A 71,772-nucleotide genomic window follows, 5' to 3' on the forward strand; every position below is an offset into this window, starting at 1 on the left:
AAGTGCCACACCACCATCGAACGTCTCCCCACCGGGCTCGAGGTACAGAACATCAGCCGACGAAATCAATCCCTCGCCCGGACACAGGGACTCGGGGCTCGGCTTCACAGGAGCCCGGGGAAGTGATGGAAATGGAACTGAAGGGGTGAGAACCCTTGCACTATACAGCAGCATCAAAAGAAGCATGTGGTAAGTTTGCTGAGCCCCTGTGTCCAGGCGAGGGAGTGATTCTGCGAACCGACCCACTAGGGCATCGACCATGGGGAGAGAGAGAGGAGAGCAGCTTTAACTCCTTGTCCTGCTATTTTGAGCTTCTTGCAAAGATACAATTTAATTATGGGGGAAATATTGACAATGCCATACCTCGTGCAAGCCTCCTGGATGATGGTGCTGCGGAGGAGACGGTTGATTCGACGTCATCGCATGAGGGACCGCAGAGCACGTAGGATAATGGGCAGGATGCCTTCCCCATGTCAGGTATATCGACACAGGTGTTCATACCTGCACCTGAGTGATGCAGACTGTGTGAGAAGGCTGCATTTCTACAAATAAATTTTAACCGAAATCTGAACATTAGTAAAACCAGACTTGCAACCTAGAAGCGTCAGGAGGTCTGCTTTGTCACTTGAAGTGAAGGTTACAGCTGCACTTTCATTTCATGCATCTGGATCATTCCAGGCCACAACTGGGGATGTGTGCACCATTTCTCAACATGCAACATGTTATGCCTTGAATAAAGAGTCAGACTAGATGCTGCAAGCTCAAAGTAAGGTGTGACCGTGATTCTTTATTGCAGATCTCAGAGTGCCTCTCCAGCTTGTGAGGCCTCCTTATACACAGGTGCTCGCAAGGGATTCTGGGCTCCTTTGGGACTCCAGGGGATAAGCTCTCTGGTGGTTAGACATGGTATTAACAGGGTTACATACATAACAACATTACCCCCCAAAGTCAATAGTGTAACTGTTTACAATGTGAGTCGATCTGGGGACTTCCTTTCCCTAGATGATCGTCTCGGTGCAAATGCTGGTTTTGGTGAGTCATTTGTTGGGCCCTCGCTGGGCTGCTGCGCATCTGGCCTTGCTGGTCTGCTGGGGGTGGTGAGTCCTGCTGGGCTGCTGTGGGTGATGGGTTCTACTTCGTGGTCAACCACTGGGTGGGTTGCCACTTGTGTCTGTGTTGAAGGGTCAAAAAAGGTAGTCTATTTGGGTTGTTCTGGATAGTCCGTAAATCTGAGTTTGGTTTGGTCCAAGTGTTTCCTGCAGGTGAGTCAATTTGAGAGTTTGACCACAAACACCCTTCACCCCTCTTTGGCCAAAACAATACCAGGAAGCCACTTGGGACCTTGTCTATAGTTCAGCACAAACACAAGATCATTCATCTCAATTTAATGTGACACATTTGCGCGATCATGATATGTATTCTGTTGAAACTGCCTGCTCTCTACCTGTTCGTGTAGATCAGGATGGACTCGCGAGAGCTTTGTCTTAAGCGTCCTTTTCATAAGCATTTCAGCGGGAGGGATCCCAGTGAGCAAGTCGGGTCTTGTGCAGTAACTAAGCAGGACTCAATACAAACGAGTCTGCAGTGAGCCTTCAGTTACCCTTTCCAAGCTCTCTTCATTGTTTGAACTGCTCATTCTACCTGACCATTGGATGCTGGATTGAACGGGGCAGATGTGACATGTTTGATCCCATTGCGGGTCATGAACTCCTTGGACTCGGCACTGGTATAGCATGGCCTATTGTTGCTTACAAGGAAATCAGGCAGGCCATGCATTGCAAACATGGCCCGTACGTTTCAATGGTGGCAGCGGACGTACTTGCCAACATTATCACACATTCAATCCATTTGCAGTACGCATCTACAATCACGAAGAACGTTTTTCCCAAGAATGGGCCTGCATAGTCGACATGGACCCTGGACCACAGTTTGGACGCCAGGACCATAAACTTAGTGGTGCTTAACTGTGAACATGTGAACTGTGAACATTTGCACACGCAGGACTCTAAGCCTGCATCGATACTGGGCCATCAAACGTCGGATCTGGCTATCACTTTCATCAGTACGATGCCTGGTTGGGTGATGTGGAGATCACTCATGAAAGTGTCCCTGCCTTTTTTTGGCAACACTAACTGATTACCCCATAGGAGTCAGTCTGACTGTCTAGACATTTCATCTCTGCACTGCTGGTACGGCTTTGTTTCTTCCTGCATCTCTAACGGGACACTAGACCAACTCCCGTGGAGCACACAGTTTTTTACTAAGGACAGTAAGTGCTCCTGGCTCATCCTGGTTCTAATCTGGCGGGCTGTAGCAGGTGATTGCTCAATCGCCAATGCTTCCATTACCATAACTAAATCTGCGGGCTGTGCCATCTCCACACCTGTGCTGGGCAATGGCAGCCTACTGAGAGCATCTGTGCCTGGCCTGTGGCAGATGGCATAGTTATATGTGGACAACGGAGCGCCCATTCGGGTCCGACGCATTCGTATTTATCCTCTTGCTTTCAGAAAAGAAGGATCTAAGCAGCTTATGGTCCGTTTCCGATTCAAATTTGAGCCCGAACAGATATTGATGCATTTTCTTTACCCCGCAAACATACGCTAACACTTCTTTTTCAATCATGATATAGGATCTCTCAGCCTTAGACAGACTTCTGGATGCATAATCAAGTGGTTCCAATTTTGCAAATTCATTAGCTTGTTGCAATATACACCTGACCCCGTACGACGACGCATCAAATGCTAGTACCAAACGCTGACATGGATCGTACAACACAAGCAATTTTTTGGAGCATAACAGTTTCCTCGCTTTCGCAAAGGCATTTTCTTGGCTTTTACCCCATACCCATTCATCTTCTTTACGCAGTAAAGAGTGCAATGGTTCAACAATGTGCTAAGACCCGCTAAGAAGTTACCAAAATGGTTAGAAATGACCGCAGCTCCTTCATGTTCTGTGGTCTCGGTGCATTCTTGATTGCCGCCGTCTTCGAATCGGTGGGCCTGATACCATCCATCGTGATTCTTCTCTCCAGGAACTCCACTTCAGGCACCAGGAAAACGCATTTTGAGCGTTTTTGCCTGAGCCCAGATGATTAAGCTGACTAAGAACCTCCTCCAGGTTCTGCGGGTGCTCAACGATGTTCCGACCCATAACTAAGATGTTGTCCTGGAAGACCACGGTGCACGGGACCGACTTCAGCAAGCTTTCCATGTTCCTCTGGAATATCGCCGCGGCAGCTCGAATCCCAAAAGTGCATCTGTTGTAAATGAAGAGACCTTTTTGCATGTTGATGCAGGTGAGGCCCTTCGATGATTCCTCCAGCTCCTGCGTTATGTAGGTTGAGGTCAAGTCCAGCTTCATGAACGTTTTCCCTCCCGTCAGCATCACAAATAGGTCATCCACCTTTGGTAGCGGGTATTGATTCTGCAGCGAGAAATGATTGATAGTTACTTTGTAATCACCACAGATTCTGATGGTGCCGTCTCCCTTTAGGGCTGGAAAAATTGGACTGACCCACTCATTGAATTCGATCGGCGAAATGATGCCCTCTCATTGCAACCTGTCCAGCTCGATCTGCACCCTTTCATCATGTACGGTACTGCTCTCACGTCATGATGGATGGGTCGCGCCCCCGGAATCAAATGCATCTGCACTTTTGTTCCTTGGAACTTCCCGATGTCTGGTTTGAACAGTGAGGGGAATTTTTTAGGACCAGGGCACATGAGGTGCCGTCGACGGAAGAAAGCGCTAGGACATCATCTAGTTCCAGCGTATCTTTCCCAGCCAGCTTCTGCCGAACAGCGTGAGGCCATCGCCCGGTACCACCCAGAGTAGTAACTCGTGCACCGCTCCATCATAGGTGACCTTTACAGTAGCACTGCCAATTACAGGAATCAGTTCCTTTGTGTACATTCTCAGTTTAGTACGAATGGGAGTCAGGACTGGCCTTGAGTCCTTGCTGCACCACAATTTATCGCAAGTCTTTGTGCTCATTATGAACTGGCTTGCGCCCGTGTCCAGCTCCATGGACTCCGGGAGTCCATTTAATTCAACCTTCAGCATAATAGGGGGAAACTTTGTGGTAAATGTGTGCTACCATATACCACTGCCCCCTCAGTCTGAGGCTCTGGTTCGTCGTGATCCACTGTGAATCTGTCCTCCTCTGCAACATGGTGGTTTGCAGGATTAGCAGGGTTAGCAGCTCACCTGCACATGCGTTGGAGGTGTCACATTGTTCCACAGCCCTTGCAAATGTATCCTTTGAAGCGGCATGAATGGAAATGATGATCACCCCCACAGCGCCAACAAGGTATTAATGGCCTTGTATTCTCCACCCTTGATGGTGGGCTCTGAGTCACTGCGGATGTGCAGCTGCAGGCTTGTAAGTTCTGCCCTGTACATTTCGATTCGCAATCAACATTACTTTGTTCACAGTACTTGCAGCAGCACTAGTGTGCTGAGAAATGTGTTTGGTATTGTCACTGGTGGTGATAGAGCTCCCACCTGGGCTACCGCTATGGCATTACTCAAGGTTGGGGTCTCTACAGTCAAAACTTTGCGAAGTATTACTTCATGGCCAATGCCAAGTACAACGAAGTCCCTGAGCATGTGCTCCAAGTGTCCTTCAAATTCGCAATGTCCGGCAAGGCTCGCTACTTCCTGGCCTTCAGACCTATTGTATGTGTAGAACCGATACCTCGCCATCAGAATGCTTTCCTTCGGGTTTAGATGCCCCTGGACTAGTGTGCACAACTCATCATTCGAATTGTCTGTGGGTTTCGCTGGAGCGAGCAGATTTTTCACGAGGCCATACATTGGTGCCCCGCAAATGATGAGGAGGATCGCCCTTCGTTTGGCAGCGTTCGGTTCTCCTTCCAGCTCATTGGCCAGGAAGTATTGGTCGAGTTGCTCCACGAAGGTTTCCCAATCATCTCCCTCTGAAAATTTCGCCAGGATGCCCACGGTACTCTGCATTGTTGCAGTGGGGTCCATCATTTGTATCTCGTCGCCAGTTGTTATCAATTGAATAAAGAGTCAGACTAGATGCTGCAAGCTCAAAGTAAGGTTTGACCATAGTCTTTTATTACAGTTCTCAGAGTGCCTCTCCAGCCTGTGAGGTCTCCTTATGTACAGGTGCTCCCAAGGGATTGTGAGCTTCCTTGAGACTCCAGGGGATAAGCCCTTTGGTGGTTAGACATGGTATTTACAGGTTTACATACATAACACAACACATGTGCATTCGGCATGTGAATGCTGCACGATATGCCCGGAGGAATGACGACATAAAGTTCCCCATGATCGCTCAGGCAATGCGTGACAGGGCTGTGGGCTTCTCCAGGATTGCTGACTTCCCAAAGGTACAGAGCTGCATTGATTGTAGCCACATCGCCTTGCAAGCACCTTTGAAGGATTCTGAGATGGACAGGAACAGAAAAGGCTTCCATTCCGTGAATGTGCCTCGTGTGTGACGATATGCATCGCATCATGGCAGTTGATGCGAGATACCCTGGGAGCACCCACAATGTGTTCATCCTACGTGAGAAGGGCAGTTCTGACTGCTGGGAGATAAAGCGTTAGGCCTTGCCATCCGGCTCATGATGCCCCTACGCGCAAGCCGGATGGAACCTGACGGGGAATACAACATGTAGCACATTGCCACGTGCAGCATAATAGAGAGGGCCATTGGCATCTTGAAGCAGCGTTTCCGATGCATGGACCATCCCGGAGGCTACTTGCTATATTCCCCTGAGATTGTCAGTCAGTTCACTGTTGTGTGCTGCATGCTGTATAACTTAGCCATCATGAGGCAGCAGCAGCTGGTAGTAGAAGACCCACCTGAGGTGCGAGTGGCTGATGATGAGGAAGAAGATGCAGATGACGAGGAGGAGGAGGAGGACGAGGATGAGGAAGCCATGCAACTACTTGAAACCGGAGCACGACGGCGGAGGAGGGCGGGCGGTTGTACCCCTTTAACGATTTCTCGAGCCTTGCACCAGCAGCTCGTCCGTGAATGCCTTCCTGCCTCAAGACTCAGCGGCAACTATTCCACATGGACCATGATTAGTGTTTGGATCTGTTCCGCAATGTTGTGTTGTGTTAATGGAAAAATAATGCAAATGGTTCTTCTTTATTTCAAAAAGTTGTGTTTGTAATGGAACAAATAATGGAAATGATTCTTCTAAACTTCAAAAAGTTGTGTTAATAATGATTCAGTTGTAATTTAAAAATATATATTATTCAAAAGTTTAACACTTGTTTGTACTTAACTTTAATAAAAATATTCTTGTATCAAACTTTAAAGTTTTCAGTTAAGATCACTTACAAACTTTAAGCTCACTTACAAACTTTAAGATCACATACAAACTTTTAAACTTGTGAATTTACATAACTTGCAAAAAACATTTCATTTGAGAACAGTTCCAACAGTAACAACAATAATACCAACAACAACAGCAGCAAAGAAAGGCTGCACCTCGCCTCCACCTTATTCTAAGACCACCCGCTGTGCTTTGTCTTGGTGACTCCACCCCTGCCCGCAGGTGGTGGTGCAGCATTTCTCGGGTTGGTACCGAGCTTATTTTTTTCGAGGATCTCGGGTAATGCGCACTTCTTGATGGGGGGCGTGGGCAGGCAATAATGTGGAAGGCCCGGCTTGGGCCTCTTCAGAGGCTGGTCTGGGGATTGGAGTGGGAGTGGCAATTGATTCTGTGAATGGCTGTGGGGTTTGGGCGTGTTCCCTTATTGCAGCAATGAACTCCGACATTCTCTCCCTCATGTGCCCTGACAGGGTCTCAACTACCTGCGACATTCCTCCCTCATGTTCATCGACATTGTATCAGCTACCTGCAACATTCCCTCCCTCATGTGCCGAATAGTGTTCCCATTTCTCGTGAAAGTATTGTTACTTCTCCCGACAGTCCCGATACCTCTTCACCCACCCCACTGATGGTGTCCAGGAGTGATCGCGTAAGGTCAATGCTCTCCGCACTCATTGCCATCATCTGAACCACACCTGTTAGATCCTGCACCTCAGGAGAGAGCTGTCGAGCTCTCCTTCCACTCCTCACCCTGGGTGTGGCTTGCTGCACACCACTGGAATCCCAAGCCTCGGACTGTGAGAAACCATGGAATGTTCCAACACTCGTACCACTCAGGAAAGGGCCTGACACCACAATGGGCAGTACCTGCACCTCCGCCAGAGTGAGTACAAGAACGGGGGCTTCATCCATCCCCTTCCCCTACCCCCTTCCCCCTCACACCCATGCTCTTGGTCTGGAAGGTGGCACTGGAAGATGTTCTCCTCTTCAGGCTCGTCCGTGTCTGAATCTTCTTCTGCATCGGCTTCAGCCTCATCAGGGTTGGCCGCAAGTTCTACAAAATATAACAGAATAGACAAATGATTAGCAGCAGAGGAAGGGGCAGGGTGGCAGTAGTAGGCTCACACAGTGCAGGCAGCAGGCTCATTTGAAGGACCACGATGAATGATAGCACATTACATCAACCGAAGCCTGACTGACGGAGATATCCCCAGGAATCGAAGCATGGCTAGCCCGCACAGCACTTAACATTTAGCAAAGCCAGACTGTGGAATTTGCAGGAATTACCCTCTCCATCAAGTGTGGGCCCAGCTTGTTCAGTGGTGGTTGCTTTTCTCCAGGCAGGACCCATCAAAGTAGCGACCCTGTCTTCCAAGGATGTCAGTGGGTGCAGATTTGCCGGGTCTCCTCCTGTTCGAGTTCTTTCCCTTTTGTTGTGTGCCACCTTCCTCTGCAGTGATGAAAATATAACTTTTTAGAGAGGGGATCTTTCTGCTGGGTGGGACATATACTGATGCTCACATTTACAATTGCAATTCCAGTGAATAAATGAAAATATTACTTACACTAACTACTTGACCAAGGTCCTGCTACTTCTTATTGCACTGGCCTCCAGAACTCGGGGTGGTCACCATTGCACAGTAATCTTCTGCAAGTTGGTTCCAGTGTTTCTTCATTTCTTTTGGTGAAACTTTTATGTGACCTCGACTGGTATCCAGCTCTTGCCATCTGGCCTCAATTACAGTAACTGGTGTCTCCACTTCATCCTGTGAGAAATTCTTGGTCTTTGAGCTATGTTGCTTATTGTATTGCAGCTCCAATTTTTCCACTGAGAATTAAAGTTCTCACACACAACTGGCTCTTTAAAAATGGCTGAATGCAGACCGGGAGCTGTACTGGGCATACGCGACTATAGCAGTCACGTAAAAAACATCATTTTTTTTCCGCGCATGCGCAGGGGGGAGCATCATTTTTTCGGTGCAGACATTAAGCTCCACCCCGCTAAAGCTAAAGGACAGGCTGCGTGGCGCCAATTTCAAGAAATAGAACGGGGAAACTTGCAAGTTATTTTTGTCTATTCAGGGCGTAACTCTTGCAATACGCCAAAAAACGGCACTGGAGAAAATTGAGCCCAATAACATGCAATGGCTGAAGATGGCAATTTAATTGCACCCAATACAGTTCTCAGCTAAATTGCAGAAACTAACTTGTAAACACTGGATTTTTACAGCTGCAGCATTAACATTTGAATCCATTCTCGGTGTGAAGGAGAGAAATAGAGATCGAGTCGGATTTGGACAGGATGATTGTTATTTTATATCAAATGCAAAGTGGGACGAAATACAAATTGCTACATCATTTTCTGCTAGAAATACGTCGATTTTGCGACCGGGTTTTTGTTGCTATTTCACCCATTTTGAAAAAATCCGCTCGCCGGGAAATTCGGTGACATTTTGCGGCGGCGCTTTCCACGTACCGCTGGGCAGAGGAGCGCCGCCGTGCCAGACCCGATATCGCATTTTCACCAAAAATGTGACTCCCTGTACCCGTATTCTGTGCTCAAAATACCGACAGGGAAAAACCTATCATAGCAACCCTGCCAGCATCGGTAAGTATGAAGACCTGCAAAAAGGCAAGTTAAAGTTTTTATTTTTAAATTCTTTTTCAGTGATTTGATAGATAAGTGTCTTGTAAATGTTGTGAGTTTTTTCTTTTTCCAATTTATTTTTTGGTCGTTTTCCACCGTCCCAAGGCCTCTCTCGCAATGGTATCAGCCTCGGACAGAAGTTGGCGAGGATCGCAGTTTGCGCCATGAATCCTCGTGCAACGCCAATTTTAACCGATGAGAAATTAAATTTCCGGCCTGCTAGTGATGCGAAAAAGCACATTTTGCCTAAAAATAAAGATTTTTGCTGAAACCCGAATTTCTAGCCCATTTGTTTATGAATTGAGGGATTTGGCCTTCGCGCCAAGGATGGTGTGTGGGGGTGGAGCAAATGATTTTCCAGAGAAATGTGTTTAACTTTTTGGGCCTTTTGCTTTGTGCATTTCAAGAAATACATTTATTCCTTCCCGAAACTTTATATATTTTTGGAGTAGGACACATATATTCCTTCTATACTTTCTCACATGAGCCTCGGTCGTGCTATTTGATCATGATGGGAGCGGGCGGAAGAGAAGCTGGCCCAGAACCATGGGAACGAGAGAATCCACACTAACTAATGAAGCGGGGTCAGCAAGCTGATGTCACTAATATTTTCCCTCCTCACCCAATTGTAGTCCCCGGAGTTCAATGTACTCATAGATTGGTCTGTACAGCAGTTTCTGCTTTACAGAAAGTCTACAGCAGCAGTGGTGAGTTCCATCACTGAATTACCTGCAGTAATAACTGCACAGGATTTATAGCAACAACTTAATACAAACAGCTCTTCCCAGGGCAGATACACTTAATAGAATGCTACAGACCCAAAGCTAGACAGGGGGATTAGATTGGATAGCTCGAGGTGGACTGGCATGGACACAGTGGGCAAAAATGGCCACCTTCCACACTAAATTTCTATGATTCCGTAATCCAGGACTTCACTAAAATAAAATGGCATAATTAAGTGCCCAGAAGACATTCCCTGTGTTTAACACATTACAGCAAATGTGTAGTTTGTTTTATTGAGTTGTCATTTGTGAGACACAGAGAGAGACACAGAGAGAGACCACTAGTGGGAATGGATATTTTTATTCAGCTGTCAAGACCCTATCCTCTAAGTTATCGCTCTAAACCTTACCACCACTAGGACACTCCTTAACCCCAACCCTTGACCATGCTTTGTCACTCAATCAATTGTCTGAGCACCCCCACCCCCCTTGAATGTTTCAGGTCTTACAAAACAAGTCTGAATATCCCAGTCAATATATTGCCATTACAACCAAGGAAAAACAAACTTAATTGGACTAAATCCCAGAACACTGTTGCACAGCTCAGTGTAATTCTTGTTTGATGTAAACCACATTATGTTGATTGATTGAATAGTTGCTTATTTTTCCAAACATGCAAAGAGACAAAACCCAGTCCAATGTTGAACAGTTTATTTACAGTTATGTTACATTTCACATCAGGATCGCAGATCTCACAGCTTCTTGTAAAAAGTCACAAATCATCACTCACTATAGGATTGGGGGGTGGGGGAGGGAGGTAATTATATAAATACAAGTACTAAACAATAAGCTTGATCCAATAGTCAGTTTAGTCACACTCCCACTGGGTGTGCTTGTCAAACAGGTACTCTCCCAGGCCATTCTCAGGGGCTCCCAGTCTCTTCAGGTTGGTGATGTGATCTCCCAGCTTCTTGATCATCTTCACTTGTTCGTTCAAGTAGTGAGTCTCCAGGAAGTCACACAACTGAAAGAGGGAAACTAGTTATGTCCCGCAGCAAATATCAAGGAATGTCAGCTTCCCCTTCAGAGTTTGATTTTAATGCTCTTGAGCTGCAGGATAATCAAGTGGTGCAATTGAGATTGATGGAATTACTGCATCATTAGATTAAATTTGCTGCACAATAGGTGTTCAGATCCTGCAATCATAGACACATTTGCTAGTTACTGTCCACAGTAGGCCAACTTCCCACGTCCCTTCCCACTGCTCCCCAACATAAAATGGAGAGACACCAACACAAAGCTATTGGGCATGGAGATCTTTTAATTAGGCTCAAGGACAAGATTTCAGATTTTTGCAAGATGTCTTTTGTTTCTGAAAGACTTTGACTACCTGCCTTTAATAAATGGAGATTTATATAAACCCAGTTATTTCATTTGGTATAAATGTTTTAGGTAACCTTCCATTCCCTTCAAAAAAAATATAAACAGATGGGTCCGGATTTTGCGTTGAGAATAATGTTATCATCATCATAGGCAGTCCCTCAGAGTCGAGGATGACTTGCTTCCACTCTAAAAGTGAGTTCTCAGGTGACCAAGGAGCCCAATGTGGGACCTACAGTCTATGAGACAGATGGGGCAGACAGTGGTTGAAGGAAAGAGTGGGTGGGGAGCCTGGGTTGACACACACTCCTCCTGCTGTCTACGCTTGGTTTCTGCTTGCTGCTTGTTCTCAGCGATGGGATTCGAGTCGAGGTGCTCAGCGCCCTCCCGGATGCTCTTCCTCCACTTTGGGCAGTCATGGAGCTATTGGCCCTCACCATTATTATGGAGTAAATCAAACAGCAACATTTGGAGTACGTAATTGCTGTCCGAGTTACTCTGCTCATCCACAGGTTGCGCTATAACAGTATCAATAGACGCAGCATTGAAATCCAAGGGTGTGAAGTTGTGGTGCTTACCTACTGGTTATCCACTAAATATGGCAGAGAAGGTAGGGCTGGTGTCATCAGGTGTAAGTGAATTTTTAAACAGTGTCATAAGTCATAATTAGTGCCAAACAACCTCTCTGCCACTGAATTTAATTTTACAAGTGGGGAGTCTCATTCCTTCAGAATGTAATTAGTGTTGTTCATTTAAATCTAATTTTTACTTCCTGGTTTAGACTCTGTGGGGGAGGGGGTGAATTTTAACCCCAATAAATGGGTGAGTGGGTCAGGTGGGAGGTTAAAGTGTTAAAAATTTGAATCCCGATTCCAACCCACCTCCAACCCACACACTTCAGGTTTTAATGGACGCGGGACATGGGGCTCTCCGGTGACAGGTTGGCACTTTAAATATTATGAGAGACTACACGCCTCATTTTGAATCTCCTTTTTAAATTTAGTTCTGGCTGGTTGGGTTTCCAAGAACTTGGGTAAACCTGCCAGCTAAAGGAAGGCAAGGATTGCTGGATCCAGGAGGGAAGTGCCATTCTTCTTCGTCCTTCCGAACCTCAGCCCCCACTCCGGCCTCTAATCCTTGGCCTTTGACCGGCACTCCCCCCGGCATTCCTACCCGACCCTCCCACCCCCCTCAAACAGTGGTGGAACTAGAGGATGTGGGCCCCAATGCAAACATAGATCAAGGGCCCCTCAATCTCTACCACAACTTTATACAAAGAAAAAGTAAGAAAATCCAAAATAAATTATATGTCTTTCATACAATGTTCTTGAACATGTGATAAAATAAATATGAATTCAACAGAACTTTAACACATGCATACATAAAAATAAAATTGAGGAAAATACTTTCTTCCGAGATTGCACAGTGGCAAAGTCATCAATAACTTTTGAAACGTCCATACGTTCCGCTTTTTCTGCTTCTATAATAAAGAGAGCCAGGTGTGACAATTGCTCTTGACCCATAGAATTTTGAAGGTAGTTTTTTTTATTATCTTCATCTTTGAAAATGTTCGTTCCGCAGATGCCACCGTAACAGGAATCTTCAAAAAAAGAATCAGTAGCGAACAAACTTCAGAGTAACTCATGCTCATGTCATAGAAGTTAATTAATGCTAGTTTAGCTAATTCTCTGATGGTGTTGATCTTTTCAATTTCTGCTCTCAGCGTGTTGCAAAAAGCAATAGTTGGAGGGTTAAGGATTCCGATAAATCATTACAATATTGCTTTTGCACTTTGTGCGTTTTCATTTCTTCATCAGACATGTTCAGTAATATTTTCAGAGTTAGAAATAGAAATAAGTCAGCGATAGTGTTTAATCCTTCAAATCTGTTCTGGAGCTGACTAACTACAATGTCAACTGTTCAGTAGAAGACGTTTATCTTGAAATTGAAATTTTCTTGTGCATTTTAAATCGGTGGTCTTGCGCAAGCTCGTCGTGAAATTTCAGGTGTATTCGGTTTCTCCTACTTTTGAATTCAGTTGGGGCACCCCATTTTTCAGCAACTTCTTTCGCCTCCTCTAAAGTCACTTCGAATTCATTTCGAAGCTCCAACAACTCGTCAAAATTACACAAAAATAGCTAATGAACAACAAGAAACAATAATAAAAAATTATAACAGTGGAAACTGTCACAGGACGAGAGAGTGGAGAGCACCAGTTCCAACTGTGACAGGACAGAGAGTGGAGAGCTCCATTTCCAACTGTCACAGGACAGAGTGGAGAGCACCAGTTCCAACTGTCACAGGACGGGAGAGTGGAGAGCACCAGTTCCAACTGTCACAGGACGGGAGTGGAGAGCACCAGTTCCAACTGTCACAGGAGCATCCAGTCGTGCCCCGGTAACTGCCTCCAAAGGAAGTGGAGTGTGGGAAATTGCACTCCGCTTCCATTGAGGGGTGGCAAGGCCAATTCTACGGCAGGAGCAGGACTTCCACACTGCGGGGCTAAAATTCCCGGCCCCAGAAGGTTACCGCCCCCAAGGTGGGAGCCTGTGCAGGGAGGCAGAGGGAAGTGGAGGGGAGACAGGGGCAGGGGATGGAGAGGAGAGTGGTGGGGTTGGGGGGGGGGGGGGGGCAGAGAAACCCAGGGCAGGGGACAAGAGGGGCCACATTGCAGCAGAGGTCTGGGGGGGGGGGGGGTGGGGGGCAAAGTGTGTTGGAGGGGCGGGCCTGGGGGCTCTGTGCCTCGGTGCGGGGAGTGTTCAGAGTGGGGTGGACGGGTTGACTGCGCAAATGGCGGTTGGTGGCTGTGGTGTGGTTGGCGTCACGGGGCGTGGCTCTGGGGTGGCCGGGGCTGGGGGCTCGACATTCGGGGGTGTTTGGCATTTGGGAAGCATTCTGACGGGACAGGGCGGGTGTAGTGTTCCTGGTGTTGGGTGGGTCCGGAGCAGAGGGGTGGCACGCTCTTGGGATGGGGGGGGGGGGGGGGGGGGGTGGGCTGTTTGGGACTGGGATTGGAAGAAACTTCTTCACTCGGGGAGTTGTTGGCCTGTGGTGTTCCCTGCCGCGGAGAGTTGTTGATGCCAGTTCATTGGATGTGTTCGGGAGGGAATTGGATGTGGTCCTTGCGACTGGGGGGGGGGGTCGGTGGGGTGCTGGGGTGGGTGATCAGCCATGATCTTGTTGAATGGTGGTGCTGGCTCGAAGGGCCAAAATGCCGACTCCTGCACCTATTTTCTATGTTTCCATGTTTCACAATCTCAGCCCAAATTAAAATAATAAGAACTTACATGAGGATCAGTGCTCCCAGTGGAGAGTTTGTGCAGATCCAGCAGACTCTGGTTCATATTTCTCTCCATCTGCAGAGCTCTCTGCATCGCCTCCAGACCATTGCTCCACTCATCCTGCTCTGGTTTCTGGAAAGAAAGAAAATTCTAATAGTTCACCAACACCGGATTAAATAAACATTTCAAGCAAATTAGGGGTGCAATCACAAGTCTACATTACCATGAACCCATTTGCTAGAATATAAAATTGCCATTAACCTATAGCAAGCACTAGAGTCATATTGATAAGACAAATAGCTTGGATGTATTTAACAGAAAGCACATGGGGAGAAAGGAATAGAACAATATGCTGATCGGGTTAGAGGAAGCATGCTCGTGTGGAATATAAAAACCAGCACAGTCCAGCTTGGCCAACTGGCTTGTGTGCTGTAAATTAGAACCAATTTTTTGGCAATGCATTGGGAACATTCAGTCTAATGGGAGCCAGACAGAAGGCCATTCCTTTATGGAGTCCAACCTTAATATCTGCCAAAATGATCCGTCCTCCACGCCGATTCTGGAATTTCATCAGTCTCTCAGCATGCTCACGTTCCTCATGTGACTGCTCCTTGAAGAACTCCGAAAACTGACGCAGGGCAACAGCATCCCAGTCAAATTGGAAGGATAAGAATAATATTATTTAGGTATTATATTGCAGACACATCACATGTACTATACATATATCACCTCAATATTGTGCTTTCTTTCAAAGGGTTCAAAGTCTCACTAAACTTGTATGTACATGGTCATGGAAACAATATGTTCATACCCTATGCAATAATAAATCTTGGCCCAACATCAATGACTTTTTTTTGCAGGGAGGAGGAAGGAGGAGTGGAATGGGAAAGAAAGGTGTTCCAGATTTCCACCATACTTGCAGGAAATAATACTTCCTGACTTGCCCCCTAAATAGACTAGCTCTAATTTTAAGATTACATCCCCTCATTGCAAAGGTAACATACAGAAAGTCCATGGAGTTACATAGAATGAGGATACAAATTCTGAATTTCATGCATTAAGTGCAGAATGTATTCCAAATAAACTTCAACAAGCTCAAGAGAGCTCAGGAAAGTGACGCATTAAGATTCAAGATACTCAGAATAGGTAGGCTGGATATAACACAGAATTTAGTAAATTCACATTACATCACCTCCATTGTGAAGTGGTCAAAAATACAAAACTCACCATAGAAAGATAAACATAGGAGGAATAGAGCTCCATGTTGATCTGCTTGTTGACAGCATCCTCACAGTCCTGGTGGTAGTTCTGACACACTTGAGAAACCATTTTGATTATTTTTCACAAATCTAAACTTTGTTGAAGCAACAAGCTAAAATGTAACTAACCTCAAACTCCTGTATTTATACTGCTGGATAATCCAAGGCGTGGCAGCCTAGAGGATGAGTGACAGTCCTCAATACCCAATCAGAAGTTCTTGCCTCTCAGAGCACCAATCAACTAAAGGGAGGAGGGGGATGGACTCCCAGAGCCAGTTAGATGTTTGAGGAATGAGTATCATTGGCTGACAACTCAATGAGGATCTCAATTGTCCTAACTTTCCTCAAACAGAGTTCATATATTCAGCATCACAGGTTTAAATTAATCCTCTACTCTTTCGGCTAATCAAGAGGGAAAAACTTATAAGTGCCCCTTTATGAGGGGGAATAAACAATATGTTCCAAATCTGAGAAAACTAACATAAAAACTTTTCAAATTATAATTTAGATCCATGTGTCCACGTTGCACTCAAGTCCCTCTCGTGCCCACTGACCACGGAAAGCCTCAATCACACAACAAGCACCGCGTGCTCCCTCTCCAGGGACATAGAAACATAGAAACATAGAAATATAGAAATTAGGTGCAGGAGTAGGCCATTTGGCCCTTTGAGCCTGCATCACCATTCAATAAGATCATGGCTGATCATTCTGTCAGTACCCTTTTCCTGCTTTCTCTTCATACCCCTTGATCCCTTTAGCCGTAAGAGCCATATCTAACTCTCTCTTGAGTATATCTAATGAACTAACATCAACAACTCTCTGCGGTAGGGAATTCCACAGGTTAACAACTCTCTGAGTGAAGAAGTTTCTCCTCATCACAGCCCTAAATGGCCTACCCCTTATCCTAAGACTGTGTTCCCTGGTTCTAGATTTCCCCATCATTGGGAACATTCTTCCCGCATCTAGCCTGTCCAGTCCCGTCAGTTTCTATGAGATCCCCTCTCATCCTTCTAAACTCCAGTGTATAACGGCTCAGTTGATCCAGTCTCTCCTCATATGTCGTCCCGCCATCTCAGGAATCAGTCTGGTGAACCTTCGCTGCACTCCCTCAATAGCAAGAATGTCCTTCCTCAGATTAGGAGACCAAACCTGAACACAATATTCCAGGTGAGGCCTCACCAAGGCCCTATACAACTGCAGTAAGACCTCCCTGCTCCTACACTCAAATCCCCTAGCTATGAAGGACAACATACCATTTGCCTTCTTCACCGCCTGCTGTACCTGCATGCTAACTTTCAATGACTGATGAACCATGACACCCAAGTCTCGTTGCACCTCCCCCTTTCCTAATCTGCCTCCATTCAGATAATATTCGACCATCGTGTGTTTGCTCCCAAAGTGGATAACCTCACATTTATCGACATTATACTGCATCTGCGATGCATTTGCTCACTCACCTAACCTGTCCAAGTCACCCTGCAGCCTTTTAGTGTCCTCCTCATAGCTCACACCGCCACCCAGTTTAGTGTCATCTGCAAACTTGGAGATATTACACTCAATTCCTTAATCTAAATCATTAATGTATATTGTAAGTTGCTGGGGTTCCAGCACCGAGCCCTGCAGCACTCCACCAGTTACTGCCTGCCATTCTGAAAAGGACCCGTTTATCCCGACTCTCTGCTTCCTGTCTGCCAACTAATTCTCTATCCACGTCAGTACATTACCCCTAATACCATGTGCTTTCTTGCGTGGGACCTTGTCAAAAGCCTTTTGAATGTCCAAAAACACCACATCCACTGGTTCTCCCTTGTCCACTCTAGTAGTTACATCCTCAAAAAATTCCAGAAGATTTGTCAAGCATGATTTCCCTTTCATAAATCCATGCTGACTTGGACCGATCCTTTCACTGCTTTCCAAATGTGCTGCTATTTCATCTTTAATAATTCATTCAAACATTTTCCCCACTACTGATGTCAGGCTAACCGGTCTATAATTACCCATTTTCTCTCAACCACCATTTTTTAAAAGTGGTGTTAGATCAGCTACCCTCCAGTCCATAGGAACTGATCAGAGTCGATAGATTGTTGGAAAATGATCACCAATGCATCCACTATTTCCATGGCCACTTCCTTAAGTACTCTAGGATGCAGACTATCAGGCCCCGGGGAATTATTGGCCTTCAGTCCCATCAATTTCCCGAACACAATTTCCCGCCTAATAAGGATATCCTTCAGTTCCTCCTTCTCATTAGACCATCGGTTCCTGACTAAATCCGGAAGGTTATTGGTGTCTTCCTTTGTGAAGATAGAACCAAAGTAATTGTTCAACTGGTCTGCCATTTCTTTGTTCCCCATTATAAATTCACCTGAATCTGATTGCAAGGGGCCCACGTTTGTCTTCAATAATCTTTTTCTATTCACATATCTATAGAAGCTTTTGCAGTCAGTTTTTATGTTTTCAGCAGGCTTCCTCTCATAACTAGATGCACCACGACAACTGGCTGTTCACCCTCCTGCTCCAAAATGTCCTGCAACCGCTCCGAGACATTCTTGACCCTTGCACCAGGGAGGAAACATAACATCCTAGAGTCTCGATTACGGCCGCAGAAACATCTATCTATTCAGCTTACAATAGAATTCCCTACCACTATGGCCCTCCCACTCTTTTTCCTGCCCTCCTGTACAGCAGAGCCACCCACGGTGCCATGGACTTGGCTGCTGCTGCCTTCCGCTGATGAGTGATCCCCCCCAACCATATCCAAAACGGTGTATCTGTTTTGGAGGGGGATGACCGCAGGGGACCTCTGCACTACCTTCCTTCCACTGCTCTCCCTGTTGGTCATCCATTCCCTCTATGGCTGTGTAACTTTTACCAGCGGTCTGACCAACTCACTAAACGTGCTATTCAGGATATCCTCAGCATCGCGGATGCTCCAGGGTGAATCCTCCTGCAGTTCCAGTGCCGCAATGCAGTCTGTCAGGAGTTGCAGCAGGACACATTTCCCGCACTTGTAGTCGTCAGGGACACTGGAAGTGTCCGAGTTCCCACATAGCACAGGAGGAGCATAACACATGTCTGAGCTCTCCTGCCATGACTTAACCCCTAGATTGACTTAAATTGGTAAAAACAATGATAAAGCTTACCAACTGATAAGGAAAATAAAAGAAAAACTACTCACCAATCACCAGCCAAACACTTACCCCCTTGGCTGTGACGTCACCTTTCGATTTCTTTCTCCTTCTTTGTTTACCTTCTGCCCCTGCTGCAGCTGCACCAGCTGAGCCTCTCTGACTACCTCACCGACTGCCTCACCGGCTGGCCTCCTCCTCGAACTCCCGCCTCCTGTTTGAACTCCCCGGACTCCCGACTGTTGGGCCTTTATAGGCCGCTGGCTGTTTGAACTCCCGCCTGCTCGAACTCCTGTGTGACCGTAGTCTTTTATTGCAGGTCTGCCGAGTGCCTCTCCAACCTGTGATGGCTTCTTAAATACCTGTGCTCCCAAGGGATTATGGGGTTCCTTGGGTCTCCAGGGAATGAGCCGTCTGGGAGCTGTACAGAGGAAATATAAGTCCACGTTAATAACAGGTATATCAAGTTGAAAAGAGTGGCTAAAGTAAATGTTGGTCCCTTAGTGGATGAGACAGGGGAATTAGTAATGGGGAACATGAAGATGTCAGAAACTGAACAAATATTTTGTATCAGTCTTTTCGGTAGAGGACACTAACAATATCCCAACAGTGGATAGTCAAGGGGCTATAGTCGGAGAGGAACTTAACACCATCACTAAGGAGGTGGCACTCAGTAAGATAATGGGGCTAAAGGCAGATAAATCCCCTGGACCTCAAGGCTTGTATCTTAGCGTTTAAGAAAAGTAGTGGCAGGGAGTGTGGAGACATTGGTTGTAATTTACCAAAATTCCCTGGAGTCTTGGAAGGTCCCAGCAGATTGGAAAACTGCAAATTTAACGCCCCTATGTAAAAAAAGAGGCAGACAAAAAGCAGGAAACTATAGACCAGTTAGCCTAACATCTGTGGTTGGGAAAATGTTGGAGTCCATTATTAAAGAAGCAGTATTAGGACATTTGGAAAACCAAAATTTGGTCAGGCATAGTCAGCATGGATTTATGAAGGGGAAATCATGTTTGATAAATTTGCTGGAATTCTTTGAGGATGTAACGAACAGGGTGGATAAAGGGGAACCAGTGGACGTGGTGTATTTGAACTTCCAGAAGGCATTTGACAAGGTGTCACTAAAACGGTTACCGCACAAGATTGGGGGTTGGGGGTAATATATTAGCATGGATAGATGATTGGCCAACCAACAGAAAACAGAGAGTCAGGATAAATGGTTCATTCTCTGGTTGGCAACCAGTAACTAGTGGGGTGCCGCAGGGATCAGTGCTGGGACCCCAACTATTTGCAATCTATATTAACGACTTGGAAGAAGGGACTGAGTGTAACGTAGCCAAGTTTGTTGATGATACAAAGATGGAGGAAAAGCAATGTGTGAGGAGGACGCAAAATATCTGCAAAAGGACGTAGGCAGGCTCAGTGAGTGGTTCAAAATTTGGCAGATGGAATATAATGTTGGAAAATGTGAGGTCATGCACTTTGGCAGAAAAAAATCAAAGTACAAGTTATTATTTAAGTGGGGAATGATTGCAAAGTGCTGCAATACAACGGGACCTGGGTAGTACTTGTGCATGAAACACAAAAGGATAGTATGCAGGTACAGCAAGTGACCAGGAAGGCCAATGGAATCTTGGCCTTTATTGCAAATGGGATGGAGTATAAAAGCAGGGAAGTCATGCTACAGCTATGCAGGATATTGGTGAGGCCACACCTGGAATACTGCGTGCATTTTTTGTTTCCATATTTACTTTGGAGGCAGTTCAGAGAGGGTTCACTCGGTTGATTCCAGAGATGAGGGGGTTGACTTATGAGCAGGTTGTGACTCTACTCATTGGAATTTGGAAGAATGAGAGGTGATCTTATCGAAACGGATAAGATTATGAGGGGGCTTGACAAGGTGGATGCAGAGCGGATGTTTCCACTGATGAGGGAGACTAGAACTAGAGGGCGTGAACTTAGAATAAGGGGACGCCCATTTAAAACTGAGAGGAGGAGAAATTTCTTCTCTCAGAGGGTTGTAGATCCGTGGAATTCACTGCCTCAGGGAACTGTGGAAGCTGGGACATTGAATAAATGTTGAGACAGAAATAGACAGTTTCTTAAACAATAAGAGGTTAAGGGGTTATGGGGAGCAGGCTGGGAAGTGGAGCTGAGTCCATGATCAGATCAGCCATGATCTTAGTGAATGGCGGAGCAGGCTCGGGGGCCATATGGCCTACTCCTGTCCCTATTTCTTATGTTCTTATGTTCTTATGTAAGTCATGCTTGAATATAAATACTCATCTAGGCCTATATCAATTTAATAGGCTACAATATGGTGTTTTTCCACCCCTGCCATATTCTAAGGATGAACCAGATTTTGCAAGGTATTGGAGGGGTTGTATGTTTTTTAGAATACATACTAATTTCATCACCAAATAGGCAAATTCATAACATATTGAATTAAGTTCTCAAATGGCTGGAGAAGCACCGAGTATAAGTGACTGCTTGCATGTGTGAGTTATTTCAAAACTCAGTGGAGTACTTAGGGTAGAGTAGACAAAGATGGTTTACATCCAACCAAGGGATGCAATCAGAAATGCACCCACTCCCCAAGAATGTCACTGAACTTCGATCATTTTTGGGTCTTTTGAATGATTATGGGAAGTTCCTACCAAATTTGGCTACAGTGTTACATCCACTGAATGAACTAGTGAAAAAACAGGTCCATTTGAAGTTGTCAGAAGAACACGACACAGCATTCAAGGAGTGTAAAAGCCAATTGGTAGACAGCACCGTGTTAGTTCACTTTAATGTATCTAAGGAGATCAAGCTAGCATGTGACGCTTCTCCACATGGAGTTGAGGCAGTGATCTCTGATGTACTAAATCGTGGCTCAAGCTACGGTGTCCCTGGAGATGGAGCACGGATTATCTGCCGGTACGCTCACGGTCTTCCACGAGAGTTAGGGACTGGAGGCAACAAAATTTTAAACTGATTTCTTTAACGGCCAAAGTTTCATTTGTTTATTTGTCGGTTCTAGTGCCCCCTTTTAACGGGGATGGTCACATGATTTATGGTTTCACTTAAAATAGTTGTACGACATAGTGTGGAGGAGGGACCAATTGCTTTTGCTTCACGCATTCTCAGTGCCAGTGACCGTAATTATGCGCAAATCGAAAGGGAAGGTTTGGCATTACTTTTTGGGGTCAAGAAGTTCCACAAATACTTGTACGGTCGTAAGTTTACCATCGTTACAGACCATATGCCTCTGACAGCAATCCTCCATCCAAAGTCCCCAGTTCCAACATTAGCTGCAGCCCAAATGCTGAGTTGGGCTTTGATTTTGTCCACATATACATATGATATGGAATACAGACGATCAGCTGATCACAGTAATGCTGATGCTATATCTAGATTGTCTTCCCCATCACAAGTTACGCCCGATAGGGACAAAGCGTTCGATTTTTCATACAACTATTTTAGTTGATGACAATAATCAAGTGCCCCCTGATTAAAGGGGGGGGGCATACTCCAATAAATTTTCAGGTGCCCACTGGTTCCCCCCCCCCTCCGCCCCAAGGGCACCAAAACACAAATAATTGCCCCCTGGCGAAAAGGGTGGCGGGGGCACTAAAACTGACAAACATAGACAAATTAAACTTTAAGCAATAATAATCAAATTAAAATTTGGTTGCCAGGGTGATGATGCACTCTAGTCCCTCCGGCGCCCACCTCTCACGGAAGGCCGCGAGCGTACCGATGGACTTTGCATGCTCCATCTCCAGGGACACCCTGGCTTGGATGTAACCGCGGAGGAGAGGCAGGCAGTCGGGCTGAACGACCCCCTGCCCTGACCAGCTGATGGGCCCCTTGGCCATTCCCAGGAGCAGTCCGACGACGAGGCCTTCCGACCTGCCCACTTCCCTCCGCACAGGGTGTCCAAAGTTCAGGAGTGTGGGACTGAAGTGCAACCAGAATTTGAGGAGCAGCCCTTTCAAATAATGGAACTTGATTTTTCAAACATTGATGAATGCCAGTCACAGTTGGAGAGATTGGAAGAGCAACCAAACGTGACCCAGTTCTGTCAAAGGTGTATGATTACATTGCAAATGACTGGCCAAACCAGGTAACTGACAATGTTATTCATCTATTCTTCATAGGAATGAATTATCAGTCAATAAAGATTGTATCGATAAAGATTAACTAAATTCAGGTCCAAATTATTAGATCTTCATGACCAGCACCTGGGATTGCGCTTGACAAAGTTTTGCACGTAGTTACTTATGGTGGCCAGCTCTAGATAAAAATATAGAGTGCATCGTCAATCAGTGTACAACTTGTCAATCAACAAGCAAGAAAACACCATCAGTACCATTATAGCCATGGAAATGACCTGCCAGGGTATGGCAAAGTTTTCATATCAAAGTTGCTGAGCTAGAAAGATACCAATCGTGCATTGCAATTGTTAGCCATTCAAAGTGGATCAAGGTGTTGCCAATGAAGAAAATAGACAGTTTGCAAAGATTATTTTCTTCATTTGGCCTCCCAGAAGAAATTGTGTCCAAGAATTTGCACAATTCACAAGCAAAAATGGTGAGAACCATATTAAAGTTGCACCATACCACCCTGCATCAAATGGTACAGCAGAGCTCAGTACAAATTGCAAAATATGCCCTCATCAAACCAATGTTGGGTCCAAATCCAAAGAAATTACAGTTGTCATTGGACCACAAATTCATTAATTTTCTAATTACATATAATACCCCTCATACAACTACTGGTAGAACACCAGCAGAGTTGTTTCTCAAACGACCGCCACAAACCAGATTCACATTGTTAAAACAAAACTTCGCACAACTCTGATTTACTGAGAAATGTTCCGAGTATAAACATGTTACAGCAACTTGGATTTTGTTGTATTGAGTAGTCATTAATGTAACGGCAGAGGGAATGCGCACTCGTGGGAACAGGTATTTTTTTTTTTTTTTAAATTCCACTGTCTAGGTCCCCAGCTCTGCTGTTCCCTCTCTAAACCCATTTAAGACACACCCTAAAACCTATCTGACCATGCTTTGTCCCTCAGTCAATAGCTCATGTGGCTGTTACTGGTCTGAATACACTCATGAACATTTTAGACCTTGCAACAGTTGTCTAAATATGCGACTTACATGACCATTACACCAGATGAAAAACAAATTGCATAGGACTGAATCCCATAACACTATTGCACAACTCAAGTGTAATTCTTGTCTGATGTAAAACAAGTTAATTGCTTATTTTTCATCCACTCAAAAAGGAGACAAAACCCAGTCCAATGTTGAACAGTTTATTTACATTTCACATCAAGCACCCAGGTCTCACAGCTAGTTGTACAAAGTCAGAAGCTATCATTCCCTACACGATATTTTTAATTATACAAATACTGTACACAATTGCTTGATCTCAGTCACTCTCCCCCAGGGTGTGCTTGTCAAACAGGTACTCTCCCAGGCCATTCTCAGGGGCTCCCAGTCTCTTCAGGTTGGTGGTGTAATCGCCAAGCTTCTTGATCATCTTCACTTGTTCATCCATGTAGTGGGTCTCCAGGAAGTCACACAACTGAAGGAGAACACAGAAACAAGTTATGACAGTAGCAGATATCAAGGAATGTCAGCTTCCCCTTCAGGAATTTGGATTTTAATCCTCTTGAACTGGAGGATAGTCAAGTGGTGCAATTGCAATTGAAGGAATTACTGCATCATTAGATTAAACTTACTGCACAATAGGTGCACAGATCCTGGGACACATTTAACAGTCAGCCAACTTCCCCATCCCTTCCCACACAAAAGCCAATGAGACACTTGCACAAAGCTATTGGGCATGGAGATTTTTAATTAGGCCCAAGCACAGCTAGGTTCCACAACCTCCAACTTACCCAAAAGACAACATTAAATCATTAAGAACTTACATGAGGGTCAGTGCTCCCAGTAGAGAGTTTGTGCAGATCCAGCAAACTCTGGTTCACATTCTTCTCCATCTGCAGAGCTCTCTGCATCGCCTCCAGACCATTGCTCCACTCATCCTGCTCTGGTTTCTGGAAAGAAAATTCTACATTGAACATAGAATAGATTAAACAAACATTGTAATGTATTGAAGGAAATTCAGGGTGCAATCAAAAGTCAACTTTACCATGAACCTGCATGTTAACTTAATGGCAATTTTATTTGCTATCACAAATTCTGTAGTTATATTGCTGAGGCAAATAGCTCAGATATATTGAAGTGGAAGCAAATCGAATGATATGCTGATAAAGCAAGGTGGGAGGAGGTTTGTTGGAATATAATCACCGCAAAGACCAGTTTGGCCTGTGATGTAAATTGGAACCAATTGCTTTAGCATGTATTGGGAACAATCAGTCTAAAGGGAGCCAGAGACAAGGCCACTCCATTATCAAATCCAACCTTGATGTCCGCCAAGATGATCCGTCCTCCACGGCGATTCTGGAATTTCATCAGTTTCTCCGTATGCTCACGTTCCTCATGTGACTGCCCCTTGAAGAACTCAGCAAAGTGACGCAGGGCAACATCATCCCGGTCAAAGTAGAAGGACTGCGGAGGGATCAAAAGAGTATTTGGGTGTCGTGTACAGTACATAACTTCAACCTCAATATTTTGCTTTCTTTCAAGGGTCCAAAATCTCACTGAACTGGTATATACTGTCATGGAAACAATTTTTTCATACCCATACCCAACAAAAACTACAGCCTAGTATCAAAGTCTTTTTAAATTTGAGGGAGATGGGACAGAAAGTGTTCTAGATTTCCACCACACTTGCAGGAAATAATACTTTGATTTCGATCTAAACAGGCTAGCTCTAATTTTAAGATTACAACCCCCATTGAAAAGGCAAGGTACGGAAATTCGATGGAGTGATATAGAAGGAGGACACAAATTCTAAATTCCATGCAATGAGTGCAGAATGTATTCCAAATAAACTTCAAAAAGTTCAAAAGCACCCAGGAAAGCAAGTCATTAAGACTCAAGATACTCAGAATAGGTGGGCTGGATACAGCACAGAATTTAGTAAATTCACAATACATAGTCTCCATTGTGAAGTGGTCTAAAATATAAAACTCACCATAGAGAGATAAACATAGGAGGAATAGAGCTCCATGTTGATCTGCTTGTTGACAGCATCCACACAGTCCTGGTGGTAGTTCTGACGCACTTGAGAAGCCATCTTGATGATTTTTTTTTTTAAAGAAATCGTAACTTTGATCAAACACAAAACTAAGCTTCAACTAAACTCAAACTCCTGTATTTATACTGAAGGATAATCCAAGCGAGGCAGCCTCGATAATGAGTGACATTCCTCATTACCCAATCAGAAGTTGCAGCCTCTCAGAGAACCAATCAAATAAAGGGAGGAGGGGGATGGACTCCCAGAACCAGTCAGATCTTTGAAGAATGAGCATCATTGGCTGACAACTCAATGAGGATCCCAATTGTGCGAACTTTCCTCAAAAACAGTTCAAATATCCAGAATCAAAGATTTAATTGGATCCTCTGCTCTTTAGGCTAATCAATTCATAGAATCATAGAATGGTTACAGCAGAGAAGAGGCCCATGCCGACTCGCAGCTGGGCCTACTGCCCTAATTGGGATGATTAAATCAGCTATCGGAAACATTTAAACCATAAGTGCCCCCTTTATAAAGGGGGAATAAACAATAAGTTCCAAATTATGACAAAACTAACATTAAAAACCTTCAAAATTTTAATTTTGTTCCCTTTATCCACACTGCACTCCAGTCCCTCTGGTGGCCACTGGTCACAGAAAGCCTCCAGCATACCAGCAGACACAGCATCTTCCCTCTCCAGGGACATGCGGGCACAGACATAGCCACAGAAGAGAGGCAGGCAGACGGAGAGAACACCCCATCAGCCGTGCTCTGCCTGGACCAGTTAATGGCCACCTTGACATCTTCTGTTGTTTGCAAGTCAGCGTCTTTTCAATAATTCTGGATGGTTCTGAGCGTTGTCATTTGCAGGTATCTGCGGGTTTGATGCAACATCCAAACAGATCAGTGAGTGTGCTAAGCAACCGACAGTGGGTCCGGTGAATGGAAAATGCTTGTGATGAATGTGTCAAACACAAGTGCTCAGATACTCCATCACTTCCAAGTTTAGTGAGCACCTGTACACACAGGAGCTCGAATGTGGAGGGGACCGTGGGATGTTCAGTAATTGTTTTGTTACCATGAAATTGCAGTAACAATGAGATAGACTGTAGTCCAAAAAGAAAGCCTTGCATTTATATAGCGCCATTCATGATCTCAGGATGTTCCAAAGTGCTTTGAGGCCAATTAAGTACTTTTTGAAGCACAGTCACTGTTGTAGGAAATGCAGAGCCAATTTGCACACAGCAAGGTCCCACAAATAGCAATGTGATCATGAACACATAATCTGTTTTCAGTGATGTTGGTTGAGGAATAAATATTGGCCAGGATAACCCCCCTGCTCTTCTTCGATATAGTGTCGTGGGACCATGGGATCTTTTCTGTCCACCTGAGAGGGCAGACGAAGCCTCGGTTCAACATTTCATCCAAAAGATGGCATCTCCATCGGTGCAACATGCCCTCATTTCTGCACTGTAGTATCAGCCGAGATTTTGTGCTCAATTCTCTGGAGTGGCGACTCAAACCCATAGTTTGCTGTCTGTGAGATGAGAGTGCTCCCCACTGAGTCCATCTGACTGATCATTGATACTAAAAGTTCTCAGTCACCCAGTCCGCCAATATCTATCTCAATCATGTGTAAAATCTCCACGCTATCCGCTTCCGGGATCCCCAGACGCATCTACTGTGTTGGTGGCTTGTGGCCTAGAACTATTAAGTTTATATTCCCACTGTTGATTTCTCTACCCTAGTCTCATTCTCTTGCATTTCCCACATTAAATGCCATTTTCCAACAGCAGCACACCTATCCAGGTCCCTTTATATTAGGTTTGCCTCACCCCAATTATTAGATTCATGCAAACTTGAAATGAAGGTTAACTGAGTGTGTTTTCTTTAATGTCTTAAATATCTGAGGAGGCACCTATTTACACCAGTACATTCCATGTATTTTACATTTGCTGTGGTAATCTGGTCTATCCGCAGAGGTTAAAGGGCAGGACGTTTGTGTCAAGCTGAAGGGATTGGGAGGATTGTGGGAAGAGAGAGAGAAACAATGTGTGCAGTGTTGGTTGTGTAGACATTGTCCCACTGGTGTGAAGAGAATATCAGTTTTTTCCTGTGTTTGCTAATGATTAATCTCTCTTGATGTTTGACTGTCCACGGGAAAAGCACAAATGGAAAGAGGCGAGGAGAGTGGTGAATGTTTTCTGTTGGAACACGATGTCCAGTAAATATTTCTGAGCTGAGAGTTACTGATGTTTCCACAAATCTGGTCAGGGAAGGATGGTGCTGGGGCTCCATGGATATCTTCCGTTCCTCATCGGATCAGAACACTGTGGGATCAACAGGAAACAACAGGCTAAGAAAGCACATCAAAGGTGGAACACTATTGAAGGAAGAAGTAAGGAAAAGATGGACTGACACGCCTATGTTCATGTGTTACAGGCAAGTTGAGAATAACCTCTGAATTTCAGTATGGACAAAACTCAGATGAAGCTCAAAACACTGTGAGCAAGTCTCCAATTGTTTATCCGATAGAAACTTGTCTCTATTATCCAACTCTTCATTAGACCAATAAGTGACAGCTTTGGAAGTTGGGATCTAGTGCAATATTGTTCTAGGCCAATGGGACTCCATGAAGTAAGTATTCAGGAGGTTATGGGGCGCAGAGCAACAACGTTCTAGTGAGAGACTAGAAATCAGCAAGGGAGACCTATGGGGTTTCCAAGATTGCAACTGAAACTGGAAGCATTTTGAAGCCTGTAGGGTCCGGGCTGGAACACGTGTTAGAGCTAAGCACAGAGAGAGGCTGGGAAATATAAAAAAAGAATGATACAAACAGCAGCAACTTGGGCCAAGTGCTGCACAGCAAGGGGAAGACAGGCTGAAGAGATGGAGAAAGAAGCCAGGTAACGATAGGAGGAACTACTGCAGATCAAATCTCACCTTGACAATTTGGATTCAGTTTAAAATTTAAAACCAACTGATCAGCGAGGTCAATGCTTCGATGCAGGGGATGTTGGCCTGAGTGAGAACACTGACGTTGGTGCGCCTATCCTGCCAATGGATTTGCAGGATCTTGTGGAGTCAACGTTGGTGGTACTTCTCCAGTGTTTTGAGGTGCCTGCTCTACACAGTCCATGTCTCTGAGCCATATAGGAGGCGGGTATCACCACTGCTCTGTAGACCATGAGCTTGGTGTCAGGTTTGAGGTCCTGGTCTTCAAACACTCTCTTCCTCAGGTGACCGAAGGCTGCACTGAAGGTGGTGTTGGACCTCATTGTCGATGTCTGCCCTTGTTGACAGTAAGCTCCCAATGTATGGAAAATGGTCCACATTGTCCAAGGCCTCGTCATGGATTTTAATAACCGGGGGGGCTGTGCTGTGTGGCGAGGACCTTTGTCTTACGGATGTTTAGTTTAAGGCCCATGCTCTCGTATGCCTCGGTGAAGGTGTTGATGATGGCTTGGAGTTTAGCCTCCGAGTGTGCACAGATGTAAGCATCGTCTGTGTACTGTAATTCAGTGACGGAGGATGGGACGACCTTGGATCTGGTCTGGAGGCGGCGGAGGTGGAACAGATTCCTGTTTGTCCTGTAATGTAGCTCCACTCCAGCGGTTTGTGGCAGGAAGTTTTTTTTTAAGTGCCTGATTCGTGTTGGTAACACTTTATTAAGTCAATTTAACAACATTTTTAGGGCAGTTCTAACCCTGAGCTGACCGCACTCTAGAAATGTTACAGAATAGTGCAAGACATTTGTTATATATGTAAACTTGTATATATTCTGTACAGCCACCAGACAGCACATCCTCTGGAGTCCCAAGGGATCCATAATCCCTTGGGAGCACAGGTATTTAAGGAGGCCTCACAGATTGGAGAGGCACTCTGGAGACCTGCAATAAAAGACTCAGGTCATACTTTACTTTGAACTCACAGTGTTCAGTCTGATTCTTTTGCAATGCAAAACAACTGGCGACGAGCTACAGATAGCGAACCCAAAGAGGCAGAGAACAGGGGACATCCTGGAGATATTTTCGGAGGGAGATGATCGTGATGTCTTTGTGGAGTGACATGACCAATATTTCACAGCCAAAGAGCTGGATAGAGAAGAGAACGCTGCCAAACGAAGGGCGATTCTCCTCACCGTCTGTGGGGCACCAACATATGGCCTCAGGAAAACCTGCTTACTATAGCGAAACCCACAGAGAAATCATACGATGATTTGTGCACACTGGTCCGGGAGCAGTTGGACCCAATGAAAGCGTTCTGATGGCGAGGTACTGGTTTGACACCTACAAAAGGTCTGAAGACCAGAAAGTGGCGAGTTATGTCGCCGAGCTAAGACGCCTTGCAGGACATTGCGCATTTGAAGGACTTTTGGAGCACATGCTCAAAGACTTTGGCCACGAAACCATACTTCACAAATCTTTGACAATAGAGACCTCAACCTTGAGTAAGGCCAGAGCGATAGCCCAGGCGTTCATTGCCATCAGTGACAATACTAAGCAAATTTCTCAGCACATAAGTGCTGCTACAAGTACTGTGAACAAAGTGATGTTGTTTTCAAATCACAACGTACAGGGCAGGTCACACATGCCTGCAGCTGCACGTCCGCAGATGTCTCAGAGTCCACCACCAAGGGTGCTGAATGCAAGGCCATTGACAACTTAATGGCGTTGCGGGGGTGATCATCGTTTCCATTCATGCCGCTTCAAACGGTACGTTTGCAAGAGCAGTGTAACAATGGGACACCTCCAACATATGTGCAGGTGAGCTGCAAATCCTGTTAATCCTGCAAACCACCATGTTGCAGAGGACGACAGATCCATGGCGGATCACAAAGAACCAGAGCTTCAGACCGAGGAGGCAGAGGTACATGGGGTGCACACATTCACCACTACATGTCCCCTGATAATGCGGAATGTTGAACTAAATGGAGTGTCAGTGGAGCTGGATATGGGCGTGAGCCAGTCCATCATGGGCAAAAAGACTTTCAAAAAATTGTGGTGCAGCAAGGCCTCAAGGTCAGTCTTAAGTCCCATTCACACGAAACTAAAAGTTACAAAAAGGAACTGATTCCCGTAATCGGCAATGCTACCATAAATGCCTCCTACAATGGAGCGGTGCACAAGCTACCACTCTGAGTGGTACCAGGTGATGGTCACATGCTGCTCGGCAGGAGCTGGCTGGGAAAGATACGCTGGAACTGGGACGCCATCCGAGCGCTATCGTCCGCTGATGACACTTCGTGTGCTCAGGTCTTAAACAAGCTCCCTTCGTTTTTCGAACCAGGCATCGGGAAATTCCAAGGAGCAAAAGTGCAGATCCACCTAATTCCGGGGCGCGACCCACCCATTACAAGGCGAGAGCAGTACTGTATATGATGCGAGAAAGGGTAGAGATCGAGCTAGACCGGTTGCAAAGAGAGGGCATCATTTCACCGATCGACTTCAACGAATGGGCCAGTCCTATTGTCCCAGTTATCAAGGGAGACGGCACCGTTAGAATCTGTGGCAATTACAAAGCAACTATCAATCGTGTATCCCTGCAGGACCGATACCCACTACCAAAGGTCAATGACCTCTTTGCAACGCTGGCGGGAGGAAAGATGTTCACGAAGCTGGATTTGAGTTCAGCCTACATAACGCAGGAACTGGAGGAATCATCGAAGGGCCTCACCTGCATCAACATGCACAAAGGTCTTTTCATGTAGAACAGATGCCCGTGTGGAATTCAATGAGCGGCGGCGATATTCCAGAGAAACATGGAAAGCTTACGCAAGTCGGACCCGCGCGCCGTGGTCTTCCAGGACAATATTTTGGTTACAGGTCGGGACACAGTCGAGCATCTGCAGAACCTGGAGGAGGTTCTTAGTCGACTCAACAGCGTGGGGCTCAGGTTAAAACGCTCGAAGTGCGTTTTTCTGGCCCCTGAAGTGGAGTTCCTGGGGAGGAGGATCGCGGTGGGCATCAGGTCCACCGATTCGAAGATGGAGGCAATCGAGAATGCACCGAGGCCACAGAACGTGATAGAGCTGCGGTCGTTTCTAGGACTCCTGAACTATTTTGGTAACTTCTTACCAGGTCTCAGCACACTGTTAGAACCACTGCATGTCTTACTGCATAAAGGGGACGAATGGGCATGGGGCAAAAATCAAGAAAATGCCTTTGCAAAAGCGAGAAAATTGTTATGCTCAAACCAATTGCTTGTGAGGTATGATCCATGTAAGCATTTGGTACTACCATGTGATACATCGTCATATGGCGTTGGGTGTGTATTGCAACAAGCTAATGATTTTGGGAAATTGCAAATGGTTGCTTATGCATCCAGGAGTCTGTCTAAGGCTGAGAGAGTCTATAGCATGATTGAAAAAGAAGCGTTAGCGTGTGCCTATGGGGTAAAGAAATGCATCAATATCTGTTTGGGCTTAAACTCGAATTGGAAACTGACCATAAGTCTCTTATATCCCTGTTTTCTGAGAGTAAGGGGATAAATACTAATGCATCGGCCCGCATCCAGAGATGGGCGCTCACTTTGTCCGTATACAATTATGCCATCCGCCACAGGCCAGGCACAGAAAACTGCACCGATGCTCTCAGTAGGCTGCCATTGCCCACCATGGGGTGGAAATGGGGCAGCCTGCAGATTTAGTCATGGTTATGGAAGCATTTGAGAGTGAGCAATCATCCGCCACTGCCCGGCAGATCAAAACCTGGACAAGCCAGGACACTTTATTGTCCCTAGTCAAAAACTGTATGCTTCACGGGAGCTGGTCCAGTGTCCCAGTGGAAATGCAGGAAGAGATAAAGCCGTTCCACTCACTGGCGCACAGATGAAATGTCTATACAGGCAGACTGCCTTCTGTGGGGCAATCAAGTAGTGTTTCCCGAGAAGGGCAGAGACACCTTCATCAGTGACCTCCACAGTACCCATCCAGGCATCATAATGATGAAAGCGACAGCCAGATCCCACGTGTGGTGGCCCGGTATCGATGCTGTCTTAGAGTCCTGCGTGCACAGATGTAATACATGCTCGCAGTTAAGCAATGCACCCAGGGAGGCGCCGCTAAGTTTATGGTCTTGGCCCTCCAAATCGTGGTCTAGTGTCCATGTCAATTATGCAGGCCCCTTCTTGGGTAAAATGTTCCTTGTGGTTGTAGATGCGTACTCCAAATGAATTGAATGTGATAAAATGTCGGCTAGCACGTCCGCTGCCACTACTCAAAGCCTGCGGGCCATGTTTGCCACGCACAGCCTACCCGATGTCCTGGTGAGCGACAATGGGCCATGTTTTGCAAGTGCTGAGTTGAAAGAATTCATGAACTGCAACGGGATCCAACATGTCACATTGTCCCATTTAAGCTAACGTCCAATGATCAGGCAGAGAGAGCACTGCAAACCATCTAGCAGGTCTTGAAGAGGGTCACGGAAGACTCACCGCAAACTTGCCTATCCCGAATCCTGCTTCGCTACCGCACGAGACCCCATTCACTCACTGGGATCCCAACTGCTGAACTGCTCATGAAAAGAGCACTTAAGACAAGGCTCTCGTTAGTTCACCCTGATCTACATGAACAGGTAGAGAGCAGCCGGCTTCAATAAAGTACATACCATGATACCGCTAATGTGTCACGCGAGATTGAAATCAATGATCCTGTGTTTGTATTGAATTATGGACATGGTCCCAAGTGGCTTCTCGGCACTGTCGTGGACAAAGAGGGGAGCAGGGTGTTTCGGGTCAAACTTTCAAATGGACTCATTCACCGGAAACATTTGGACCAAATCAAACTCAGATTCATGGACTATCCTGAGTAATCCACTTTGTACCCGACCTTTTTTGACCCCCCCCAACATACACACCAGTGGCAACCGACACCACGGTTGGCCACGAAGCAGAACCCATCATACACAGCAGCCCAGCAGGACCCACCAGACCAGGAAGCCCAGCAAGGCCAGCTGCACAGCCGCCCAGCGAGGGCCCAACAGTTGATTCACCAATACCAGCTTTCACTCCGAGATGATCAACCAGGGCAAGAAGTGCCCCAGATCGACTCACCTTGTAAATTGTTACACTGTTCATTTTGGGAAGGAGTGTTGTTATATATGTAAACTTGCATATACTCTGTAGAGCCACCAGAGGACTCATCCCCTGGAGTACCAGGGATCCCATAATCCCTTGAGAACACAGGTATTTAAGGAGGACTTACAGGTTGGAGAGGCACTCTGGAGACCTGCAATGAAAGACCAAGGTCACACTTTACTTTGAGCTCACAGTGTTCAGTCTGACTCTTTCTCCATACATAACAACATTGACCTATTGTGACACCATATTCTAGAATGCTAACACTCATTGAACCATGGGACATTGGGAGGTTAGACATCCCGAGTGTAAGAGACATGAAGCGTACATACCCGACTTTCTTGGATATTTTCTCTTTCCTTGTTTTGGCCTCATTATCCTATGTGGCAGAATATGAGGCGGAAACAGCTGCGCTGTCTATGTAGGGGTAAAGATAGAAACATAGAAAATAGGTGCAGGAGTAGGCCATTCGGCCCGTCGAGCCTGCATCACCATTCAATAAAATCATGGTTGAACATTCACCTCAGTACCCCTTTCCTGCTTTCTCTCTATACACCCTTGATCCCTTTAGCCATAAGGACCATATCTCTTGAATATATCTAATGAACTGGCATCAACAACTCTCTGCGGTAGAAAATTCCACAGATTCACAACTCCCTGAGTGAAGAAGTTTCTCCTCATCTCGATCCTAAATGGCTAACCTCTTATCCTTTGACTGGACCCCTGGTTTTGGACTTCCCCTACATCGGGAACATTCTTCCTTCATCTAACCTGTCCAGTCCCGTCAGAATTATATATGTTTCGATGAGATCCCCTCTCATTCTTCTAAACTCCAGTGAATACAGGCCCAGTCGATCCAGTCTCTCCTCATATGTCAGTGCTGCCATTCCGGGAATCAGTCTGGTGAACCTTCGCTGCACTCCCTCAATAGCAAGGATGTCCTTACACAGATTAGGAGAACAAAACTGAACATAATATTCCAGGTGAGGCTCACCAAGACCCTGTACAACTGCAGTAAGCCCTCCCTGCTCCAAAACTTAAATCCCCTAGCTATGAAGGCCAACATGCCATTTGCTTTCTTCACCGCCTGCTGTACCTGCATACTCAAAGCAGTCTATGAGCTCACACTGAGTGTCAAGAGAAAATGGTGGGTGCAAGTGATGTCAGAGGAGGCGATGAAGACTGGAGAAAGATGGTTTGGATTTGTTCTGATCCATGATGAGCTTCAAATAATAATTTTGACCGTGGAGAGGGAGAGGTGGACCACCTTGAGGTGAGTGTGCCAAATCTGGCCATGGACAGCAGGCTAAAATCCAGGCTGCATCTCTGAACAGGACATGAATAATTTTGATTTTTAGAAACTTTGAAAATCTACAAACCAGAACCACCTCAAATTTAGGTTTCACACTAATTTCCATGAGGTATGTTTAAACTGGTGGTGATATCCACAACCTGACTCTCCACTGACTGACTGTGGGCACATCCCTCAGTTGCTGCGGCCCTTCATTGCTTGTCCCTCCCTGTATTGTGAATGAATACATTTGGAAGGGGAATTACAATCTGAGCCTCCATACACATATGACTTTGCATTTATTTTGAGTGATGCTAACTGTGTCTTTTAGTTGGAGCAGTGTTACAAATCCACCTGTGTACATTCATCCAAATCCAGATCTCCCCATTGTAAACAGACTGATGGGGGATCTTTGTGTGCAAATTGGCTGCTACAAAACTGAGACTGAACTTCAAAAGAACTTCATCAGCTATGAAGTGCTTTGGGCTGTCCTGAACAAAAGGCAACATATAAATGTAAGATTTGATCAACCTTGGCTCAGTTGCTAACACCCTTGTCCCTGAGTCAGTAGGTATCAGCACAGGGAATCAAAGGATATGGAGATAGGGCGGGAAAGTGCAGTTGACGATCAACCATGACCATATTGAATGTTGGAGCAGGCTCAAGGTGCCATTGGACATGCTCCTGCTCCTAATTATGTTCTTATGTTATTGCATGGAGTGAGGTGAACATTGACCTGATATATTTTGTGATGCGTTCGTAACCAGTTAACCATTAGCGCAGTTCTGAGCTCAGAGCGAGGAATACCTGCAGCTGAACCACATCCCTGTGCAGCATGTTAAATTTGTATAGAACCTTGGCTAGATAACACTTGGAGTCCTGTGCACAGTGCTGGTCTTCAGAGAATCACAGAATAATAAAGCACAGAAGGAGGCCATTCGACCCATCGAGTCTGTGCCGGCTTGTTCAATGAGCAATCCAGTTAGTCCAGTTCTTTCCCCATAAACCCTGCAATTATTTCTCCTTCATGTATTTAACTATTTCCCTTTTGAAGGCTACTATTGAATCTGTTTCCACCATCCTATCAGACAGTGATTCTAAATCCTAATCGCTCATTGAGTTAACAAGTTTTTCTTCATGTCGCCTCTGGTTCCTTTGCGAATCACATTAATTCCGTGCCCTCTGATTATTGACCCTTCAGCCATTGGAAACATTTTTGTTGATTGGCAAAGTTAAGCGATCCCACAATCAATGGGTCAGATCAAAGCTCTGCAGTCCTGCCACATACAGTTGTGAATAGTGGTAGATCATTAAAGCACTAATGGGAAGAAGAGGCTCCATGAATATCCCCATCCTCAATGATGGCAGAGCCCAGCAAGTGAGTGCAAAAGACAAGGCTGAGTCATTTGCAACCATCTTCTGCAGGAAGTGCCTCATGTATGATCCATCTCAACTTTCTCCTGAGGTCCCCACCATCACAGAAGCCAGTCTTCAGCCAATTCAATTCACTTGACATGATATCAAGCTGAGCACACTGGATACAGCAAAGTGTATGGGCCCCAACAACATCCCGGCTGTCGTGCTGAAGACTTGTGCTCCAGAACTAACTGCAATTCTAGTCAAGCTGTTCCAGTACAGCTCCAACATTGGCAATTAACGACAACATGGAAAACTGCTCAGGTATGTCCTGCCCACAAAAAAAGAGGACAAATCAAATCCAGCCAATTACTGCCCCATCATCTACTCTCAAACATCAGCAAAGTGATGGAAGGTGTCATCGACAGTGTTATCAAATACCACTTACTCACCAATAATCTGTTCACAGATGTTCAGTTTGGGTTCGGCCAGGACCACTCGGCTACAGACCTCATTACAGCCTTGGTCCAAACATGGACAAAAGAGCTGAATTCCAGAGATGAGGTGAGAGTGACTACCTTTGACATCAAGGCAGCATTTGACTGAGTGTGGCATCATGAAGCCCGGATAAAATTGAAGTCAATGGGAATCAAGGAGGAACCTCTCCCCGGCTGGAGACATACCGATCACAAAGGAAGATGGTTGTGGTTTTTGGAGGTCAATCATCTCAGCCACAGGATATCGCTGCAGGAGATCCTCAGAACAGTGTCCTAGGCCCAATCATCTTCAGATGCTTCATTAATAAACTTCCCTCCATCATAAGGTCAGAAGTGGGAATGTTCACTGATCAGTGTTCAGTTCCATTTGCAACTCCTCAGAATATGAAGCATTCAGCAAGACCTGGACAACATTCAGGCTTGGGCTGATACGTGGCAAGTAACATTTGCACCACACAAGTGCCAGGCAATGACTATCTCCAACAAGCGAGAGTCTAAGCACCTGCCCTTGCTTTCAACAGCATTACCATTGCTGAATCTCCTACTATTAATACCTGGAGGTCACCATTGAACAGAAACATAAATGGACGACTCTCATAAATACTGTGGTAACAAGAACGGGTCAGAGGCCGGGTATTCTGCAGCGAGTGTCACATCTCCTGACTCCCCAAAGTCTTTCCACCATCTACAAGGCGCAAGTCAGGAGTGTGATGGAATAATCTGCACTTGCTTGGACGAGTGCAGCTCCAACAACCCTCGAGAAGCTCAACACATCCAGAACAAAGCAGCTCATTTGATTGGCACCCCATCCACCAACTTCAATATTCATTGCCTTCACCATGGCTGCAGTGTGTACCATCTACAAAATTCACTGCTACAACTCACCAAGGCTTCTTTGGCAGCATTTGCCAACCCGTGACCTCCACCAACTAGAAGGACAAGGGCAGCAGGCACATAGGAACACCATCACTTGCAATTTCCCTCACTTGGAAATATATCGCCATTCCTTCTTTGGCAATGGGTCAATTTCATGGATCTCCCTCTATAACAGCATTGTGGGAGTACCTTCATCACAAGCACTGCAGCAGCTCAAGAAGGCAGCTCACTACCATCTTGTCAAGTGAAATTAGGGATGGGCAATAAATGCCATCCTTGCCAGCGACATCCACAGCCTGGAAATAATTAAAAAGACATTAACATGGAAAGACTAAAGGAGACAATTTAATTGCACAGTGCAGTTCTCAGCTAAGTTCTGAAATCAACTTGTAAACACTGGATTATTGGAGCTTCGGCATCAACAACATTTGAATCCATTCATGGACAAGAAGGGGACAAAGAGATATCCAGTCGCATTGGAAAGGATGATTGCTATTTGGTATGAAATGTACAATTGGACAAAATACAAATGGATATATTTATGAAGGAGCTGCTAGTATTGGATTTATAAATTGATGGAACAGACATGGCGGGGCGGAGAATGGGGGGTGTGAAAGTTTCAGGAGAAGTATCTATTTGACTTGACAATTTAACTCATTTTGTGAATGATGCATTATTCACTCAATGCATAAATAACCTTTATGCATTTAGTGAAATACATTTACTCATTCCAGGAGGATTATACTTTGTTGGAGTACAGTCTCACACGTATTCCTTGCCCAATTCCTTATTCATGTAGGAGCCTAGTCAGTGAGTGTTCACAGGTTAGTCAACCATGATGTGGGGTGGGAGGCATCCCAGAACCTAGCCCAATCGTGTATTCTACGTGGGGTATGATAGAATAGTGGTTATGTTACTGGATAAGTAATGCAGAGGCCTGGACTACTGATACAGAGGCAAAATCCCACCACAGGTTCTGCAGAATTTAAATTCAGTTAATTAATGAAATAAATCTGGAATAAAAAGCTACTACAGGTGATCATGGCACTAGTAGATTATCATAAAAACCCATGTGATTCTCTAATTTCCTTTAGGGAAATAAATCTGCCGTCCTTACCCAGTCTGGCCTATATGTGACTCCAAGCCCACAGCAAATTGGCTGACTATCAACTGCCCTCTGAAATGGCCCAGCAAGGCATTCAGGGCTACAAGGCTGTTCACCTTCAAGGGCAATTAGAGATGGGCAATAAATGCTGGTCTTGAGCTCAGACATTACTGGTCTGTATGGCAGTTACTTGCTTCTTTGCCCACACAGCTCAACAGGAAGTCTATAGCAGCAGTGGTACATTCGTTACTGAGCTACCCACAGTAATAACTCTGAATGCAAAGAGCACAGATGCATTTAAGGGGAGGCTAGATAAACACATGAGGGATAAAGGAATAGAAGGATATGCTGATAGGTCTAGATGAAGTGGGGAGTGAGGAGGCTCACATGGAGCATAAACCACAGCATGGACCAGTTGGGCCTGAATGGTCTTTTTCTGTGCTGTGAATTCGATGTATTTCTTAAAACACGGGCACCTGTGAAGTTTTTCAAATCGAGTGAGCTTGAGACTTTGCCAGAAACAGAAAGTTGTCAAACCCATCAGGCCGACTCGTGGAATTGTCGCTCATCAATATATGAAATATTGTAACATAGATACCCAAAAAGTGCCTTTGAGAGTTGCAAAGACATTAACGTGGAATGGCTGATGGCACTTTAATTGCAACAAATACAGTTTTCAGCTAAATCCCTAAAACTAACTTTTAAACACTGGATTACTACAGCTGTAGCATTTACATTTGAATTCATTCATAGGGGTGAAGGAGAGAAATGGAGAGCCCTGTGGATTTGGACAGATTAACTGCTATTTGATATGAAATGCACAATGAGTCTAAATACAAATGGATACATTGGGTTGATGAATTGAGGTATTCGGCATTGGGGGCCTGGGGTGAGAAATGTTTTTCGAGAGGTGTGTGTTTCACGGCTTGGGCCTTCAATGAAATACATACATTCCTTCCAGAAGGAGATGTGTTGGAGTACAGTTGCACAGGTATTCCTTCAATACCTTACCTAATTACTTATTCATGCGAGCCAAGGTGATGTTGGCAAGTTATTCAGCCATGAGGTAAGATTGAGCAGACATGAATCTGTCCCAGAACCACCACATTTGGGTATCCACTGAAGCGGTGACAGCAAGCTGATGTCACCTGTTGCTTTCCCTCCTCACCCAATTGTAGTCCCCGGGGTTCAATGCACTCAGATATTGCTGGTCTGTACAGTTGTTGCTCTGCATACAAAGCTTAACGGAAAGTCTACAGCAGCCGTGGTGAGTTTTGTTACTGAACAACCCGCAATAATAACTGAACAGAATCTGCAGCAGCTACTGAATTGAACCTGCTAATTCCAGATTCAGTGCAATTATTAAATAGGAAGTAAACCCAGGAGTTTTTCTTCACTATCTGAGGAGGTGAAACTCAATATACTGGGAAACATTCCTTGTGTAACACACATTACAGCAACTTGCATTTTGTTGTATGGAGTTGTCATTTATGTAAGGACTGAGAATGTTCACGAGTGGGAACAGGTATTTTTAATTCAGCTGTCTAGTTCCCACATTCCCTCTAAACCCATTTAAGACTCTCCATAAACTGTACCTCTAACTATGCTTTGACCCTCAGTCAATATCTCATGTGGCTGTTAATGGTCTAAATGTAAATTTTAGACCTTGCAACATGTGTCTTACAATTGACATTACACTGGAGGAAAAACAAATTTCATAGGAATAAATCCTATAACTGTCGCACAGCTCCATCTAATTGTGGTTTGAAGTAAACCACATTATTTTAATTGAAAAATAAGCAACCTCTCAAATATACAAAGGAGACAAAACCCAGTTCAATATTGAAGAGTTTATTTACAGTTATGTTACATTTCACATCAAGAGCCCAGGTCTCACAGCTCTTTGTACAAAGTCAGAAGCCATCATTCCCTACAGGACAGGGATCCGTATTATATAAATACAAGTACTAAACACAATAAGCTTGATCCAGTCAATTCAGTCACTCTCCCCCAGCGTGAGCTTGTCGAAAAGGTACTCTCCCAGGCCATTCTCAGGGGCTCCCAGTCTCTTCAGGTTGGTGATGTGATCTCCAAGCTTCTTGATCATCTTCACTTGTTCATCCAAGTAGTGGGTCTCCAGAAAGTCACACAACTGAAAGAGGGAAACTAGTTATGTCCAGCAGCAGATATCAAGGAATGTCAGCTTCCGCTTGAGAATTTGGATTTTAATCTTTTGAACTGGAGCACATAGAAGTGATGCAATTACTGCATTAGGTGCTCAGATCCTGGGATCACAGGGACACATTTACTAGTCACTAACCAAAGTAAGCCATCTTTCCCCATCCCTTCCCACACAAAAAATGCATAGGGAGACACCAACTCAAAGCTATTTGGCATGGAGATCTTTTAATTAGCCCCTACAACAGCAAGGTGCCAAAACCACCAACTTAGCCAAAAGCCCACATTAAATTAACAACTTACATGAGGGTCAGTGCTCCCAGAGGAGAGTTTGTGCAGATCCAGCAGACTGTGGTTCACATTCTTCTCCATCTGCAGAGCTCTCTGCATCACCTCCAGACCATTGTTCCACTCATCCTGCTCAGGTTTCTGGAAAGAAAGAAAATTCCAACAATGCACTTACAATGGATTAAACAAACATTAAAAAGTATTGAAGGAAATTAGGGGTTCAATCAAGTCTACTTTTACCATGAACCCATGTGTGAATATAAAATTGCCATTATGCATTCACAACCACTGGAGTCATATTGATGAGGCAAATAGCATAGATGTGTTTAAGGGGACGCTAGGCAAGTGCATGGGGAGAAAGGAATAGAATGATATGCTGAGAGGGAGAGATGAAGCAAGGTGGGAGGAGGCTCGCTGGAGTATAAACACCAGCAAAGACCAGTTTGGCCAAATGGCCAGTGTTGTAAATTGGAACCATTTGCTTCAGAATGTACTGGGAACAATCAGTCTAAGGGGAGCTAGACAGAAGGCCACTCCTTTATTGAATCCAACCTTGATATCCGTCAAGATGATCCGTCCTCCACGACGATTCTGGAATTTCATCAGTTTCTCAGCATGTTCACATTCCTCATGCGACTGCTCCTTGAAGAACTCAGCAAAGTGACGCAGGGCAACATCATCCCGGTCAAAGTAGAAGGACTATGGAGACATTTTTTTAAAAAGGGAGAAGTAGTTTGGTATGGCATAGCAGACCCATAACCATGTGTACATTACATAAATTCAAATTTTACTTTCTTTCAAGGGTTCAAAAGTCTCACAAACTTGTATGTGCATGGGCAACGAAACAATGTTTTGATATCCTTACCCAATGAAAAGCCACAGCCCAGCATCAAAGCCTTGATTTTTCAGTGGTGGGAGCGGGGGAGAAAAAGTGTTCCAGATTGGCACCACCCTTGCAGGAAAGAATACTTCCCAACATATCACCCAAATGGTCTAGCTTTAATTTTATTATAGACTCTGAGAAAGTCCATGGAGTGATTTAGAATGAGGATACAAATTCTGAGTTCCATGCATTGAGCACAGAATGTATTCCAAATAAACTTCAACAATAAGCTCAAAGGAGCACAAGAAAGTGAGTTATTAAGATTCAAGATACTCAGAATAGGTGGTCTGGATACAGCACAGAATTTAGTAAACTCAGATTATATAGTCGCCATTGTGAAGTGGTCTAAAACACAAAACTCACCATGGAGAGATAAACATAGGAGGAATAGAGCTCCATGTTGATCTGCTTGTTGACAGCATCCTCACAGTCCTGGTGGTAGTTCTGACACACTTGAGAAGCCATCTTGATAGTTTTTCACAAATCTAACCTTGTAACAACAAACTGAGATTTAGCCAACCTTAAACTCCTGTATTTATACTGAGGGATAATCCAGGGTGTGGCAGCCTCGATAATGAGTGACGGTCCTCATTACCCAATCAGAAATTGCAGCCTCTCAGAGCACCAATGAACTTAAGGGAGGAGGGGGATGGACTCCCAGAGCCAGTCAGATTTTTGAAGAATGAGCATCATTGGCTGACAACTCAATGAGGATCCCAATTGTCCTAACTTTCAATTGCCTTTTTTTAGTGCTATTTAAGATTAACGACCAATTTTTTAAGCCGAAGCAGCTCCAAAAAAAATCCGAAGTGTCGCCATTTTTCAATTTGAATTTGGCGCCGCGCAGAAAGGCCTTAGCTTCTGTGGGTGGAGCTTATTGATAGCGCCTCAAAACTGAGGCCCTGTTCTGCGCATGCACAAGCATTTGGGTTTCCAGGGTAACGTGTTGTTCTACAGTTTACTCTGAAGCTAACCCGTGCTGAATTTTCCCGTGCCGACCCGCTGAGATTTCCAGCATTTACCGCTTTTGTTCCAGCATCGTGTAAGGGGTTTTCACAGGGTTGTTGTGCCTTGGGTGTCTCTCTCTGGGCTTCTGCCCTCACAGCTTATGCCTGGCCTGTGAGGTACCCTGAGTGCTGCAAGAGCACCCCTGGAGAGACTGTGTCCACAGCTTATGAAGGGGGTTTTAAGACTCGTGCGTCCCCACAGCTTATGCCAAGCTTGTGAGGCACCTGTGAGTGTCAAACACTCCTAACACCTTCTTCCCTAGCCTGTGACACACAGTTGAGTGTTTTCGAGGCGCTCCTAGCTTCCCTTACATGGTTCTGACATAAGACTCACGATCAGGAGATGTAATACAATAGAACTGAGACAAGGTGATTCCAAGAGGAACTTTAGGCTTCCAATTTATTTGACAAGGTGTAACTCAACAAACAGCAATACACCAACAAAACAATCCCCCTAAATCCCACTAAAACGGACCCAATGAAAATCTTTACACTAGTTTAGCAGTACAATGCCCAACCTCCCACCTTTCCTGGCCTAACTGAGTTGGGAATTCTGGGGACCAGAGGTTAAACTCACTACTGTGCCTTCCGCAGTCTGGTGGTTTGTTTCTTCTATCTTCGGTGTCTTCGAAAACTGGTTTTCCTTCAGTGTCGAGAGGCTTGTGGTTGTGGTTGTTGGATGACGAGGGCAGGAAAAATCATCACTTCTTTTTTCACTACGTCAGAAACCCCTTTTTTATAGCCAGATTATTCAGTCCGCCTCTCCTGCTGAAGTCGATTCTTCTCATTGGTGGACTTTTTGATTTTGAAAAATGCAGCAGTTTTAGATTTTTAGTTTTTTTTTTCCACTGATCTTAACCTACTCAAGGTTTGAGTGGGTGTTGATTGCATTGGCGTCCTGTAGCCATTGTGCTAGTCTGACCTGAGCCAGATATTTCTATGCCTGATGAAAAAGGTGTTGGAATATGTATGTGGCATTATTTAAATGCTAATGTTTTCAAGGGGCGAGTTTCGAGGGTATACAGTTCCCAGACAATTTGATTAGTTCCAATGTCCAAACTGGCCCTTTTGATATTGACTCCACCCCTTTTCTTGCAGACCCAACATACACCTTTTAAAAAATCCCAAATTCGATGAAAGTTCGTAGTTTCTTCCATGTGCATTTTAGGATTTCAAACTTTCTGGTAGATAGTTCCAAATTAAATTCCCTTTCCTATGAGTCCAAACACTGGGGGGGGGGGGTCTCCATTCATTTGTGTCCCAAAGTTTTCCTTCCATCGGTTTCAATTCACAGCACAGACTGATCCCACAGCCCTTTTCCTTCTGGGTAAAATGAGGGGGTTTTCGTCCTCCCCTACATAATCCCCCATCTGACACAGTCAGACACCACTCGAGTGTGTCAAAGTTCAGGGTGGTGAGAAAACCCTCGGTCTCCCACATTGCCCAACTTTCCCCAGTTTAACTCTAAACTGATCCCGTCGATATATATCGTAATTCTTTTTAACGCGGTACTAAACACAGAAATCCAACAGGTTACAATACACGACAGCAACATCCATATATGTACTTAAGGTTACAGCAGTAATTGTACATTGAGTCTCATTTTAGTCTCAAACGTAAAACAAAGAAACCTGCCCTGCAAACTCCCCAGGAGTCATGTATGAAAAACGCAGTCATCCCTGGAAATAACAAAACCGCCTAAATGTCGCGGTCAAGCTTTGTTTGCACACCTTGAGTGTTTAGCAACGGCTCTCCTGGCTGTGTAGAAGCCTGAGGATCTGCATTCTTTTTCTTTTTCTCCTGAGCTTTCAGCTTGTATCTAGCAGATAAGCTACAATCAGGAGTTGGCCGATTACTAAAGCATGCGATCGCACCCGGATCCATGCAGGTATGTCTGCCCGTATTCCCAAATCCCACCAAGCTGGGGGTTTAATCTGGGCAATCTCCCCTGCTAGAATTTCAGTTTTCTGCTCCATGGTGTAAAAATGTTTTTGAGACAAATCCACTGCCTGGAGGAGGGCTGTAAGTTTCTCAGGTAGTGGGGCAATGGGATAGCCAAACTGAGCGACATACTGTTGTAGATGGCTGAGGTTGTTTTGTGCCGTGAGGTGAATCGTGGAAGGTTCAGGGATGGGTGTGATTCTGGTATGTGCCACTTGAACCTCTGCCCTGGGTTTAAAGCAAAAGCTGCTGTACAGTATTGGACACCACCTTCCCGGTCCGTGTTCATACCGTTGGGCACTTGTGGTGACACAATATGTCCCACCACCTACATATGCTACCTGTGGAGGCATGTGGTTAGGGGCCATTACCTCCATTGTGCAATTGATAGGCTCTGCCCCAGTAGTGCTGAACCCGCATTGTGGCCTTGCAAAAGCGTTCAAGTGCTGGGGGCACAGGATTACCTGTGCTTCCCTGCTCCGACAACCCGAGAAGTCTGTACCTGTCACAGTGTGCTCCCACATTGTGACATAAGGTGGGACCTCTTGGAATCGAACAAGCACCCCTCCACGAATGACTCCCACATTCTCCACTCGGTACAGGGGTGCTGGTCGTGGGGACGCCCCCATCACGGGCATCCTGACCACCACACCCATGGTGGTATGGTTTGACTTTCCACAGTCCACCGGTACCGGGTAGGCTTCTGACGCTACACGAAGTTGGCAAGGACTCAAAACATTATCATAAGGGTGCAGTGCTGCTAAGTGCTGGTTGCTGATCCAGGAGGGGACCTATCCCTGTCTCAGATCCTCGAGGTTACTCCGTCCCTCTCCCAGCAACCAGGCCCCATAGAGTACGCACACCTCATTTTGGGCGGCTTGATCGGAGGCGTTTCTATCCTCCCGAATCAAGGCGTTTACAGCCCTGGCCAGCGCCTACAATTGAGAGATAATCTCCTTTAAGTGAACTGTCATTGCCACCTCTTCGTGGAGCGCGGATCCCACTTCGGTATTCTCGTATCCCAGGACTTTGCACAGCTGATTGTTTAACCCATTTATCTGGAGGGCCAGCTGCATGTTATCCAAACTGTTTATGGCAGACACCCCGGTGTTAAACCCCGTAAGAATGTCATTTAAAGTGCCACGCCTCTGCCTGCCCAGTTCGGCCCTATCCCACTGTTTATACAAGTCTGTCACTTTGACATCCCCGAAGTCCAGTTCATAGAACTTCCGGAACATCTCCCGCAGCAGAGCCTGGTATAACAGCTCGGTTTCCCAGGGACACCACGTAGGTAGGCGGACTTCTGTCAGATTTAACACCACTGATGCCACTGCGTAGTGTACCCACTGATAAAATAGTTTCTCGGTAGGGACCAACACTAAACCATTCCCCGGCCCCCTGGTTGTTGTCGGGCACTCGTGTGGGACGGTGGGCTTGGCCGTGGGTGGGGGTTTTCTTTCCCGAACTACAAGTTCGGTAGCGTTTACTGCTACCCGGGGATTGGGGATCACACACGCCTTCCCGCTGCGATCCCATACCACCCCATCCCCGACATCCTGCCACCACCTATAGAAAGCAATGGAGACCCCCTCTGAACACACGCGAGTGGATCCCCACATACACAAATAAATTCCTTGGTCGTACGCCCAACACACCGTTACCCCGCCAGATGACCCCATGATGGTTCGGTAGGTATCATTATCCAGACGTTCCCAGTCTGAGTGTCGGTCTCCCATGTCCCTCTTGAGCTTTCTGAGCACCACCACCGTCCCAGAGGTATGTCCCCTTGGCAAGTTAGGCATACCTTCCTGCCTTCTGTCACTCTCACTCTGGAAGTGGCCACAGTGATCTCCGGGCAGGCGATGGAGGCCTCTCCGTAGGTAAAGTCCTTATGGTTGGAGTACTTGGTGGAGTTCGATCCCAACCACCCAGGCCATTTCCCCTCGTGGGATTAGGTGACCCGGCCATCCGCTGCCTGAGTCCCTCCTCCTGTGGTCACTGTCGGTGCTCTGCCCCCGGAGCATCCGAAAACTAGGGAGTCCTCGGTGTCTCCTCGGTGCCCGGTGCAGATCCTTAGCGATACCAGCATCACTAACGTCCAGTAGGGAGGTGTTGACATCTGAAAGGCAAGAAGAACATGGCCTTGCCTTGAGAGACCTCTCCAGGCTCGGCCCACTTAACATGTTCCAAACACAAAAATGCTGTACCCAACCGTCACTGCCTTATCTAAACACATATACTCACAACACAAAGTAACAAAACAGGAAGGGAAAATATACACACCACCACCTGTCCCCGGGTGGCCAGGCTATATCCTGTCACTGTACAGGCGTCGTCAACCACTCGGCTGACCGTACCCTGGGGACCAGGATGCCCTCCGCTGAGGGGCTCGTATAGTCCCCCTGAATGAGTCTTGTGCTGCCCTCCAAGGCCCTCCCGAGCCCCGGATAATCGGTGGGAGACCCTTGCTAGCGCAACAGAGCACCCTCCCTGTTGTCTTTCGCCGTATCAGTCTGGGGCGGGAGGCTAAGTAAACAGGGGACCATGGCGCCCTGGGCTGTGGCACTCTGTTACTCCTCCTTACTGTCGGTGCAGAGTCCCACGTTATGGGCTGCAGTGCCATCTCCTCTACCTCTTGGGCTAGCCCCAGCTGATCCACCATGGGAGGTTCAGCTTCCCCTTGAACCTTGCTAATGGTAGAGCCTTTCTCCCTACTTCTGTTAGTGGGCTGGGAACCTCTACCCAGTGGTGGGATAGCCTTTCAGGAGCAGTGAACCAGCCCTGGCTGTAGAGCTTCGGGGCCCGCTGCCTCCTCCAGAGCCTCCAAATCCACCGGGGCCTGTTCTTCCCCCAGTGCCTGATTCCCTTCCCTTGCTCGTCCCCTCTGTTTTTTACCTCTTTTGGGGTCAAACAATTTACACTGATTAATGTGATACCACTTCACCCGGCGAGACAGTCGAACCGTATAGACCATAGGGCTAGCCTTGTCAACTATGCTGTATGGTCCCATATATAATGCTTCAAAAACCCCGACCCAAACATAGTTCCTCACCATGACCTTGTCCCTTATCTCCCATTCGTGGTGTTTGCTGGGTTCTAGCAGCAATCGGTTACTCTGATGCTGTCTGCCCATGTTACTAGCAGCCTGCCAGTGAATCTGTTTGAGGTGTTCAAACAGGTTCCTGACAAACCGGTCCCGGTTAACAACTCGGAGCTGCCCTTCGGTGAGAATCGGCGCCAACACATGCACTGGGATTCTCATTATCCGGCCAGTCATCAGCTCATGGGGTGAGTACCCTGTGCTCTTTGACTGACTGGCCCGGATTACCATGAGGACCAACGGTAAGACCTCCACCCACTTGTTCGGTGAGTCTCCCGTCTCTTTGTGCAGCCTTTCCTTTAGGGTCCGGTTCAGGTGTTCTACGGGGCCTAAGGACTGAGGGTTGTAGGCGACATGCCATTTGGCTCTTATCCCCAGCACCTTTAGGGTGGCCTGCATCACCTGGCCGTTGAAGTGGCTTCCCCAGTCGGACTCCACGATTTGAGGTAGACCCCACCGAGAGAACACCTCCCTCACCAGGATTTTTGCAGTCCCCACGGCGGTAGCTGTTCGGCAAGGGAAGGCTTCCACCCACTTGGAAAACACATCCACCAGGACGATGCAGTATTTATAACCTCCCTGGGCGGCCGGTAGGGGTCCGATGTAGTCGATCTGGATCGACTGCCATGGTCCCTCTACCCGCCTGACGTGTCCCATAGACGCCTTCCTTTTCTGAGGGTCTGGGTTGTTTGCAGCGCAAACCAGACAGCCCGCACAGAAGTTGCGGACGTCTTCCCGGAGGTCTGGCCACCACCCTGCCTTTTCTACCCGTTGCCAGGTAGATTCCGGCCCAGGGTGTCCCGCACCTGGACCCTCATGGGCCAGCTGAAGGAATTCCCTCCGGTGTTGTGGCGGCACTACCCATTTGTCCCCTTTAAACAACATGCCTTCCCGCACAGCAATATCTACAGCACTGTATGGGCCCTCCGCCTTTTCCCCCCTTTTGATAGCAGCCAAGGCAGCCTTCAGGATCGGATCCTGCATCTGGACTACTTTAAGGTCCGGGGCCGCAGCCGTCCCGACGCTCCCTTGTGTCCCTGGCTTGCTTCTTGCTGCTGCTATCCTGCTTGCCTCATATGGGTCCCATGGGCGACCTGTGCGAGCACCTTCCCTTGCCAGCAGGTCTGCCTGCTGGTTACCTTCCCCCCGTGGCTCAGTTTTGGAGTGGGCCTTTACCTTATGGATATATACATCCCCGGTTTCTCCCATTGCAGCCACGATCTTTACTAGCAGGGGTTTGGTCACAAGGGGCTTCCCATCCGCAGAGGTGTACCCCCGGCGTGACCAAATCGCCAGATACTCTGTACACGAATTGCAAGTGAACATGCTGTCCGAGCAAACCGTGTATGGGGTAGGGAATTCCTCGGGGTGTGTGACCACATACATCACCGCCGAGAGTTCCGCCTGCTGGGCGCTCAGGGTGCATGGGAGTTTAAGAGCCAAGGCAATTCCTGCCTTGGGATCCCAAACTCCGCAGCCCGTGAGTCTTGTACCCGCGGACACTGAACTGGAGCCATCAACGTAGATCTCGCAGCCTGTGGGGTGTATCCAAAGTTAATGTCCCATATTCCCTCCACAGAGCATCGATGCGGCTGCCCTGGATAGATTAAATTTGCTGCGAGCCTGGGTTCGCTGAGGCCCTTAACCTTTAAAGTCATTTGGGAGAGAAGGAGGGTCCAGCGAGTGATTCTAGCACTGCTCACTGTCCCGTCCTTAATCCTCCCGTCCAACAGCATCTGCGTCGGGGTATGATGGGTGAGGAGTGTAATAGGGGATATTCCGGTAAAGATCTGAGCTCTCTTTACTGCCCAGTGGGTGGCAAGCAAATGCCTCTCACAATTGGAGTATCCCTTTTCTACCTCCGTGAGGACCCTGGAGGAGTACACCACTGGTCTCAGCTGACCGTTTCGCCCTGGAGCAACACTGCACTTAAGCTGTCACCATTGGTTGCCACCTCCAGGAAGAATTCCTCCCACAAATCAATTGCCCCTAGGGCTGGTGCTACCTGCACGTCTCTCTTAAGACGGACAAATTCTGCCTCACAGCCCTTGTCCCATTCCCACTCAACCCCCTTATGTAGGAGTCTGAGCAGAGGGGTGGCAGTGGCTGCATAGTCCTCGATGAAGTCCCTACAGTAGCCGGTGATTCCCAAGAAAGACCTTACCCCTGACACATCCCTAGGGACAGGGAGTTCCTGCACTGCCTTTCTTCTAGCCTCATCAATGGCCCTTTCTCCTGCCCTTATCGTCAGGCCCAGGAATTTTACCTTTCCTAGACCTATCTGGGCTTTCTTGGGGTTAACTTTAAAACCCCCTTCTTTCAGTAAGACCAGCAGTTCGGCCAGCAGTGGACCGTGTTCCTCGCTGCTGTCTGTGAACAACAACAGGTCGTCCACATACTGGACCAGCTGGTGTGGCTGGCTGAAGCCTTTTAAGCAGTTCGCCATGCATTGGTGAAAGATGCTGGGACTATTATGAAAGCCCTGTGGGAGGCAGCTCCATGTATGCTGCTGTTCCCGGAAGGTGAAGGCAAACTTGTACTGGTCTTCCCTCCGTACAGGGATAGACCAGAACCCGTTGGATATGTCCAACACTGTGAACGTGGTTGCGGATGCAGGGATTTCCCCTATCAGATCCGCAACCGCCGCTACTGTGGGAGCACAAGCTGGGATGTTTTTATTGAGCACCCTATAATCCACCGTAGCCCTCCAAGAATTATCCGGTTTCCTAACCGGCCAAAGCGGGGAGTTGACATGGGTGGCTATGGGTCTCAAAACACCCTGCTCGACAAGCGAGCTTAAAGCTGTCTCCAAGTCTGCTTCTGCCTCTCGGGGAAAGCCATACTGCTTTTGTGGGCGGGACATGGGATCCCCATCTATTCTAACCTCCACTCCTGTGACTCTCCCACAGTCGTGTTTATGGGTGGCAAATGCTGCAAGATTTGCTTGCACATAGGCCCGGTACTCGGCCGGGGTGTGACCGACCAGAACCTCCAGGTCGTAACCCCCTTTTGGCTTCATTGTACACAGAGTCCCTTTTCCCTGTTTCTTATCAATAACCATGACTTCTCCCTCTGCTCCCGTGCCCACTGTGCCCCATAGGCAGTGATTCCTCAAGTCTACTACGATCTGGCGAGCGATGATAAAATCAGCCCCCAAAATCCCTTTTCCCACCTGCTCCCAGTTCATCAGGACGCACTTCCATTATGTTTGGAGTGCTCCTAAACGAACTGCGAGCGGGACTGAGAAAAACCCAGCCTTCTCATTACCTGTGAACCCAACTAGTTGATACGGCACCCCGTTTGATAGAGGTGAGGTTGCGGGGTCCTCCGAATGGACTATCGTGCTGGAAGCACCAGTGTCCAAAAGGTAGGTACCCAATACACCCTCAACCTCCATCTTGACCCAGGGTCATCCCCAGGGGTCGTATTCTAGTGGGCACAGGTATGCAGGCTGGGTCTGGGCTAGTCATGGCCTCTGTACTGGCAGGGTTGCTGATGCTTCCCTGCCTGTTGCCGTGGCTACCTTCCCAGTCCCCTCCAGTGCTGTCCTCACTGCAGCTACTATCTCGTCAAGGGATGGTGAGGAGCTCGCTCCACTTCCCCCACTCTGGGCGGCTCCGAAAGAACTTCTCCCCCCATATCTCTTTACTGGGCTCCTGCAATCCCTTTTAAAATGCCCAGCTTTCACGCACCCGTAGCACACTCCCTCCTTATCAGACGAGCGGCCACCCTCCTGGTGCCATTCCCTTTTGGGAATCGGGTTGGGTTTTACTTCATTTACCCGACCTTTGGAGGTTTTCTCCTCCTCCCCTCCTCCATTCCATTGGACCAGTGCCAGTTGCCTGACCACTGCTTCCTCGGTGAGGTTGGGGTCCCAGGAATCGAACCACAGTTCTGCCCTGGCCTTGAGCCGGGGCAAGCAGTTTGCCACCAGCATCCTCAGCCAGCGGCCAGTCTGTACCATGGAAAGATTCGCCCGGTCGAGGAGCTCCCCACAGGCTGTGTGGTATACCACCCACAGCCTGTCTGCAAACACCTGGGGGTTTCCCCTGCGAGCTGCCTTGTCCTTTTGACCTGTTCGAAAGGACTGCCGTCATCGAAGCCCATAGCCTCAAGGACGGCCCTCTGGACCTCAGTAAATGTACGCTGTCCCCTCCGGCATTCTGCCGGTAGGGCCTGGTACAATTTGCTATCCAGAGAGAAGAGCAGCAGCTTGGCTGTCTCTTCCTCGTCGCACCCATTAATTTCCCCTGCCTGCATCACCTCCATGAAGTGGATAGATGGGTCCCCACTGCGAGTGAGTTTGGCCAAATGGGCCACCATGGCCCTGAGTGATTGAACTCCATGGGGAATAATAAAGTCGCTCTCCAGCGCTCCCTGACCTTGGCCACCTGCCTGTGGAGGACCGTACTTGCGCTGCCTGACCGGGCACATCCGTCCTTGTTCAGGATCTTTCTGCGCTGGTCCCTCTACCTCCGGCTGTCCCACCAGACAGTGCCTGGTCGCCTGATCCAGCCCTTAACTGACCCTCGGCTGGAGCCTCACATCCCTGCTGCCAAACGGGACACATTGGTCCTGCCCCCAGCCCTGGGTATGCTACTACCTGCGTGCCCCGCCCCTTCCGGTACCTCACCGGACAAACCACCGGTGCCTCAGGAGGTGGTCAGGCGCCTCTTGCCTTTGGATTCTCCTCTACCCCCAATACTCTCCTTTGTCCCCTGTGGACCCTCCGGGTCCTATCAGGGCGACCATCCCCTTTGCCTGGGATAGAGCGTGGGTGAGAGTTTTAATCCTCTCCTGGCAGGGACCGTGATCTGCAAACTCACTGCTACTGGCCACTTTATAGGCTGCCTGTACGTCTTTTAATTCTCCAGTTCCCAAATTTTCTGGGTGTACCGAGAGTTCTGTTCCCAGAGGGACCCTTCACTATCCTTGGCCTCAGTGACCTGACACTGAACATAGTCCCAGCAATTTCAGAAGGTCTCCTCCAACTGCCGGTTCCTTTGCTGCTCCCCAGCTAATTCGGCCAGCAGGTTGTCCCCAACCACAGCCCAGATAGCAGAGAGCTCCTCTGATTTCCGAAGACTCAGTTCCAAGTCCTTCACCCGCTGGTCGAACTTTCGGACTTGGCGGGTGAAGCAGATAAGCCAGATGGCCTTTTCCACCCTGTGGTTGTGGTCCTTCCCTGCTGTCCACTGAGCAGCAGCATCCACTGGGCGCTCTGCCCGTGTGAGGGCTTGCACCCAAGGTTTGGTGAGGTTCACCTTGCCTAAAATGTATGAGGAAATTCTCTCCTCCATTTTAGTTTCCTCTCTTATCACCTCATCTGTTATATTAACATCTCCTGTTTGCTTATGTCCCTTCGTGGTCGCCAATGTTCTGTAAGGGGTTTTCACAGGGTTGTTGTTGTGCCTTGGGTGTCTCTCTCTGGGCTTCTGCCCTCACAGCTTATGCCTGGCCTGTGAGGTACCCTGAGTGCTGCAAGAGCACCCCTGGAGAGACTGTGTCCACAGCTTATGAAGGGGGTTTTGAGACTCGTGCGTACCCACAGCTTATGCCTAGCCTGTGAGGCACCTGTGAGTGTCAAACACTCCTAACACCTTCTTCCCTAGCCTGTGATACACAGTTGAGTGTTTTCGAGGCGCTCCTAGCTTCCCTTACACGGTTCTGACATAAGACTCATGATCAGGAGATGTAATACAATAGAACTGAGACAAGGTGATTCCAAGAGGAACTTTAGGCTTCCAATTTATTTGACAAGGTGTAACTCAACAAACAGCAATACACCAACAAAACAATCCCCCTAAATCCCACTAAAACGGACCCAACGAAAATCTTTACACCAGTTTAGCAGTACAATGCCCAACCTCCCACCTTTCCTGGCCTAACTGAGTTGGGAGTTCTGGGGACCAGAGGTTATACTCACTACTGTGCCTTCCGCAGTCTGGTGGTTTGTTTCTTCTATCTTCGGTGTCTTCGGACACTGGTTTTCCTTCAGTGTCGAGAGGCTTGTGGTTGTGGTTGTTGGATGACGAGGGAAGGGAAAATCATCACTTCTTTTTTCACTACGTCAGAAACCCCTTTTTTATCGCCAGATTATTCAGTCTGCCTCTCCTGCTGAAGTCGATTCTTCTCATTGGTGGACTTTTTGATTTTGAAAAATGCAGCAGTTTTAGATTTTTAGTTTTTTTTTTCCACTGATCTTAATCTACTCAAGGTTTGAGTGGGTGTTGATTGCATTGGCCTCCTGCAGCCATTGTGCTAGTCTGGCCTGAGCCAGATATTTCTATGCCTGATAAAAAAGATGTTGGAATATGTATGTGGCATTATTTAAATGCTAATGTTTTCAAGGGGCGAGTTTCGAGGGGAAACAGCTCCCAGACAATTTGATGAGTTCCAATGTCCAAACTGGCCCTTTTGATATTGACTCCACCCCTTTTCTTGCAGACCCAACATACACCTTTTAAAAAATCCCAAATTCGATTAAAGTTCGTAGTTTCTTCCATGTGCACTTTAGGATTTCAAACTTTCTGGTAGATAGTTCCAAATTAAATTCCCTTTCCTATGAGTCCAAACACTGGGGGGGGTCTCCATTCATTTGTGTCCCAAAGTTTTCCTTCCATCGGTTTCAATTCACAGCACAGACTGATCCCACAGCCCTTTTCCTTCTGGCTAAAATGAGGGGGTTTTCGTCCTCCCCTACAATCCAGTATTTTGCTTTAGTATCCATTCTGTATCTGGCCTGGTAGTGTTTTCATGCTGAATCTCCCCATCCCAGTCAACGGCTCGCAAATGGCCCCCCGCTGCTGCCTCATCCCTGACCGAATGGCCCCCCGCTGCCGCCCCTATCCCCGGCTTGGCTTCCACCTCGCCGCCGGGCTTCTTGGAAAGCTAAGTACGGTAACATAGTGGTTATGTTACTGGACGGGTCATCCAGAGGCCTGGACTGATGATCAAGAGACATGAGTAAATGTCCCATCATGGCAGCTGCGGAATGTAAATTTAGTTAATCAAATACAAATCTGGAATAAAATGCTAGTATCTGTCATGTTGCCCAGGGAGTTATCAGATTGTTGTAAAAACCCATCTGCTTCACTAATGTCCTTAGGGAAGGAAATCTGCCGTCCTTACCCGGTCTGGCCTATATGTGTCTCCAAACCCACAGCAATTGACACTTAACTGCCCTCTGAAATGTTCTCACAAGCCACTCAGTTGTAACAAACTGCTACAAGAAACATTAATAAGAGTAAAACAGGACAGACCACCCGGCATCGAACTCGGCACCAGCTTTGGACAAGACAATGGCATACCTAGCCCAGTTGACCCTTCAAGGTCCACCTCACTAACATCTAGGACTTGTGTCAAAATTGGGAGAGCTGTCCCACAGGCTGGTCAAGCAACAGCCTGACATAGTCATACTCACAGAATCATACCTTTCAGTCAATGTGCTAGACTCCTCCATCACCATCCCTGAGTATGTCCTGTCCCACCGGCAGGACAGACCCACCAGAGGTGGTGGCTCAGCGGAATACAAAAGGGATGAAGTGACCCTGGGAGTCCTCAACATTGACCCCGGACCGCATGAAGTCTCATGAGTTCAGGTCAAACATGGGCAAGGAAATCTCCTGCTGATTACCATCTACTGTCCTCCCTCAGCTAATCAATCAATACTCCTCCATGTTGAAAATCACTTGCAAGAAGCATTGATTGCAGCAATGGACTTCAAAGTCCATCAGCATGAGTGGCTCAGTAGCACCACTACTGACTGAGCTGGCTGAGTCCTGAAGGACATAGCTGCCAGATTGGGCCTGTGACAGGTGGTGAGAGAACCAACAGAAGGGAAAAACCTATTCGATCTTGTCCTCACCAATCTACCTGCCTCAGATGTGTCATCGACAATGCTATCAAGTGCGACTTACTCGCCAACCATGAAGTGGGGTAGGAGGGGTCCCAGAACCAAGCCCAATCGGGTATTCTGTGTGGGATACGGTAGAATAGTGGTTATGTTACTGGATAAGTAATCCAGAGGCTTGGACTAATGATCCAGAGAAAAAATACCACTACAGCAGCTGGGGAATTTAAATTCAGTTAATTAATTTAATAAACCTGGAATAAAAAGTAAGTATCAATGCTGGTGATCATAAACTACCGGATTGTCATAAAAATCCAGCTGGTTCACGAATATGCTTTAGGAAAAGAAATATGCTCTTGACCTGGCCTGGCCTATATATGACTCCAGGCCTACAGCCAGGTGGTTGACTCTTATATGCCCTCTGAAATGGCCTAGCAAACCACTCAGTTGTACAAGGCGGCTCACCAGCACCTTCAAGGGCAATTAGATATAGAAACATAGAAACATAGAAAATAGGTGCAGCAACAGGCCATTCAGCCCTTCGAGTCTGCACCGCCATTCAATATGATCATGGCTGATCATGCAACATCAATACCCCACTCCCTCCTTCTCTCCATACCCCCTGATCCCCTTAGCCGTAAGGGCCACATCTAACTCCCTTTTGAATATATCCAACAAACTGGACTCAACAACTTTCTGTGGTAGAGAATTCCACAGGTTCACCACTCCCTGGGTGAAAAAGTTTCTCCTCATCTCGGTCCTATATGGCTTACATCTTATCCTTAGACGGTGACCCCTGGTTCTGGACTTCCCCAACATCGGAAACATTCTTCCTGCATCTAACCTGTCCAGTCCCGTCATAATTTTATATGTTTCTATGAGATCCCCTCTCATTCTTCTAGATTCCAGTGAGTTTAAGCCTAGCCGATCCAATCTTTCTTCATATATCATTCCTGCCATCCCGGGAATTAGTCCGGTGAACCTTCGCTGCACTCCTTCAATAAGCAATAAATATGGGCAATAGATGCTGGCCTTGAGCTCAGATATTGCTGATCTGTATCGCAGTTACTCGCTTCTTTGCTCACGCAAAGTCTACAGCAGTCGTGGTACGTTTACTGAGCTACCCACAGTAATAACTCTGATTGCAAAGAGTATAAATGCATTTAAGGGGAAGCTAGATAAACACGAGGGAGAAAGAAGAGAGGGATATTCTAATCGGCCTAGATGAAGTGGGGTGGGAGGAGACTCACATGGAGCATAAACCATGGCATGGCCCAGTTGGGCCGAATGGTCTTTTTCTGTGCTGTAAGTTCGATGTAATTCTTAAAAAAAGAGCACATGTAAAGTTTTTCACCGAGTGAGCTGAAGACTTTGTCAGAAACATGAAGCCGTCAAACCCATCAGCATGCAAACCCAGGTCTACTCACAAGAACAAAGGCACACAAGAAATAGGATCATGAACAGGCCATTTGACCTTTCGAGCCTGCTCCGCTATTTAATAAGATCATGGCTGATCTGATCATGGACTCAGTTCCACTTCACTGCCCACTTCCCATAACCCTTTATTCCCTTAACGTTCAAAAATCTGTCCATCTTCAGCCTCCAAAGCTCTCTGGGCTAGAGAATTCCATAGATTTACACTCCTCGAAGAGAAGAAAGTCCTCCTCATCTCAATTTTAAATGGGCAGCCCCCTAGTTTTAATTTCCCCCATGCCTGGAAATATATTGCCTGCTTCCATCTTGTCCAGCCCTCCCACTGTCTTATATGTTTTGAAAAGATCACCGCTCATTTTTATGAACTCCAATGCGTATAGACCCAATTTACTCAACCTAGCTTCATAAGTCTACCCCCTCATCTCTGGAATCAACCTAGTGAACCTTCTCTGAACAGCCGCCAATGCAAATATATCCATTCTTAAATACGGAAACCAAAACTGTACACAGTACTCTAGTGTGGCCTTACCAATACCCTGAACATTTGTAGCAGGACTTCCCTTTTTTTATACTCGATCCCCCTTACAATAAAGGCCAACATTCCATTATTACTTGCTGTACCTGCATACTAACTTTTTGTGTTTCATGCACAAGGACCCCCAGGTCCCTCTGCATTGAAGCACTTTGAAATTTTTCTCCATTTAAGTTTTAATCTGCTTTTGTATTTTTTCTGGCAATGTCAATAACCTCATATGTTCCTACATTATACTCTGACAAATCTTTGCCCACTCATTTAGCCTGTCTATATCCCTTTGCAGATTTTTTGTGTCCTCCTCACAATTTGCTTTCCCACCCATCTTTGTGTCATCACCAAACTTCATTATATTACACTCGGTCCCTTCATCCAATCATTAATGTAGATTGTAAATAGTTGAGGCTCCAGCATTAATCCCTGTGGCACTCCACGAATTACTGTTTGCCAACCGAAAAATTACCCATTTATCCTGACTGTCTGTTTTTTGTTCGTCAGCCAATCCTCAAACCATGCTAATATGACTCGAGGAATTGTGGCTTGTCAGTATATGAAATTTTGTATAATCGATACCTCCAAGTTGCCTTTGAGAATTGCAAAGACATTGGGCTCAATTTTCTCCAGTTATCTGCACCGTTTTATTGGCGTGCGCGACTTTTTTTGGTGTAAATTAAAATATCTAAGTTTACCCAAAGTTTCTGCACTAACATAACTCAGTTAGTTACGATTTTTTTAGGTTAGGATTTTTTTTGCATCATAGGGGGCATAACCTGATGTCTGCCCCAGTTTTTCACATTTAAGCAAGTTTGGCCAACTTACATTTTTTCCAGGACGGCGTATGTGACCACTCCCAAAAGACTTTCTGGGCATTTAAGAAAAACCAGCGCGCATTAAAAAATCAGCGCAAAAGGACGCCACTGTTTTTATGCAAAGTTTTGGAGGGAGTCAAGAGGACAAAGAATATGCCTCATGAAGCTTTATTTTTTTAAACTCAAAATGGAGAAAATGGAAGTCTAATGCAATTCTTTAATTTTGGATTTTTTTCAAAGTGCCACACCACCACCGAACGTCTCCCCACCGGGCTCGAGGGTCGGAGCGTCAGCCAACGGAATCAATCCCTCGCCCAGACACAGGGGCTCGGGGCTCGGCTTCAAAAGGAGCCCGGGGAGGAAGTGGAAATGAAGTGATGAGAACCCTTGCACAATACAGCAGCATCAAAAGAAGCATGTGGTATGTTTGCTGAGCTCCTGTGTCCAGGCGAGGGAGTGATTCTGCGAACCGACCCACTAGGGCATGGACCATGGGGAGAGAGAGAGGAGAGCAGCTTTAACTCCTTGTCCTGCTATTTTGAGCTTCTTGCAAAGATACAATTTAATTATGGGGGAAATATTGACAATGCCATACCTCGTGCAAGCCTCCTGGATGATGGTGCTGCGGAGGAGACGGTTGATTCGACGTCGTCGCATGAGGGACTGCAGAGCACGTAGGATGATGGGCAGGATGCCTTCCCCACGTCAGGTATATCGACACAGGTGTTCATACCTGCACCTGAGTGATGCAGACTGTGTGAGAAGGCTGCATTTCCACAAATAAATTTTAACCGAAATCTGAACATTAGTAAAACAGACTTGCAACCTAGAAGCGTCAGGAGGTCTGCTTTGTCACTTGAAGTGAAGGTTACAGCTGCACTTTCATTTTATGCACCTGGATCATTCCAGGCCACAACTGGGGATGTGTGCACCATTTCTCAACATGCAACATGTTATGCCTTGAATAGAGAGTCAGACTAGATGCTGCAAGCTCAAAGTAAGGTGTGACCGTAATCCTTTATTGCAGATCTCAGAGTGCCTTTCCAGCTAGTGAGGCCTCCTTATATACAGGTGCTCGCAAGGGATTCTGGGCTCCTTTGGGACTCCGGGGGATAAGCTCTCTGGTGGTTAGACATGGTATTAACAGGGTTACATACATAACAACATTACCCCGCAAAGTCAATAGTGTAACTTTTTACAATGTGAGTCGATCTGGGAACTTCCTATCCCTAGATGATCGTCTCGGTGCAAATGCTGGTTTTGGTGAGTCGTTTGTTGGGCCCTCGCTGGGCTGCTGCGCATCTGGCCTTGCTGGTCTGCTGGGGGTGGTGATTCCTGCTGGGCTGCTGTGGGTGATGGGTTCTACTTCGTGGTCAACCGCTGGGTGGGTTGCCACTTGTGTCTGTGTTGAAGGGTCAAAAAAGGTAGTCTATTTGGGTTGTTCTGGATAGTCCGTAAATCTGAGTTTGGTTTGGTCCAAGTGTTTCCTGCAGGTGAGTCAATTTGAGAGTTTGACCACAAACACCCTACTCCCCTCTTTAGCCAAAACAATACCAGGAAGCCACTTGGGACCTTGTCTATAGTTCAGCACAAACACAAGATCATTCATCTCAATTTAATGTGACACATTTGCGCGATCATGATATGTATTCTGTTGAAACCGCCTGCTCTCTACCTGTTCGTGTAGATCAGGATGGACTCGCGAGAGCTTTGTCTTAAGCGTCCTTTTCATGAGCATTTCAGCGGGAGGGATCCCAGTGAGCAAGTGGGCTCTTGTGCAGTAACTAAGCAGGACTCAGTATAAACGAGTCTGCAGTGAGCCTTCAGTTACCCTTTCCAAGCTCTGTTTCATTGTTTGAACTGCTCATTCTACCTGACCATTGGATGCTGGATTGAACAGGGCAGATGTGACATGTTTGATCCCATTGCGGGTCATGAACTCCTTGGACTCGGAACTGGTATAGCATGGCCTATTGTCGCTTACAAGGAAATCAGGCAGGCCATGCATTGCAAACATGGCCCGTTCGTTTCAATGGTGGCAGCGGACGTACTTGTCAACATTATCACACATTCAATTCATTTGAAGTACACATCTACAATCACGAAGAACGTTTTTCCCAAGAATGGGCCTGCATAGTCGACATGGACCCTGGACCACAATTTGGACGCCAGGACTATAAACTTAGTGGTGCTTAACTGTGAACATGTGAACTGTGAACATTTGCGCACGCAGGACTCTAATCCTGCATCGATACTGGGCCATCAAACGTCGGATCTGGCTATCACTTTCATCAGTACGATGCCTGGTTGGGTGATGTGGAGATCACTAATGAAAGTGTCCCTGCCTTTTTTTGGCACCACTAACTGATTACCCCATAGGAGTCAGTCTGACTGTCTCGACATTTCATCTCTGCGCTGCTGGTACGGCTTTGTTTCTTCCTGCATCTCTAACGGGACACTAGACCAACTCCCGTGGAGCACACAGTTTTTTACTAAGGACAGTAAGTGGTCCTGGCTCATCCTGGTTCTAATCTGGCGGGCTGTAACAGGTGATTGCTCACTCTCGAATGCTTCCATTACCATAACTAAATCTGCGGGCTGTGCCATCTCCACCCCTGTGCTGGGCAATGGCAGCCTACTGAGAGCATCTGTGCCTTGCCTGTGGCAGATGGTGTAGTTATATGTGGACAATGGAGCGCCCATTCTGTATGCGGCTCGACGCATTCGCATTTATCCTCTTGCTTTCAGAAAAGAAGGATCTAAGCAGCTTATGGTCCGTTTCCAATTCAAATTTGAGCCCGAACAGATATTGATTCATTTTCTTCACCCCGTAAACACACGCTAACACTTCTTTTTCAATCATGCTATAAGATCTCTCAGCCTTAGACAGACTTCTGGATGCATAATCAAGTGGTTCCAAATTTGCAAATTCATTAGCTTGTTGCAATATACACCTGACCCCGTACGACGATGCATCAAATGTTAGTACCAAACGCTGACATGGATCATACAACACAAGCAATTTTGTTGAGCATAACAGTTTCCTCGCTTTCGCAAAGGCATTTTCTTGGCTTTTACCCCATACCCATTCATCTCCTTTACGCAGTAAAGAGTGCAATGGTTCAACAATATGGTAAGACCCGCTAAGAAGTTACCAAAATGGTTCAGGAGTCCTAGAAACGACCGCAGCTCTGTCACGTTCTGTGGTCTCGGTGCATTCTTGATTGCCACCGTCTTCGAATCGGTGGGCCTGAATTCATCCGCCGCGATTCTTCTCTCCAGGATCTCCACTTCAGGCACCAGGAAAACGCATTTTGAGCGTTTTTGCCTGAGCCCAGATGATTAAGCTGACTAAGAACCTCCTCCAGGTTCTGCGGGTGCTCGATGGTGTTCCGACCCATAACTAAGATGTTGTCCTGGAAGACCACGGTGCACGGAACCGACTTCAGCAAGCTTTCCATGTTCCTCTGGAATATCGCCGCGGCAGCTCGAATCCCAAAAGGGCATCTGTTGTAAATGAAGAGACCTTTTTGCATGTTGATGCAGGTGAGGCCCTTCGATGATTCCTCCACCTCCTGCGTTATGTAGGTTGAGGTCAAGTCCAGCTTCATGAACGTTTTCCCTCCCGCCAGCATCGCAAATAGGTCATCTACCTTTGGTAGCGGGTATTGATTCTGCAGCGAGAAATGATTGATAGTTACTTTGTAATCACCACAGATTCTGATGGTGCCGTCTCCCTTTAGGGCTGGAAAAATTGGACTGACCCACTCATTGAATTCGATCGGCGAAATGATGCCCTCTCATTGCAGCCTGTCCAGCTCGATCTGCACCTTTTCATCATGTACGGTACTGTTCTCACCTCATGATGGATGGGTCGCGCCCCCGGAATCAAATGGATCTGCACTTTTGTTCCTTGGAACTTCCCGATGCCTGGTTTGAACAGCGAGGGGAATTTTTTAGGACCAGGGCACATGAGGTGCCGTCGACGGAAGAAAGCGCTAGGACATCGTCAAGTTCCAGCGTATCTTTTCCAGCCAGCTTCTGCCGAACAGCGTGAGGCCATCGCCCGGTACCACCCAGAGTAGTAACTCGTGCACCGCTCCATCGTAGGTGACCTTTACGGTAGCACTGCCGATTACAGGAATCAGTTCCTTTGTGTACATTCTCAGTTTAGTACGAATGGGAGTCAGGACTGGCCTTGAGTCCTTGCTGCACCACAATTTATAGAAAGTCTTTGTGCTCATTATGAACTGGCTTGCGCCCGTGTCCAGCTCCATGGACTCTGGGAGTCCATTTAATTCAACCTTCAGCATAATAGGGGGAAACTTTGTGGTAAATGTGTGCTACCATATACCACTGCCCCCTCAGTCTGAAGCTCTGGTTCGTCGTGATCCACTTTGAATCTGTCCTCCTCTGCAACATGGTGGTTTGCAGGATTAGCAGGGTTTGCAGCTCGCCTGCACATGCGTTGGAAGTGTCCCATTGTTCCACAGCCCTTGCAAATGTATCCTTTGAAGCGGCATGAATGGAAATGATGATCACCCCCGCAGCGCCAACAAGGTATTATTGGCCTTGTATTCTCCACCCTTGATGGTGGGCTCTGAGTCATCTGCGGATGTGTAGCTGCAGGCTTGTAAGTTCTGCCCTGTGCATTTCGATTCGCAATCAACATTACTTTGTTCACAGTACTTGCAACAGCACTAGTGTGCTGAGAAATGTGTTTGGTATTGTCACTGGTGGTGATAGAGCTCCCGCCTGGGCTACCGCTATGGCATTACTCAAGGTTGGGGTCTCTACAGTCAAAACTTTGCGAAGTATTACTTCATGGCCAATGCCAAGCACAACGAAGTCCCTGAGCATGTGCTCCAAGTGTCCTTCAAATTCGCAATGTCCGGCAAGGCTCGCTACTTCCTGGCCTTCAGACCTATTGTATGTGTAGAACCGATATCTCGCCATCAGAATGCTTTCCTTCGGGTTTAGATGCTCCTGGACTAGTGTGCACAACTCATCGTTCGAATTGTCTGTGGGTTTCGCTGGAGCGAGCAGATTTTTCATGAGGCCATACATTGGTGCCCCGCAAATGATGAGGAGGATCGCCCTTCGTTTGGCAGCGTTCGGTTCTCCTTCCAGCTCGTTGGCCAGGAAGTATTGGTCGAGTTGCTCCACGAAGGTTTCCCAATCATCTCCCTCTGAAAATTTCTCCAGGATGCCCACGGTACTCTGCATTGTTGCAGTGGGGTCCATCATTTGTATCTCGTCGCCAGTTGTTATCAATTGAATAAAGAGTCAAACTAGATGCTGCAAGCTCAAAGTAAGGTTTGACCATAGTCTTTTATTACAGTTCTCAGAGTGCCTCTCCAGCCTGTGAGGTCTCCTTATGTACAGGTGCTCCCAAGGGATTGTGAGCTTCCTTGAGACTCCGGGGGATAAGCCCTTTGGTGGTTAGACATGGTATTTACAGGTTTACATACATAACACAACACATGTGCATTCGGCATGTGACTGCTGCACGATATGCCCGGAGGAATGATGACATAAAGTTCCCCGTGATCGCTCAGGCAATGCGTGACAGGGCTGTGGGCTTCTCCAGGATTGCTGACTTCCCAAAGGTACAGAGCTGCATTGATTGTAGCCACATTGCCTTGCAAGCACCTTTGAAGGATTCTGAGATGGACAGGAACAGAAAAGGCTTCCATTCCGTGAATGTGCCTCGTGTGTGACGATATGCATCGCATCATGGCAGTTGATGCGAGATACCCTGGGAGCACCCACAATGTGTTCATCCTACGTGAGAAGGGCAGTTCTGACTGCTGGGAGATAAAGAGTTAGGCCTTGCCATCCGGCTCATGATGCCCCTACGCGCAAGCCGGATGGAACCTGACGGGGAATACAACATGTAGCACATTGCCACGTGCAGCATAATAGAGAGGGCCATTGGCATCTTGAAGCAGCGTTTCCGATGCATGGACCATCCCGGAGGCTACTTGCTATATTCCCCTGAGATTGTCAGTCAGTTCACTGCTGTGTGCTGCATGCTGTATAACTTAGCCATCATGAGGCAGCAGCAGCTGGTAGTAGAAGACCCACCTGAGGTGCGAGTGGCTGATGATGAGGAAGAAGATGCAGATGACGAGGAGGAGGAGGAGGACGAGGATGAGGAAGCCATGCAACTACTTGAAACCGGAGCACGACGGCGGAGGAGGGCGGGCGGTTGTACCCCTTTAACGATTTCTCGAGCCTTGCACCAGCAGCTCGTCCGTGAATGCCTTCCTGCCTCAAGACTCAGCGGCAACTATTCCACATGGACCATGTTTAGTGTTTGGATCTGTTCCGCAATGTTGTGTTGTGTTAATGGAAAAATAATGCAAATGGTTCTTCTTTATTTCAAAAAGTTGTGTTTGTCATGGAACAAATAATGGAAATGATTCTTCTAAACTTCAAAAAGTTGTGTTAATAATGATTCAGTTGTAATTTAAAAATATATATTATTCAAAAGTTTAACACTTGTTTGTACTTAACTTTAATAAAAATATTCTTGTATCAAACTTTAAAGTTTTCAGTTAAGATCACTTACAAACTTTCAGCTCACTTACAAACTTTAAGATCACATACAAACTTTTAAACTTGTGAATTTACATAACTTACAAAAAACATTTCATTTGAGAACAGTTACAACAGTAACAACAATAATACCAACAACAACAGCAGAAAAGAAAGGCTGCACCTCGCCTCCACCTTATTCTAAGACCACCCGCTGTGCTTTGTCTTGGTGACTCCACCCCTGCCCGCAGGTGGTGGTGCAGCATTTCTCGGGTTGGTACCGAGCTTATTTTTTTCGAGGATCTCGGGTAATGCGCACTTCTTGATGGGGGGCGTGGGCAGGCAATAATGTGGAAGGCCCGGCTTGGGCCTCTTCAGAGGCTGGTCTGGGGATTGGAGTGGGAGTGGCAATTGATTCTGTGAATGGCTGTGGGGTCTGGGCGTGTTCCCTTATTGCAGCAACGAACTCCGACATTCTCTCTCTCATGTGCCCTGACAGGGTCTCAACTACCTGCGACATTCCTCCCTCATGTTCATCAACATTGTATCAGCTGCCTGCAACATTCCCTCCCTCATGTGCCGAATAGTGTTCCCATTTCTCGTGAAAGTATTGTTACTTCTCCCGACAGTCCCGATACCTCTTCACCCACCCCACTGATGGTGTCCAGGAGTGATCGCGTAAGATCAATGCTCCCCGCACTCATTGCCATCATCTGAACCACACCTGTTAGATCCTGCACCTCAGGAGAGAGCTGTCGAGCTCTCCTTCCATTCCTCACCCTGGGTGTGGCTTGCTGCACCCCACTGGAATCCCAAGCCTCGGACTGTGAGAAACCATGGAATGTTCCAACACTCGTACCACTCAGGAAAGGGCCTGACACCACAATGGGCAGTACCTGCACCTCTGCCAGAGTGAGTACAAGAACGGGGGCTTCATCCATCCCCTTCCCCTACCCCTCCCCCTCACACCCATGCTCTTGGTCTGGAAGGTGGCACTGGAAGATGTTCTCCTCTTCAGGCTCGTCCGTGTCTGAATCTTCTTCTGCATCGGCTTCAGCCTCATCAGGGTTGGCCGCAAGTTCTACAAAATATAACAGAACAGACAAATGATTAGCAGCAGAGGAAGGGGCAGGGTGGCAGTAGTAGGCTCACACAGTGCAGGCAGCAGGCTCATTTGAAGGACCACGATGAATGATAGCACATTGCATCAACCGAAGCCTGACTGACGGAGATATCCCCAGGAATCGAAGCATGGCTAGCCCGCACAGCACTTAACATTTAGCAAAGCCAGACTGTGGAATTTGCAGGAATTACCCTCTCCATCAAGTGTGGGCCCAGCTTGTGCAGTGGTGGTTGCTTTTCTCCAGGCAGGACCCATCAAAGTAGCGACCCTGTCTTCCAAGGATGTCAGTGGGTGCAGATTTGCCGGGTCTCCTCCTGTTCGAGTTCTTTCCCTTTTGTTGTGTGCCACCTTCCTCTGCAGTGATGAAAATATAACTTTTTAGAGAGGGGATCTTTCTGCTGGGTGGGACATATACTGATGCTCACATTTACAATTGCAATTCCAGTGAATAAATGAAAATATTACTTACACTAACTACTTGACCAAGGTCCTGCTACTTCTTATTGCACTGGCCTCCAGAACTCGGGGTGATCACCATTGCACAGTAATCTTCTGCAAGTTGGTTCCAGCGTTTCTTCATTTCTTTTGGTGAAACTTTTATGTGACCTCGACTGGTATCCAGCTCTTGCCATCTGGCCTCAATTACAGTAACTAGTACCTCCACTTCATCCTGTGAGAAATTCTTGGTCTTTGAGCCGCGTTGCATATTGTATTGGAGGTCCAATTTTTCCACTGAGAATTTAATTTCTCACACACAACTGGCTCTTTAAAAATGGCTGAATGAAGACCGGGAGCTGTACTGGGCATACGCGACTATAGCAGTCACGTAGAAAACATCATTTTTTTCCCGCGCATGCGCAGGGGGGAGCATCATTTTTTCGGTGCAGACATTAAGCTCCACCCCGCTAAAGCTAAAGGACAGGCTGCGTGCCACCAATTTCAAGAAATAGAACGGGGAAACTTGCAAGTTATTTTTGTCTATTCAGGGCGTAACTCTTGCAATACGCCAAAAAACGGCACTGGGGAAAATTGAGCCCAATAACATGCAATGGCTGAAGATGGCAATTTAATTGCACCCAATACAGTTCTCAGCTAAATTCCAGAAACTAACTTGTAAACACTGGATTTTTACAGCTGCAGCATTAACATTTGAATCCATTCTCGGTGTGAAGGAGAGAAATAGAGATCTAGTCGGATTTGGACAGGATGATTGTTATTTTATATCAAATGCAAAGTGGGCCGAAATACAAATTGATACATAATTTTCTGATAGAAATACGTCGATTTTGCGACCGGGTTTTTGGTGCTATTTCACCCATTTTGAAAAAACCCGCTCGCCGGGAAATTCGGTGACATTTTGCGGCGGCGCTTTCCACGTACCGCTGGGCAGAGGAGCGCCGCCGTGCAAGACCCGATATCGCATTTTCACCAAAAATTTGATTCTCCGTACCCGTATTCTGTGCTCAAAATACCGACAGGGAAAAACCTATCATAGCAGCCCTGCCAGCATCGGTAAGTATGAAGACCTGCAAAAAGGCAAGTTAAAGTTTTTATTTTTAAATTCTTTTTCAGTGATTTGATAGATAATTGTCTTGTAAATGTTGTGAGTTTTTTCTTTTTCCAATTTAGTTTTTGGTCGTTTTCCACCGTCCCAAGGCCTCTCTCGCAGTGGTATCAGCCTCGAACAGAAGTTGGCGAGGATCGCAGTTTGCGCCATGAATCCTCGTGCAACGCCAATTTTAACCGATGAGAAATTAAATTTCCGGCCTGCTAGTGATGCGAAAAAGCACATTTTGCCGAAAAAAAAAGATTTTTGCTGAAACCCGAATTTCTAGCCCATTTGTTTATGAATTGAGGGATTTGGCCTTCGCGCCAAGGATGGTGTGTGGGGGTGGAGCAAATGATTTTCCAGAGAAATGTGTTTAACTTTTTGGGCCTTTTGCTTTGTGCATTTCAAGAAATAAATTTACTCCTTCCCGAAACTTTATATATTTTTGGAGTAGGACACATATATTCCTTCTATACCTTTCTCACATGAGCCTCGGTCGTGCTATTTGATCATGATGGGAGCGGGGGGAAGAGAAGCTGGCCCAGAACCATGGGAACGAGAGAATCCACACTAACTAATGAAGCGGGGTCAGCAAGCTGATGTCACTAATATTTTCCCTCCTCACCCAATTGTAGTCCCCGGAGTTCAATGTACTCATAGATTGGTCTGTACAGCAGTTTCTGCTTTACAGAAAGTCTACAGCAGCAGTGGTGAGTTCCATCACTGAATTACCTGCAGTAATAACTGCACAGGATTTATAGCAACAACTTAATACAAACAGCTCTTCCCAGGGCAGATACACTTAATAGAATGCTACAGACCCAAAGCTAGACAGGGGGATTAGATTGGATAGCTCGTGGTGGACTGGCATGGACACAGTGGGCAAAAATGGCCACCTTCCACACTAAATTTCTATGATTCCGTAATCCAGGACTTCACTAAAATAAAATGGCATAATTAAGTGCCCAGAAGACATTCCCTGTGTTTAACACATTACAGCAAATGTGTAGTTTGTTGTATTGAGTTGTCATTTGTGAGACACAGAGAGAGACCACTAGTGGGAATGGATATTTTTATTCAGCTGTCAAGACCCTATCCTCCAAGTTATCGCTCTAAACCTTACCACCACTAGGACACTCCTTAACCCCAACCCTTGACCATGCTTTGTCACTCAATCAATTGTCTGAGCACCCCCACCCCCCTTGAATGTTTCAGGTCTTACAAAACAAGTCTGAATATCCCAGTCAATATATTGCCATTACAACCAAGGAAAAACAAACTTAATTGGACTAAATCCCAGAACACTGTTGCACAGCTCAGTGTAATTCTTGTTTTATGTAAACCACATTATGTTGATTGATTGAATAGTTGCTTATTTTTCCAAACATGCAAAGAGACAAAACCCAGTCCAATGTTGAACAGTTTATTTACAGTTATGTTACATTTCACATCAGGATCGCAGATCTCACAGCTTCTTGTAAAAAGTCACAAATCATCACTCACTATAGGATTGGGGGGTGGGTAGGGGGGTAATTATATAAATACAAGTACTAAACAATAAACTTGATCCAATAGTCAGTTTAGTCACACTCCCACTGGGTGTGCTTGTCAAACAGGTACTCTCCCAGGCCATTCTCAGGGGCTCCCAGTCTCTTCAGGTTGGTGATGTGATCTCCAAGCTTCTTGATCATCTTCACTTGTTCGTTCAAGTAGTGAGTCTCCAGGAAGTCACACAACTGAAAGAGGGAAACTAGTTATGTCCCGCAGCAAATATCAAGGAATGTCAGCTTCCCATTCAGAGTTTGATTTTAATGCTCTTGAGCTAGAGGATAATCAAGTGGTGCAATTGAGATTGATGGAATTACTGCATCATTAGATTAAATTTGCTGCACAATAGGTGTTCAGATCCTGCAATCATAGACACATTTACTAGTTACTGTCCACAGTAGGCCAACTTCCCACGTCCCTTCCCACTGCTCCCTAACATAAAATGGAGAGACACCAACACAAAGCTATTGGGCATGGAGATCTTTTAATTAGGCTCAAGGACAAGGTTTCAGATTTTTGTAAGATGTCTTTTGTTTCTGAAAGCCTTTGACTACCTGCCTTTAATAAATGGAGATTTATATAAACCCAGTTATTTCATTTGGTAAAAATGTTTTGGGTAACCTTCCACTCCCTTCAAAAAAAATATAAACAGATGGGTCCGGATTTTGCGTTGAGAATAATGTTATCATCATCATAGGCAGTCCCTCAGAGTCGAGGATGACTTGCTTCCACTCTAAAAGTGAGTTCTCAGGTGACCAAGGAGCCCAATGTGCGACCTACAGTCTATGAGACAGATGGGGCAGACAGTGGTTGAAGGAAAGAGTGTGTGGGGAGCCTGGGTTGACACACGCTCCTTCTGCTGTCTACGCTTGGTTTCTGCTTGCTGCTTGTTCTCAGCGATGGGATTCGAGTCGAGGTGCTCAGCGCCCTCCCGGATGCTCTTCCTCCACTTTGGGCAGTCGTGGAGCTATTGGCCCTCACCATTATTATGGAGTAAATCGAACAGCAACATTTGGAGTACGTAATTGCTGTCCGAGTTACTCTGCTCCTCCACAGGTTGCGCTATAACAGTATCAATAGACGCGGCATTGAAATCCAAGGGTGTGAAGTTGTGGTGCTTACCTACTGGTTATCCACTAAATATGGCAGAGAAGGTAGGGCTGGTGTCATCAGGTGTAAGTGAATTTTTAAACAGTGTCATAAGTCATAATTAGTGCCAAACAACCTCTCTGCCACTGAATTTAATTTTACAAGTGGGGAGTCTCATTCCTTCAGAATGTAATTAGTGTTGTTCATTTAAATCTAATTTTTACTTCCTGGTTTAGACTCTGTGGGGGAGGGGGTGAATTTTAACCCCAATAAATGGGTGAGTGGCTCAGGTGGGAGGTTAAAGTGTTAAAAATTTGAATCCCGATTCCAACCCGCCTCCAACCCACACACTTCAGGTTTTAATGGAAGTGGGACATGAGGCTCTCCGGTGACAGGTTGGCACTTTAAATATTATGAGAGACTGCACGCCTCATTTTGAATCTCCTTTTTAAATTTAGCTCTGGCTGGTTGGGTTTCCAAGAACTTGGGTAAACCTGCCAGCTAAAGGAAGGCAAGGATTGCTGGATCCAGGAGGGAAGTGCCATTCTTCTTCGTCCTTCCGAACCTCAGCCCACACTCCGGCCTCTAATCCTTGGCCTTTGACCGGCATTCCCCCCGGCATTCCTACCCGACCCTCCCACCCCCCTCAAACAGTGGCAGAATTAGAGGATGTGGGCCCCAATGCAAACATAGATCAAGGGCCCCTCAATCTCTACCACAACTTAAAGAAAAAATAAGAAAATCCCAAATAAATTATATGTCTTTAATACAATGTTCTTGAACATGTGATAAAATAAATATGAATTCAACAGAACTTT

General features: G+C 46.5%; 4 protein-coding genes across 4 annotated transcripts in view; all 4 read right to left on the minus strand.

The window, feature by feature from the left end:
- LOC139262648 (ferritin, middle subunit-like) overlaps positions 1–15,679 on the minus strand; it is a 21,116-nt gene extending 5,437 nt beyond the window's left edge. Inside the window, exons 1-5 of the mRNA XM_070877801.1 lie at positions 15,569–15,679; positions 14,871–15,008; positions 14,357–14,482; positions 10,574–10,713; positions 3,081–3,259 (exon numbers count right to left, since the gene is read on the minus strand). Of these exons, the coding sequence (XP_070733902.1) occupies positions 3,081–3,259; positions 10,574–10,713; positions 14,357–14,482; positions 14,871–15,008; positions 15,569–15,679 (694 nt within the window). The remainder of the gene's footprint in view (positions 1–3,080; positions 3,260–10,573; positions 10,714–14,356; positions 14,483–14,870; positions 15,009–15,568) is intronic.
- An 8,485-nt stretch (positions 15,680–24,164) lies between these two features.
- Positions 24,165–25,940, minus strand: LOC139262649 (ferritin heavy chain, oocyte isoform-like). The gene is made up of 4 exons (XM_070877802.1): positions 25,839–25,940; positions 25,163–25,309; positions 24,670–24,795; positions 24,165–24,320 (listed from the first exon to the last, which is right to left on the minus strand). The coding sequence occupies exons 1-4, from the start codon at positions 25,938–25,940 to the stop codon at positions 24,165–24,167; spliced, it is 531 nt and encodes a 176-aa protein (XP_070733903.1).
- Positions 25,941–41,077: 15,137 nt separating this feature from the next.
- On the minus strand, positions 41,078–42,895 carry LOC139262650 (ferritin, higher subunit-like). Its single transcript, XM_070877803.1, has 4 exons — positions 42,794–42,895; positions 42,100–42,246; positions 41,563–41,688; positions 41,078–41,233 (listed from the first exon to the last, which is right to left on the minus strand). Exons 1-4 carry the CDS (start codon positions 42,893–42,895, stop codon positions 41,078–41,080), a joined length of 531 nt encoding a protein of 176 aa, XP_070733904.1.
- Positions 42,896–69,897: 27,002 nt separating this feature from the next.
- Positions 69,898–71,772, minus strand: part of LOC139262651 (ferritin heavy chain-like) — a 5,808-nt gene continuing 3,933 nt past the window's right edge. The window contains exon 4 of the mRNA XM_070877804.1: positions 69,898–70,053. Within this exon, the coding sequence (XP_070733905.1) occupies positions 69,898–70,053 (156 nt within the window). The remainder of the gene's footprint in view (positions 70,054–71,772) is intronic.

Source organism: Pristiophorus japonicus, chromosome 4 (assembly GCF_044704955.1).
Source record: "Pristiophorus japonicus isolate sPriJap1 chromosome 4, sPriJap1.hap1, whole genome shotgun sequence".
Lineage (NCBI taxonomy): Eukaryota > Metazoa > Chordata > Chondrichthyes > Pristiophoridae > Pristiophorus > Pristiophorus japonicus.

Bases quoted from the DNA above. Each gene is read 5' to 3' on its own strand.
- LOC139262649 (XM_070877802.1), bottom strand. From the start codon at position 25,940: ATGGCTTCTCAAGTGCGTCAGAACTACCACCAGGACTGTGTGGATGCT. The intron at 25,310-25,838 runs GTGAGTTTTATA...ATCCCTCCGCAG, and splicing joins CCTATGTTTATCTCTCTATG to TCCTTCTACTTTGACCGGGA. The intron at 24,321-24,669 runs GTAAGTTCTTAA...GTTCTCCTTCAG, and splicing joins CTGGGAGCACTGACCCTCAT to TTGTGTGACTTCCTGGAGAC.
- LOC139262650 (XM_070877803.1), bottom strand. From the start codon at position 42,895: ATGGCTTCTCAAGTGTGTCAGAACTACCACCAGGACTGTGAGGATGCT. The intron at 41,689-42,099 runs GTTGGATTCAAT...CTTTCTTTCCAG, and splicing joins TCATCTTGACGGATATCAAG to AAACCTGAGCAGGATGAGTG. The intron at 41,234-41,562 runs GTAAGTTGTTAA...TCCCTCTTTCAG, and splicing joins CTGGGAGCACTGACCCTCAT to TTGTGTGACTTTCTGGAGAC.